Source organism: Rhineura floridana, chromosome 1 (genome assembly GCF_030035675.1).
Source record: "Rhineura floridana isolate rRhiFlo1 chromosome 1, rRhiFlo1.hap2, whole genome shotgun sequence".
Classification (NCBI taxonomy): Eukaryota; Metazoa; Chordata; class Lepidosauria; order Squamata; family Rhineuridae; genus Rhineura; species Rhineura floridana.
In genome coordinates this window covers 76,082,439-76,154,527 of record NC_084480.1, presented here as the reverse complement: position 1 = coordinate 76,154,527, position 72,089 = coordinate 76,082,439, and the positions used below count along the sequence as shown (strand labels likewise).

General features: G+C 41.2%; 1 protein-coding gene across 1 annotated transcript; it reads left to right on the top strand.

Moving 5' to 3' along the window:
• Positions 1 to 23,654: 23,654 nt before the first annotated feature.
• Positions 23,655 to 37,855, top strand: FEM1C (fem-1 homolog C). The gene is made up of 3 exons (XM_061624370.1): positions 23,655 to 24,054; positions 24,974 to 25,690; positions 34,253 to 37,855. The coding sequence occupies exons 2-3, from the start codon at positions 25,147 to 25,149 to the stop codon at positions 35,560 to 35,562; spliced, it is 1,854 nt and encodes a 617-aa protein (XP_061480354.1). The 5' UTR covers positions 23,655 to 24,054; positions 24,974 to 25,146; the 3' UTR covers positions 35,563 to 37,855.
• The last annotated feature ends 34,234 nt before the right edge of the window (positions 37,856 to 72,089 follow it).

Genomic DNA, 72,089 nt, shown 5'->3' with positions numbered 1-72,089 from the left:
TCCACCACTTGGGGAAGTGGGGAGGCAGTGTGAAACATCACGGACTGAGTTCAAATGACTTTCTGTGTACATACATCCAATGATGGAGTGGAATGTGACACCCTTCCCTGGCTCTCCCTGTCAGGTTCCTACCTGCTCGTGGCTACTGCCTTTCACTAGGCACCACCAGGGATTCCACCAGTCCGGACTGTCCTTTTTTATGGTTTCTCTCTCCGCTCTAGCACAGATCTCAATAGATCCCCCTGCTAGGCAGCACCACCAGTCACGTTCTACAACCAATGTTCCCAGAGACCTTGCCTGAGTCTCCCTATCCGGTTACATTCGTGACTGCGTGCCTATGCTGTTCCCAACCCCCTTGTATCAATGCAGATAACTCATAACTCGGGGTTGCTCTGGATACTTATAATGTTATCTTCTCCTCTTCACCGCTGCCACCATTTGTTACAGTTCCCCTTCAGCCTTGGTTATTACCTTACCCTCCCTTCTGGTCTCTGAAACCCCAGCCAAGGATCAGGCCTTTGGTAAACCAAAATAGTATTTATTAAATAACATTAATAACAAGATAACTTTGATAATGATCTACAAGCTTATGGTTTCATCTATTACTGTGATATTTGACTTATTACTAATCCGAACTCCACCTCCCTCTTTCTCCACACTCTCCTGACATACACCAATTCACACCCACCTCCCAACTCCACCAAAACAACCCACTCACGTTCACCCCGATTCAACTGTCATCCTTCCATTTATACTCTCAGCCATCCAAACACTCAGCCAATCATCCAGCATTCTACTGCTCATTTACTCCCCCCTCCTCTTTCATTCCACTTACCATGTATCTTCTATACAAACAGCACTTACCATATATACATTAATACAGGAACATCACATGGAACTATATTCAGTGACCCTGTCCCTAATGTCACACACCTGGCCCCAAAATCCGATATTTAGCATGAAGTTTGAAATGGGAGCATGCATGTGTAAAGCTGTATGCATGCATAGATTCTTCATCTAATTGGGAATCCTGTTTTCTATGTTATGCCTGGGTGTTTTGTTTTGTTTTGTTTTGTTTCAGTATCTACTGCGACTGAATATACCTCTCCTGGTATTGCAGAACAAGAATTTGCTTATGTAAGGCAAGTGATCCAGAGAAAAAGAGATGCAGCAGAAAGAGTTTCAAGTTCACTGTGCAGGGAGAATAATGTGCTAAAGACCTTCGCTGGAAGAAGGGGTAACAGACACTGACTGGCAGATGATCAGCAGTACAAGTTGTTCTTGCTCAGAGAAGCAGCAGTAAATGCTCAACATACCACTGGGGTTGTCTGCTAAGATAAATTCTGTTTTGATCTGGTTGGGGCGGGGCGGGGCTTTTATGCCCCTAATGTGACCGGCACAATGAAAATGGTACCCTGGCCAGGGTGTTTTCAAAACAAGCAGGATTTAACCTTTTAAAAAATATCAGACAAAAACTACACATTGCACTGGTAGAGAAAGAAGGCTATAAATAGAAGGTATGTTCTGCAGTTGTGGCATGACACTTTCCAAGCTGTGGGAAAGAACAACCGAGCCCGAGAAAATTAATAAGTGGGGTCTGCAGTGTGCAAATCTCATATGCTAGAGGTTTATGGGATAACTAATTGCAGGTAAGAGATTTTCACATACACAGTGGAGTGTGTGCAATTTCAAGGCATGCATTTGGTATTATGAATGCATTTCCTGGCAGGGAAAAGTTCAGTAGGTGATGTATGAGATAACAATTTCCACCTGATCCTGTACAATACTTCGGGCTACCTTAAGTTACTTTCATTTTACAAACCTTTAATATGCTTTAACTCCTATGCTATCTTCTTTGAACAAGGAGTTAAAATAAAGATGGAGGGCATGCTGAATCTGTTCACCATGGAAAACAGGTCTGCTCTAGAAAGCAGAACAGAGATGCTCAGAGTAGAGGTGCTCAGATTCTTACATGATTTTCCTTGTTGTGGAAGTATAACTGTACAAGCCACGCATTCCTAAATAACATTCTGCACATAATTCTGTTGGCCTTTCTTTGAGTGCAACCTTGGTTCTTTCCAAGAATCCCTGTTTGTAAAATTATATATATATAAAAAACACAACAAAGGCTTTTCTACTGTATTTAGGTGGGGAAAGCTATGGTCCTCCAGATGTTGGACTCACAGCCAGTATGGCCAATTATCAGGGAAGTTACAGTCCGGTAACAGCTGAAGAGCCACAGATTCACCTCCCCTGTGTTATCATGCTCCTTATTTAAATTTTAGAAGACTGTTATGAGCAGCCTTTTGTCAACCACACCTGGAAAGAAAAGCAAATGTGCAGTATCAAAACCACAAGATGACATGTGGATTAATGAGACCATTTCAACTCTTCACAATTCCTTCATGAGGATATTAATATACTTGCCTTATTTGTACTTTCATAGAAATAACTATTACATAGGCATTTTTTCTTCTAGCAAGACTGAAATATCCAAAGGAAAAGCATCCTTCTGCCAGCAAATCTGCAATTGTGTTTTGGGAGAGATGAATTCAATTTATCTATTAAAAGCAAGTACAGTGTAAGACAGCAGCATTTTGCTCAATGTCTGTACGTCCTTTACCACCACCACCAAATTTCTACTGATGAGTAGAATAGCCTAACATGAAAGAGCCAAATGTTGCCACGTTATAAACAATCAGGAATGTTTTGGTCTTTACCTGGAGTGTACAGGAAGATTCAATTACCTGAGTCATCTTTGTTTGCAAACCTCTCTTGCTGGTGTTTTAGCCTCCATACCACTTATGTCCTGCCCGAACACCCTGAAGTCAGTCACGAATGAGGAGCTGTGCTATTCTTTAATAGACATTAAAATATTTTGGTTCAGAGCACTTCATGAATCAACTTACAGGTTACACAGGATTCAGCATCATTACTAGGCTGGACTAGACACGACTACATTGCACTAAGACGTTGCAGCAACTAGACTCGCCCCCTCACCTGGCTTACGTAAGATTGGGCAGGCACCCTGCTTGAGTGAGCTGAGTGTCACTGCTGAGTGTACGTGCACCTGAGAGCTCTGCCTCAGGGAAGCCCCTGGGGCACGCTGGGGCATGGTGAGAGGGAGGGGCAATGCTCTGGGGAGGCACCAGAGTGGGCGTGGGTAGAGGAGCATCAGGCAGGGTGGCAACTGCCCGACTGGGCTGAGCCTCTTCATGGGTAACCAGAGCTTCAGGGCAGAACTGTCATTGTCCAGAACGAGAGAGTTCTCAGAGTCCTGCGCACCCAATGGCTCAACATGGGAAGATCTGTCCATTCAAAGTCCCCCTCCTCCTCTGCCATCTCACCGCTCCACCACCGTCCTGCCAGGCCCATGACATCATCCCCGCCTCCATGCCAATCCTCCCCCCACCCTGGGGGCTTGGGTTTACCCGGGTAGCTGTCATAGAATTCTCTCACCAAGTCCAGTGCATGGACGTCTGGTGCCGCCTCCCAGGATCTCTTCTCCAGTCCAACCCCCTTCTAGTGGATCAGGTATTTCAGCTTTCTCTGATGCCAACGGGAGTCGAGAATTTGCTCCACTTCATATTCTTCCTGGCTGTTGACTAGTATGGGTGCTTGGGGTGACTCGGGTGCCCGGTACAGATGCAGTTGCTCCTCAGAGGTCAACAAGGAATGGTGAAATATGGGATGAATCCTCATGGTGGCAGACAAGCGCAAGCAGTTTGTGACTGGGTTGATTTGTGCCTCTGCTTTGAAAGGCCCCACACGCTGAGCCCCTGCCTTCTGACAAGGGACAGTCATTGGTAAGTACCATGTGGAATGCCACACTTGTCCCCCACCTGTATTTTGGGACCAGGCTGGCAATGCTGGTCAGCGGCCCACTTGTAGGCTACCGTAGCTCTCACCAGTTGCTCTTGTAGCATCTGCTGCATTGCCTGTAGTTCTTGCATGTATTTTGCCTCTGCAGGGACGGCCAGAGAGGTGGTTAGGTTGTGAAAGGCGCAAGGGTGGTATTCATAGTCTGTGAAGACAGGGGTCTGCTTGGTAGAGGCACGCACCAAGTTGTTATAGGCAAACTCCATGAGGGATAGCAGAGACACCCAGTTGTCCTGCCGATAGTTGACATAGCAGCGAAGGAAGCCTAGCGGCCGATCATGAGGGGACTCCTGTAGCTCTCAGAGCTGTTCAAAAGGATCTCGTTCTTGGGTGGTGCGTAGCTCTTTGGTCAAGGGATCCAGACAGACCGCCGCCACTAACTTGTCCAAGGAGATGATGTGCCACAGAGGCGGGTCTGCTTGGGTTTGTTGTATTCTGGTTTTCTGGAGAGGGCATCTGTCCTGCGGTTTTGGGCATGGGGGATGTAGGAGATCTTGAAGGGGAACCTGGCGAAGAATTGGAACCAGCACACTTGACGCTGATTAAATTTGCAGGCCATCTGGAGGCTCTCAGGTTTTCGGTGATCAGTATGGACCTCCACTATGTACCACGCTCCTTAGAGGATGTGCCACCAGGTTTTGACTGCGTCACAGATGGCCAGTAGTTCCTTCTTCCAGACTATGTAATTTTGCTCTGAGTCGGGCAGCTTTCAGGAGAAGTATGCATAAGGATGCAGCCCTCCTTCTCCCTTGAGGGCTGTAACAACACTGCTTTGGTGGCTATGTCCGAGGCATCTGTTTCCACCACAAAAGGTCAGTGGGGGTCGGCAGTTGTAGTATGGTTCAGAGGAGAACAAGTTTAGATGCTCACAAGCCTGTTGAGCAGCTTCGGTTCATCAAAAGGGGCCAGCTCCTTTAAGGCAGTCTGTTAGTGGGGCAGTCATGTTGGAGAAGGCAGCGATGAAGCATCTGTAGTAATTGGTGAACCCCAGGAATTGCTGTAGGTCCTTTTTGGTTTTGGGGGGGTGCCAGGAGAGAACACAACAGAACTTTTCCAGGTCCATCTCTACTCCTGTGGGGGTAATACAATATCCCAGAAAGTCGAGTGGTTAGATTGAAGCCACACTTCTCCAACGTGGTGTACAGGAGATGTTCTCTCAGTCTCTGCATCACAGCCCTCACACGAGCCTCATGATGTTCTGGGGAGTCAGAGTAAATAAAGATGTAATATAAATAGATTATCATAAAGCAATCTGTCCCCAAAGATGTCATTCATAAAGTTCTGGAAGACAGCTGGGGCATTTGATAGTGCAAAAGGCATGACCAGATACTTGAAATGGACATACCAAGTCTTGAAGGCAGTTTTCCACTCATCCCCTTCCCGGATCCTGACAAGGTTGTAGGATCCACACAGGTCCAGATTAGTGTAGATCTTGGCTGTTTGCAGTCGCTCCGGCATCTCGTTGATAAGGGGGAGTGAACAGCTCTTGAGGATGGTGATTTTATTTAGCTCCCGGTAGTCATGGCAGGGGCAGAGTTCCCCACTCTTTTTCTTGACAAATAGCAAAAGGTCACCAGCCAGGGACTTCGATGGTTGAATGAAACCCTGCTTCAAGTTAACGTTGAGGAAGTCCATTAGAGGGTCCAACTCTGGCCCTGACAGCAAGTAGATGCAACCAGAGGGAATCCAGCCCCCCGGAGCAAGTCTATGGCACAATCATAGGGCTGTTGGGGGGGCAACTGGTCCACCTCCTTCTTGTCAAACACATCAGAGTAGTCCTGGTACTTTGCAGGCAGGGGGGCCAGCACAGCAGGTGACAGAGCGACTGCTGCCGCCACCACAGTTGCTTCTTAGGGCTGATAATGCTGTTGGCAATAGTCTGACTGGAACATCACCAAGGCTTCCCCCCAGAAAATTGCAGGATTGTGTAGTGTCAGTCAGGTCATTCCCAGGACCACTGGGAATCATGGCAAGGTGGCCAAATAGTAGGACAGCTTCTCTAGATGTTCGGGCACCTCCACTTGCAGCCCGACGGTCACCTATGTGATGGCCCCCGAGGCCAGGGACTGTCCATTGATAGTCTCCACAGATAGAGGCACCTCCAGTGTAGTGACGGGACTGTGGTGTTGCTTTGCAAAGCTCAAGTCCATGAAGTTGCTAGATGCCTCCGAATCCACCATAGCTAGCATTTAGATGCTTTGTCCGGACAGAAGACCCAGGCAGACCAGTAGGTGTAAGGCCAGCCTGGGTGGGGCAGGAACATCATGAGGTCCCTGGCTTATAGTCGATCCCAGCTTGTGGACGTCTACGAGAGCTGGGATTTGTAACTTTCCTGTAGCAGGGCTTTCGCCGACTTGGAGGAGCAGGCCTTTGCTAAATGTCCTGTCTTCCCACAATACAAGCACAGCTCCTCTCAATGCCTCTTCTCTTTCTCCTTCTCCATCAGACGTGGCCATGTCCCACCAATTTGCATGGGCTCCTCCCCCGACCGACTGAAGATTCCCATGATAGGAAAGAAGCTTGTTCAGAGGAGAAGTATGGAAGGCAATGGTTGAGTCAAGGAAGCCAGGCACTCTAGGCAGCGACCTTCAAGTCTGCTGTCTATCTGCAGGCACAGTGGATGAGTTCTGATAAGGTGTTGGGAGCCAGAGTTTGTGCCAATTCATCCAGTATCTTGTTGCTGAGGCCCTTTTGGTATTGGTACATCTGAGGTGACTCATTCCAATCCACTTCCTGTGCCAAAATTCAAAATGCATTAGTATAGCTCCCAAATGAGTTTTTGCCCTGGCGCAGGTTTCCCAGCTGGTGAGCTACAGTGACCTTCCACTGTGGATCTTGAAAGATTTCTGCCATGGCAGTGATGAAATTATCATACTGTATCAACACAGGGTCTTCTTGAACCAACAGGGGGTCGACTACTGGGGCACCTCCCCATATTATTATTTATTTAGACCATTTATATACCATTTATATAGACCATTATATATATGCCCAGCAACTGGTGAATGGGCCAGGAAGATCCTTTTGTCATTGAAACTCTTCAGGAGAGCCTCCCCACCCTCCTGGCAGCTAGCAGAAGTTTGTGCTTGGAGTGTGTGTAGGGAATTGTCTAGAGAAAGGCTGGTAACTGGAGGCAGGCAGAGAGACTGGCTCTCTGCACCATGGCATTTGGGGTGCCTCCTGTAACACTGATGGGAAAGCTGGATATTGGACTGCTGATGCCTTGAACCCCTCCATCCTAAGCTCAGGTTGGAATGTGTGTAAATAAACAAACCATATTTCATAAAGACACCGCAGTCTCCGCTGACCTTCTTCCCAAAGGAAACCAAACCCTGGAGGAGCACAGGGACCCCTGAAATCTCACCACTTGGAGATTGGGGAGGCGTGCAACACTGGTGTCAGTAGTGGGATTGAGTTTCCTAGAAGAAGCATTGGGAGCAAAGTGTGCCTGAGTCAAAATGGAGGGGATAACAGCAACCCTCCTGGAACAGATGAAATTGCTTTTCCAGCAGAGGCAGGAGGACCAGCAGCAAAGGCAACAAGAGCGCCAAGAGGAACTGGAGCAAAGGCAACAAGAGCATCAGGAGGAATGGGAGGAAAGGCAACAAGAGAGCCAGGAGGAACAGGAGCAAAGGCAACGAGAGCGCCAGGAGGAACGGGTGCACTGGCAACGAATGGGGGAGATGATTGGAAGCTATTTGGGAGAGGAAAAGGAGACCCCATGTGATGAGGTGAGAGCCCTGCCTGATCAGCTGCTACAAGGGGTCGAGGGTGACCCAGGAGTCCAGCTGCAGCGCACCCAGACTGGGGTGGCTAAAGAGATCCAGAAAGTGGATGGGCAGCTGGAGGGTTTGGACTGTAAGGAGTTGCAGTCAGTAGCGGAGAAGGAAGAAGCTGTGATTGTCCAGGAGCCTGCCAGGGAGAAGACAGCAGAAAACTGGAAGTGAAGAGAGTTGAAGGAGGACAGGCTGGAAAATGAAGAGGAAGAGGCCTCAGAAGAAAGTGGAGTAGAGGCTAGAGAAGAGATGCTGCTGATAGATTTCTCTGCTCCCTGTGCGCCTGCTGTTAAAGTAGTACAGGAGGAAGAAAAAGTCTTGGAGAAAGGTGAACTAGAGGCTGGAGAAGAGCAGCTGTCGATAGGTTTCTTCGCCCCTTGTGTGCCAGCTGTGGAAGAGAAAGTGCAGGAGGAAAAGTTGGAGGTGTGTGCGCTAGAGGAGCTGCCAGCGCCTAGAGAAATGGCTGTGCAAGAAAAAGTGCAGGAGGAGAAGCCTGAGGTGGGAGTGCAAGCCCAGCGCTGGGGAGGCAGCAGAGCGGGTGTGGGTAGAGGAGGCGCATCAGGTGGGGTGGCAACTGCCTGACTGGGCTGAGCCTCCTCATGGGTAACCAGAGCTTCAGGGGCAGAACTGTCATTGCCCAGAATGAGAGAGTTCTTAAGAGTTCTGCGCACCCAACGGCTCAACATGGGAAGCACCTGTCCATTCAAAGTCCCCCTCCTCCTCTGCCATCTCGCTGCTTCACCCCTGTTCTGCCGGGCCCATGACAACTTACTATGTTAACCTGCTGCATTATTTGCAGTGAGTCTTTTGTACAGATTTGGGCAGTCCTCTCTATAAGCAAAGGCATGACAGGAGCAAAGGTGAGGAGGTAGTGAAGTTTGTTTGGCAAAAACACAAAGCAAATATCATTACCCAGTCACTTTATATTTACTGAGCAAACTTACCTAATTTCCACTTTCCAAAACCATATGCAAACCAAACCACAGCCATCCTTCCAAATTCATGCTTCTCCAAATTTGCAAAATAGTGGAGTTCTCCAGCCAAGTAATGTATAAAAATGCATATACCAGGGTAAAGGATACATAATAAGGTATATGTTAGTGAAAACACATTATATTGAGGAAAACTGCTTTACAAAAAAGTGTACATTTGGCAAAATTGCATGCAATGATGTATTTTCATGACTTTTTCTTTTTAAAAAAATTACTGATGTGGAAACGCAGAGAACGGAACTTAAGATTGGAAAACTGAGAAACTGAGAGAAAATGAAAGTGACATATTAATCCACCCCTAGAAATAGGTCCCAAATACTTTATGACATGTTAGAGCCATTGCTCTTGCTCCTTTACATATAGATCAATGCCAAAGAGAAACTCTGGAGTCTTCTTTCCTTTGTCTTGGTGATGGGGTAGTGGAATCCCCTGGGACCCCACAGACTTCCTCTAAGTAGTAGGCATTCATTTTTATTTTCAAGATTCATATACAGCCTTTCAGTTATCCAAGGCGACTTACAATCAGGATAAAATACATACACTGTGTGTGACAGTGATGGTGGTGGATTAAATAAATAAATAGGCAGAAATAATTGGAGGCCAAACTGCTTCAGCAATGGAAAAGCTCTTGGTATCTACCTGTCAGTTGATCTTCCTTACAGTAACATAAAACTGCCCTGAATGGGAGTTGCCAGTTCTGTTTGAAGGGACAGGAATGTGTGGGAGCCAGGAGATCTATTTACTTCCATCTGGAGTGATACCTTATGACCTGAACTTTAGCCAATTTGGGCTAATACCAAATACCCATTGTGGTGTATAAATGTGTTCTCCTTTAAGATGGGGACACAGTGTTGCATTTACCCAAGCCAAACATATTTTAATTCACTATTGGGAAAAAAAAACACTTGTGGTTTAAGAACGTACCTATAACCAACAGATGTTTCTATCAAACTTTAAAAAGCAGGGAAATTGGGCAGCTATAATGAATGCACCAGGGGAACAGGAGACCTGACCTCCTCTCAGAGTTATTGTACTGCCCTACAAATTTGTAAAAAGGCAAACACAATTTGGGTTGGTCTTTCACAGTCCAATCCACTTCCTGTGTAGCTTGGAAGAATTTAGTAACATGTGCCTCAAGGGAATAGGAGTCTCCTCTCAGCAGCCTTCACAAACTACACTTCCCAGGATTCTTTAGGGGAAGCCACAACTGTCTCAAGTGAAATAAAGGTCTGGTGTGGGTGTGGCCCCCTGATTAGCCAAGTCAAGCAGCTGTGAGTTTGGCTTTTAGAACACTGACAGTTGGTTCTTACTGAGCGTGCCTGGGGTTATCATTGACTCCAATGCTAAATTTCTTAAATTAATTAAAAATCAGCTAGGCACTTTTTTAAGGGCAAGGTCAGTGACAGGATTACAGGTACTCTGTAAACATTGCTGATTTTAAATTAATTTCAACAAATTATGAGAACATTGACAGAAAAAAGTCCAACAGGGGTCTAGGTTTCCCCCCCTCTTTTTACACGTTGAACTCTCTATTCTGACTGTTTTGTGTATCACCATGAAAATTTAGAGAGTTAAGCAAGCGTTTCTGAATCAGGACCATAAGTTCTGTAAGATTTTGTTTTGAAATGAGCTTATGGGATGCATTAGAATTGCATGGGGGTATTTTCAATTTAACATTGTGGAATACGAAAAAAACCAAGCTGGCTATACTATACAGCCACTCTTGTGGCTGTATAATGAATTTAATTTTTCCTCATAAATGTTCACAACTAGCCCCTTAATCATAGAATAGTAGAATTGGAAGAGGCCTATAAGGCCATTCAGTCCAACCCCCTGCTCAGTACAGGAATCCAACTTAAAGCATACATCCTAATTACTCATCCTGGATTTCCCTCCAATTAGTCGTTATCTCTCAGATACCAAGGTTCACAAAATGTATTCTGCATTCCAGCTAGTATTTCTAACTATATACAGAGGAGTCCATCCTGAGGCTGGTGATGCTTTACACAATTTGAGACCGGATATCTGACCATCTCCCAATTGCTGTCTAGGGCAATGTGATGTTCCTATATTAATGTATATATGGTAAGTGTTGGTTGTTTAGAAGATACATGGTAAGTGGAGTGAAAGAGGGGGAGTGAATGGGCAGTAGAATGCGAGATGATTGGCTGAGTGTTTAAAATGGCTGAATGTATAAAAGGAAGAGTGAGAGTGGAATCTGGGGGGGAGAAGAGAACTGAGTGGGTTGCTTGGTGGGGTTTAGAGAGTTGTTTACCAGGAGGGAGGTGGAGTTCGGATTAGTATTGAGTAAAACCATATGCTTATGTGCCTTAAGAAGAAATCTTGTTAATCTTGTTAGCTTTGTTATCTTTAATAAATACTTAATTTGGTTTACCAAAGGCCTGATCCTTGGCTGGGGTTTCACAGACCAGAAGGGAGGGTAAGGTAATGACCAAGGCTGAAGGGGAACTGTAACAAATAGTGGCAGTGGTGAAGAGAATAACAATACCAGTATTCAGAGTCTCTGGGAATACTAGTATTAGGACGTGACTGGTGGTTGCCTAGCAGGGGGATCTGTTGAGATCTGTGCTAGAGCGGGGATAGGTAAACCATAAGAGAGAGCGGTCCGGACTGGTGGAGTCCCTGGTGGTGCCTAGTGACAGGCAGTAACCACGAGCAGGTAGGAACCTGACAGGGAGAGCCAGGGAAGGACGCCTCACACGTGGTGGTAGAGGTGGGATACGAACAACAGAGAATCCAGATACGAACCAAAGAGAGTCCCAAAGACACGTGGTGACAAAGGAGACTACGTCACAGGTGTTGGCTGTAGCAGTGAGATACGAATACTAGACAATCCCTAATAGTTGTGTGGCAAACAGAAATAACAAAACAAGATTACTTGTGAGAGTGACTGGCAAAGAGTGTGTGGCAAAGAGTGAGTGAACTCAAACACCATGGCTGAATACATAAAAATGAAAAGAGAGGAGCTGGTGGAGAAGTGCATAACATTCAATTTACCTCACGAGGGTAAAGGGGTAGATGAATTGAGGGTAGCACTTATAGGATTTGCAACTGCCCAGCAAAAACAACCTGTCAGGGAAGAGACCCCAGAAGGATACTTAAGCAATCCCGCTTATATAGAGTATTTGAGAGAGAAGTTAAGATGGGAGGCTGAGGAAAAAGACAAGCAGAGGGAGTTGGAAGCTGAGAGATTGAGGATGGAAGCTGATGGGAAAGACAAGCAAAGGGGGTTGGAAACTGAGAAGTTGAAGATGGAAACTGAGAGAATGAGAATGGGGTTTGAGGAGAGGGAGAAGCAACGAGCAGTGGATGCCGAATTACAAGTAGAAAAGTTAAAATTTGAAAGAGAGAAGTTTCATTCTGATGAAACAAGAAAGGACAGAGATGGAGCAAAACTAAAAATTACTCCAAAGGACTTTGCTGTCTATGAGCCTGGTCAAGATCCTCAAATTTACCTCAGCACCTTTGAAAAAGCAGCTCAGTTGTGGGGGCTACCTGAAGATAAATACATGCAGTATTTATCAAACCTGATTAAAGGGGAATTGGCTGAGGTATACCAATATTTCCCCTCAGACAGGCCCGTCACCTATGCTGAATTCAAAGAAGCAGTGTTTAAAAGATTCAGACTGGGGCCTGATTATTTTAGAAAGCTTTTCAGAAACTGCCAGATACAGACAGGGAGGTCTTTCGTGGAGCTGGGGGCAAAACTGATGGACATATTTGGGAAATGGCTGACAAGTGCAAAAGCTCAGTCTGTGGAGGAGGTGAAAAACCTCATGATATTGGATCAATTATACCATCAGTTACCACCAGAAATAAGGCTCCTGGTCAAAGACCGTTCCCCTACATCGGTGCAGGAGGCTGCAGAGATGGCGGATCACTTTGCCTCCAACAGAACTGGCTGGGTGGGGAAAACATCAAGAGATTTTAAACCCAGACCATATAATGCTGGCAGAAGGGATGTGGTACCACAGCGAGTGAGTCCTCCAGTAAAATCTGAAGGGCACAGGACACCCCAGAGTGGATCTGTGTACCCTAAAAGTGAGGAGAAATTATGCTACAAATGTGGTAGACCGGGGGACCTACGTTTTCAATGTGAGGTTGCCAACCCCATTAGTAATCCTGCTCAGACAAGGACAGTGAAAACAGAGCCCAAGGCTTTAGAAACAGCGAAAAAGGTTCAGTTCTGCCAGATAAACTGGACAGAAGTAACAGACCTTGATTCAAGTCTGAGAGAGGAAGTGAGTGTACAAGGGGCAAATTATTGGGCATTGCTTGATACTGGTGCCGCTCAGACATTACTGAGGCCAGATTTAATAAAATCTGAGGTAATATTACCTCAGGAAACTGTGACTATCCAAGGAGTGAGGGGTCAACCAGAAAGTTTGCCTGTGGCCCTGGTGGAAATGACTTGGAGAGGCCGAGAGGGCCGATATAAAGTAGGCATTAATGCCCAGCAACAAGAACCAGTAATACTGGGAAGAGATGTAATGGGAGCCCAAGGAAAGATCTATGTAGTGACCAGACAGCAAATTGGCAGAGAAAAAGAAGCCATATTAAGGGGGGCTGAAACAAACAGGGTGGAATCTGTTAACCAGCCTCAGGTCACCATAGCAACCACTAGCAGGCCTGCTGAAGGAGACAAACTGTATCAGCTGGTCTCTGGAGAAGAGGCAGAGCAATTCAGGGAAGAGCTGCATAAAGATATCAGTTTGAATCAAATAAAGGAACAAGCTCTGACCCAACAGATTCCTTTCACTGACAAACTGAGGAATCAAGTTGTGTGTGAGAATGGGATTTTATATAGACTGTGGATGCCTGCTGAGAGAAAGGGTGAATGTGAACCAGTGAAACAAATGATGGAAGTGGTGAAAGAGAATTTGAGTCAAGCTCAGCAGAAGCAACGTTACTGGTATGACAGAACAGCCAGGGAACGTGTGTATGATGTGGGAGATATGGTTATGGCGTTCATACCCAGGAAACATGACAAATTACAGGCTAACTGGGAAGGACCATATACCATCAGAGAAAGGCTTGACACAGTGACGTATGTAATCACCACAGACCAATTAAACAAAAGCAAAGTGGTTCATGTAAATATGTTGAAGCCTTACCATACCAGGGATGCACAGGTGTTGCAAGTTACCTTATTCCCTGAGGGAAGTGGGCCTGAACTTCCAGATTTGGTACAGGAAAGCAAAGACAAAGGAGGGGTAGATCAAGTGGAATGGTCAGAGGAGGTGAAGGAGGAAGTAAAAGAAGAGATTCTGAGAGTTTTGAAAACCTATAGGAATCTCTTTAGCAACAAACCTGGCCGAACCAGTATAGTTATACATTCCATTGATACTGGAGATCATGCCCCAATCAGATCTGTTCCGTACCGTGTGAATGGGAAAGTTTTGAATGAGATCAAAAAGGAGGTGGAAGATATGCTGGAATTAGGAGTGATCAGGGAATCCATCAGTCCCTGGGCCTCAAGTATTGTCCTGGTTCCGAAAAAAGATGGAACGACAAGGTTTTGCATTGATTATCGGCTAATCAATAAAATTACTGTCCCAGATGCGTATCCTATGCCTAGGGTAGACGCTATGTTAGAGTTATTGGGGGCAGCAACCATTATCTCTACACTAGATCTCTGTAAAGGATTTTGGCAAATGGAACTAGACGAGCAATCCAGAGCCAAAACTGCCTTCTGTACACCAGATGGGTTATGAGTTTGTGACCTTACCCATGGGACTAAGGAAGTCACCAAGTTTATTTCAGAGGCTAATCAATACTGTGTTGCGAGGCATGTCAGAATTTGCAGTGGCCTATATCGATGACGTGGCCATTTTTAGCAAGTCGGTGCCTGAACATGTCCAACACCTGACAACAGTATTGGAGGCCTTAAGAAAAGCAGGCCTCACAATAAAAGCTAAGAAATGCCAGTTTGGACTAAAGGAAGTAATCTATTTAGGACATAAGGTGGGGAGTGGGAAAATCACCCCCTTATGGAGCAAGGTGGAGGCAATACAAGCGTGGCCGATCCCCTTAACCAAAAAACAAGTAAGGGCATTTCTGGGTGTGGCTGGATTTTATAGGAAGTTTGTGAGAAATTTTGGGGAAATAGCAACCCCCTTGCATGAATTAACAAAGAAGAAGTGTTCTGAGCGTGTGGTATGGACGGATGAATGTCAGAAGGCTTTTGATCTACTGAAGCAAGCCTTGTGCCAAGGACCCATATTAATAGCACCAGACTATGAGAAACCATTCATCGTGGCTACAGATGCGTCGGACCTGGCGCTGGGAGTCGTCTTGCTACAGGAGAGAGAAGGCACCAGACATCCAGTGGCGTACCTGAGTCGCAAGCTGACGCCGAGGGAGAAAAACTATTCGTCGGTCCAGAAGGAGTGCCTAGCGGTCGTGTGGGGACTGAACAAGTTGCGCCCATACGTGTGGGGACGAAGATTCACAGTGACTACGGATCATCGGGCCTTGTTATGGTTGCAGACTATGAAAAACCATAACACTATGCTGCAGAGGTGGTCCTGGGCCCTACAGGACTATCAAGTGGACTTCCAGTTCATAAAAGGCAAGGACAATGTACTGGCCGATGGACTTTCCAGGGAAGTGGCTGGGACTGCAGTGACGTGACCAGACAGAGGAACAAAGAAAGACATTTTCCCCATAGAGACTTTTATTTGTTAATGCGATGTATAAATCCTGGAACAGGAATAATACTCTGCTGTTGTTTAAGGGGGGGGGAAATGTGATGTTCCTATATTAATGTATATATGGTAAGTGTTGGTTGTTTAGAAGATACATGGTAAGTGGAGTGAAAGAGGGGGACTGAATGGGCAGTAGAATGCGAGATGATTGGCTGAGTGTTTAAAATGGCTGAATGTATAAAAGGAAGAGTGAGAGTGGAATCTGGGGGGGAGAAGAGAACTGAGTGGGTTGCTTGGTGGGGTTTAGAGAGTTGTTTACCAGGCGGGAGGTGGAGTTCAGATTAGTATTGAGTAAAACCATATGCTTATGTGCCTTAAGAAGAAATCTTGTTAATCTTGTTAGCTTTGTTATCTTTAATAAATACTTAATTTGGTTTACCAAAGGCCTGATCCTTGGCTGGGGTTTCACAGACCAGAAGGGAGGGTAAGGTAATGACCAAGGCTGAAGGGGAACTGTAACAAATGGTGGCAGCGGTGAAGAGAATAACAATACCAGTATTCAGAGTCTCTGGGAATACTAGTATTGGGACGTTACTGGTGGTTGCCTAGCAGGGGGATCTGTTGAGATCTGTGCTAGAGCGGGGATAGGTAAACCATAAGAGAGAGCGGTCCGGACTGGTGGAGTCCCTGGTGGTGCCTAGTGACAGGCAGTAACCACGAGCAGGTAGGAACCTGACAGGGAGAGCCAGGGAAGGACGCCTCACAGGCAACACTAGAGCCCATTCAGGAGAAAAAAGTGAGCTTGAGGAGAAATAGAGCTAGAGACATAGCAGTTGCATCTTGCTTTCTGTCTCAGGGCTAAACTACATGCTACAATCAAATGTCTAGGACTGTTGTCTGACATAGGAAAAGCCACTTCTAGAAAAGGTGCTCAGGAGTGGAAAGGTGGCACACAAGGAATGGGTTCTTAACTTTTTCCCTAGATGCTGTTTGCTGTCCCTGTTCAGATGTTTGTTTGCAGAGAAAGGGTGAGCAGGAAGATGCTTAATCTTGTCTCTACCTAGCGCTTATCAATCTGAATCCTCCCCCCCCACATACATATTACTGGTCCCCTTACCAGGGTTTCAAATATATATTTGCCTTGCACACATGTATCTGAAACTGTATTGTGGAAGAACAACCAGCGGGCAATTTGGAGTAGGAAAAATCTACTTCTCATTGCATATAGTATGTAGTTTGATGCAGCTATAGCTACAAGCACAAACAGTCTCTGGTACTGTGCCCATCATAGTGGGGTGTTAATGTGTAGATGAGTTATTTCCACGTGCATGTTTGTGTGCCTTTGTCCAAACATGAACGCTTTCAATTTTTTGCCTTTGAAATCTATCTCGATGTCTCCCATACACACTAATGGGTGGTGCCTGATGGGATGTATTCATGGTAGGGATGAGTGAGAATTTTGATTCAGTTTGCATTTCAAGCTGAATTTATCAAATTTACACTTTCCAAAACAGTATGAGAACAAAAACACAGCCATCCTTTGAAATTCACACTTCTTCGAATTTTGCAATGCAGTTCACCTACCAATGTTTACAAAAATGCTTATATTAGGGAAATGTGTGCATAAAAATGAATATATGAGTGAAAATAACATGCAAAAATGCATTATATATCAAGAAATGGCTTGTAAAAATGTGTACATTATTCAAAAGTGCTTACAAAATGTGTTTATTAGGAGAAATTCACACTAAAATGCTGGAGAATTTTCATGAGTATTTAAAAAAAATTCACAAATTGCTGTAGAAATGTGGTGAACTGAATTTAATATCTGAAAAATAAGAAACAGAGAACTGAAATTGGCAGATCTTTCCATCCCTAATTTGCGCTGTGCGTTATTGTCCCCTCACCTTAATTAGTATTTCCCTAACCACCATAAGTTCAGGAAACCTAAGGTCCACTGTGGACAGGTGCGTGAGTATTTGTTTGCCTGTGTTCACACACCTTTTTTTACTTTTGATATATTTTTTTCAGTATGCCACATTTGCACAAATATGCAATGAAAATAAATAAATATATATGTTGATCCAAGGCCATGCAAGGATTTGGAATGCTTGCATGAAAGGCTGCTTTTTCCTTTCCTCTCCTTTTCCCTTGCTGTCTCCTGTATCTGCAAGAACATTCTTAAAAAATTATTTTAAATGCAATTGTTTTGTGCAAGAGTAGTTCTGTGCAGAAGAGCTGTTTTAAAAATAAAAATACTGTGAACGTGCCTTCAGCAATAACCAGTGGAAAAAGTCAGAGTGTATCCTTTCCTTTCAGTTGATGGTACAAAATGGAAGTAAGGGGTGTGGCAATAGATGGCACCCAGCAAAACACCACCACACATGTAAAAAACAACCACCACCACACATGTAAAAAAAAAACCCACCACACAATGCACTTTAGTATATCCACAATTGGATAACATGCAATTTTATACTGGCTTTTCTTCCCTTATCCATGGATCAGAAAAACCCAAATTTATCAGAAGGAAAGTGTGGGCTGCCACTTTGATGAGAACATTGCATGGATGCCACAAAAATAAAAAATAGTGACACAAGTAGCTTCAAATCCACATGAAACTCCAGCATGGACAAGCTTGGATGAAACCTGACAACTTAATTGAAAGGCTAAAGAAGCTGCAACTGCTCATATGAGGAAGACAACAGAAAAACTTTGGTGAGGAGACAGGCTGTCGTTAGAAGGTGCACATGGCAGACTGCTTTTTGGAAAGTATTTTTTAACCATGGGGAATTTATGATGTATTGCCCATCTCTGTGTCCTACACTGCCCTAATATACTTAGTAGTGGGTGGGGTGGTAGTGCTCACCTGGCCTCTGGTCAATCATGTTGTTGATGCTTGCCAGGAGGTAGACAGTGAGACATAAGGCAGCAGAAAGGTCAGTACAGTGCAAATACACTGGCGGGAATGCCGGATTAGCTCTGCTGGTGCATTTGCATTACACCAACCTTACGCCTCCCTCTCTACTTCCTGATAAACAGCAGTGATGTGAACAACCAGAGGCGAGATGAGTGCTGCCAGCCCACCATGCTATCTGCTACTGAATATGCTTAAGAAGATACATAATAGAAAGACACAAACCAACAACCTCTTTTGCAAGAAATCCAGGCTTGTTGTGGTGTTGCTATGTGCCCCATTAGCTCTGATGTAAGCAACAATCCTGGAGCTGCTTACATGATCCTGATTCACGAGTCTGCAAGGAAGTGCAAGGGTGCAATGCTATTTAGTATAAGAGAGACCCAGCAAAATACTATCACTAGTGATTGATGGTGCTACATTATTTGATCATTTTCTGTGCACTCACAATTAAACCCTGTGATTCCATAGTAATGTCTATTTATAGCGGAGGCCAACTTCCCCAAAGATGATACTGGCTTTTGTGCTGTTACTTAATCTAAATCCTCTGTAGTAATAAGGGCTAGAAACTTTTTCCAGACTGAAAACTGATTGTTTTCATTATTCTAATAGCCTATGGCCTGCTTAAAATTAACCTGTGTGTGCCTACCAACTGTCATCCAGCAAAAGCTAACCAGTATGTATTATGTGAATAACTTTCTTCTTACAGAGCCTCTGGATTTTGGTAGTCTTCTGTCCTCATAAATTCCTAACACTTTTGGAATTCTATTTATAGTATTTTGTTTTCTTTTTTGTATCTGGTTTTTAACTGGTTTTTAGCTGTTTTTGTATTTTATGGAGTTGTAAGTTGCTTTGAGATTTTTTTCTTTTACAAAGCAACAAATAAATACAATAAATAGTAATAAACTACCCTTTCAAATGTTCTTAACAATGGAGAATTACACATTTCCAACATGATGAAATGGCACAATCATACAGAGTCTACAGTCTTGCACAACTCAACAAGGAGCTGTTTAAAAAATAACTGCCAACCAGGTAAGAAACAGGGTCACCCTATGAAGATTAGAACAAAATATTTTATAGCTTTAATATTTGTTTTTAGCCAATCCCACTGGCTTTAAAAATCCTTGAATTTGGAAATGGAATAGGAAAGTTCCAGAAATATTTCATGCTCAGGATATAAGGTGCAGAATGGGTGGAACTTTGTATTTTATTGGTCATAATCAGTTTGAAAGCTGGGAGCTTTCCAACTTCATGGCACTTCATTGGCACTCACAGCAATACAAAAAAAGATGGAATATATGGATATATCTCATTGCGGTGTCCCACTTCCACTCAACCAAACATGACTTTTACTTCCTCTCCTTCCTCCTGCAGAACCCCCAAGGATGTTGAACCTTGCCCAATTTACCTATCTGCCCATTCAACACCATTTTTAACTTTAAAAACGTAAGCCATCAGAGATGGGATAGGATTGGATATGGTGCTAGCACAAAGCTAATATTATTTATCATTAAAAACAAGTGAGTCCTTGTTGGGCTCACAAAATGTTGCAGCACTGAGTGCTCTTGTTCAACACTGTAGGCAGCCAGTCATGCCCTTTTCAAGCGTGCACCATTCAATTTCCCGCTCGTTTTTTGTCCCCACCCCCTTCATAGTGTTCTCTGGTCACTGAACATTCTCAATCTTCATTGGGCTGTTTTTGAGTGTGTCCCCCATCCCAGAGCTTGTTTTCCTAATTTTTTTAAAAAAAACTTTCCTCAAGCCTGCTGGTTCCTCCTTCTTGTGCATGGATGGAGCTATTCAGGCTACAAGAAAATTGGCTCTGACCTCTGGAATAATGAGTTTGCTATTAGTATATAGGGTAGCATAATTTGTACTTTCCATTCCAAAACCATCAATCCAGCTACCAATAATATCAATAAAATACTTTGTGCGCAATAAAACTAATATGAAAACACTATGCAAAAATATAAAACAGGAAGTAAAATTAAATAGATTAGGCCAGAAGCCCAGTTAAATAGTCATTTTTACAAAGCAGCAGAACACCATGAAGTATCCCACAAATTCCAAATCCTACGAGCACAGAAGAGAAAGTTCTGTCCAGGATGTCTTTCATTCCCACCAGCTACAGTTCTGCCAGTGGCGGGTGTTCTGGCCTCAATATACATGAGGCTTGATGTCTATCCAGTCAGCTAAACGATACCCAGTTGGGCAGAACTGTGGGATAGGGAGTAGGTTCCCCTCTGAGCAGGGGTGTAGTAAGACTATTTTCATTGGGGGGCAGAAACAAAAATTAGGGGGTGCAGAAGGGTGGGGCATCGGTTACTATAAAAGAGGTTCCTGGGGAAAAACATTTTCATAGGTAATGACACCCTCCCCCATTTATGCATTTTACTTAGGAACTATGAGTTGTGAAGTTTACAAAAAAGCAAATCAATTTAAATACAATATTTTCCACATGCAAAATATTTGTGTAAACTAAGTAACAGTGATTAGGAAGTAAATGTATATCGTGCAAGTCATCCTACCATAATGATCTGAACTGTTAGTAAAGTCTAATGCGCTGTGATTTCTCCGCAAACTTGCAGAGGAACTGTTCACTTGAAATTCCTTCAAATATGTTACTTTCAAAAGCCAAAATTACTAAGTTTGTTTTTCTGTGATGAAGCATTGAACACCTGTATCGTGTCAACATGTGTCAAAGTTGAGAATGAATTTTCACACAGCTGTAGATGCACTGGAGGCGAGTCCTGCAGCATACCAAGTGAGCATGTGTGGAAAGGCTTCCTTGTACACGTATAATGTTTTAGTAAGCTCATGAACTGTGAGTTCAGTTCTCCTGAGGCAGTTACATCCCAGAACTAACTACATTAGGCCCCACTCATATGGTGGGTTATGTTCCGGACCCCCGCCGAAAAGCAAAAACCGCTGAATAGAATGGTGTGCAACGCCCAAAAACCACCGTAACAGTGGAACTAGCGCCGTATGAGTGGGGCTTTAGTTTAATTGCATCTAATTGAGACAGCCGCATTAGCGAAGTGCCATAAAGTGAAGTGTCGTAAAGCGGGGCCCTACTGTACTCTGGTTTTCTTTGCCATGCCAGTAAAGAAGTTAATAGAAGTTTCACTTTAAAAATCAATACCTAACATCACTTTTCATAAGGAAATGCTTGACAGCATGCCACATAGGAACTATACATCTCTCCAAACTACTGGTGCTACAATTAACTGTTTTGTTGTTATGTGCCTCCAAGTCGACTGCGACTTATGGCGACCCTATGAATCAGCGACCTCCAAGAGCATGTCATGAACCACCCTGTTCAGATCTTGTAAGTTCAGGTCTGTGGCTTCCTTTATGGAATCAATCCATCTCTTGTTTGGTCTTCCTCTTTTTCTACTCCCTTCTGTTTTTCCCAGCACTATCTTTTCTAATGAATCATGTCTTCTCATGATGTGTCGAAAGTATAACCTCAGTTTCATCATTTTAGCTTCTAGTGATAGTTGTGGTTTAATTTGTTCTAACACCCAATTATTTGCCTTTTTTGCAGTCCATGGTATCCACAAAGCTCTCCTCCAACACATATCAAATGAGTTGATCTTTCTCTTATCCGCTTTTTTCACTGTCCAACTTTCACATCCACAGAGATCGGGAATACCATGGTCTGAATGATCCTGACTTTGGTGTTCAGTGATACATCTTTGCATTTGAGGACCTTCTCTAGTTCTTTCATAGCTGCCCTCACCAGTCCTAGCCTTCTTCTGATTTCTCGACTATTGTCTCTATTTTGGTTAATGACTTTGCCAAGGTATTGATAATCCTTGACAAGTTCAATGTCCTCATTGTCAACTGTAAAGTTGCATAAATCTTCTGTTGTCATTACTTAAGTCTTCTTGACATTCAGCTGTAGTCCTGCTTTTGTGCTTTCCTTTTTAACTTTCATCAGCATTCATTTCAAATCATTACTGGTTTCTGCTAGTAGTATGGTATCGTCTGCATATCTTAAATTATTGATGTTTCTCCCTCCAATTTTCACACCTCCTTCATCTTGGTCCAATTCTGCTTTCCATATATGTTCTGCATATAGATTAGACAAATAGGGTATACATCCTGTCTCACACCCTTTCCGATTGGGAACCAGTTGGTTTCTCCAATTGCCCTTACAGTAGCCTGTTATCCAGAATATAGGTTGTGCATCGGGACAATCAGGTGCTGAGGTACCCCCATTTCTTTTAAAGCATTCCATAGTTTTTTGTGATCTACACAATTAAAGGCTTTGCTGTAATCTGTAAAGCACAGGGTGATTTTCTTCTGAAATTCCTTGGTCCGTTCCATTATCCAACATATGTTTGCAATATGATATTCGGTACCTCTTCCCTTTCTAAATCCAGCTTGGACAACAGGCATTTCTCGCTCCATATATGATAAGAGCCTTTGTTGTAGAATCTTGAGCATTACTTTACTTGCATGTGCTATTAAGGCAATAGTTCAATCATTACTGCATTCCCTGGGATCCTCTTTCTTTGGAATTGGGATGTATATTGAATGCTTCCAGTCTGTGGGCCATTGTTTTATTTTCCATAAATATGAATGTGAATACCAGTTGCAGGGGTAGCTGTTGCCTTTCATGTCCTGCTGCTTGTGGGCTTCCCAAAGGCATCAGATTGGCCACTGTGGTAAAAAGGAGAATACTGGACTAAAGAGATCTCTGATCTTACCCAGAGTTTGAAATGTTCATTTTTAAAAGGAATTACTTCTGGTTTAAGTTCAACAATCCAAAAAGGAACTAATTCCAGTTCATGTTCATCCCTTCACTAAACAAATTAGTTTGATTCACCTTCAGTTCACAGTTCAATTCAAGTTAATCCAAATGATCCTCAGGAAAAAAATAGCATCTGGAATGCTACAAGTTGCTGTGCTGAACTATAAAATAAACTTGAAAAGACTAAGGAAACATCAAAACACAGGGAGACTGGAATGTAAATTATTTATTTTTCCTAACACTTATATTTAAGCATAAAGTTCCAAATAGTCTAAAGAGTAAAAAACACATGTCAGAGAATGAACTTGGATGAAATAGAAATTGTTCAAAATTCTACTGCAAAACAAACTTTCTTGTTCAGTTCACTTGCCAATTGTGGGAACTACTTTCAGTAGTTAAGAGATTTTTGAACGAATTCAGTGAACTTTGGGAAAACAAACCAGTTTATTTCAAGCACTGATCTTACCCACTCAACCAGGGTCCTCTTATATTTTTATTTCTGTACTGCAACATTTGAAGGCTGAAATGGGACATGAAACCCCCGTCCGCCTCCATTATGTGCTAATTTAGCCCCGTGTTGCGCGGCTTGGCTTCCCCGACTTTCCTCAGCCCGGAATAGTTCAGCAGCAACCCCCAGCGGCGCCACCCCCGCCTCAGCTCAGCACCCGCCTTCCCCTTTCTCAACCGCCTTCCTGCTTGCGCTCTCAACCTAACTTGTTCCCTAGCGAGCCCCGCCTTCTCCCTGCTGTGTCTTAGGAAACTATCAGGGCGATCGAGAGGGCGCTTGGCGCTTTCCCCACATTTGGACTTGATACCAGGCGAAAGAAGAAGGGAGGTGGGAGGTAGCAGGCTAGGTTGCGTGGAGCTCTGTGGTCGTTTGCTCGCGTGGGTGGGGAAGTGAGGAGGAGGAGAGACTGGCTCGTTGCAGTTGGGAGCGCCTGTCATGGAGGAGCTGCGTTGGGAACGGGGCGCGGCGACACGGACGGCTTCGTGAGAAGCGGCGTGGTGACTGCTCGGAGAAGAGGGAGCCGACCTGGTCTTTTGGCAGCGCCTTGAGAAGGTAGTTAATCTTTCTGCTCAGAGCTGCCTGCCGAGAGAGACTCCTTCCTCCCTTTGCCTCCGCCCCGGCCTCACTCTCAGGCGTTGCCGAGTCCTTCCGCCTACCGGGAAGAGCGAAACGGTTGGAGGTTCGGCAGCGGGGAAATGCTGCTGCGTTCGGGGCGGGCGAGGGGAATGCGGAGCAAGGACTGACTCACGGGCAAGAGAAGGCACAGCAGGCGATTGTCTGCCCGAGAGCCTAGATTTCCTTGGGACCCCGGTCGGCCTCCTTGGATGTTTTTGGCTGTCCAGCGGAGAAGTCAGGACAAAGGGGGTGGAGAAGGGTGGCTCCGCGCCCGTAGCAGTCTTGCGGACGGAGGGGGTCGTGAGGTTGGTTAGGCTCCTTAGATGCGGGTGTCGTAATCGTGGGGTATGATGGCCCATCTATGCCGTCAAACCGTTTAAGCGAGGCAGGGCAGGCAGGCAAATTCCTTAGGTTTCCTCCCAGCCTAAGGGACACTTTATGCTTTCCTTTTGTGAGTTCCACGACGGTGATATTTTGGCCGTCGATTCAGAACCCAGCCGTTGCCTGAAAACTTCTCCACTTTTTTAGCCGCTAGACAGTGACATTCCAGTGTCAGCTAGGTTGTCTGAACCAAGATGCGCTTCACAGACAACATAGATTGATAGACTTCATAGGTGTGATAGATTGCCCAAAGATGAGGAGAATAATTTGCACCTTGGATCTTGGCAGGCATCCTGGTTCCTTAAAAGCCAACAATTTGTTAGGGGGAAATTATGGATCCAGCTGCCATTTTCTTCTGGAAGAGTTGATGTCAGGAGGAAGGATCAGAATAAGCAAGGCGTAGACAGACATTGTTCTTGAGTGACTTCACTTACAATCAAAGAGAAAGCTCTTAAACTTTTGTCTTTTTTCCTAGGTTGCTGCATATAGTGTTTACATTAAGAGTTCACATGTTAAAAATTCATGTTGTACGCAGAGGTAACACATCTGCCAAGGAGAGTGTGCAGGGACTATCTCCAACTCTGTGGTTCCAGTTATTCCATTATTTGTGATTCTGAAGAACAAGTCAGAGAGAGAAGAAGAGACTAAATGGATCTTAAGACAGCAGTATTCAATGCAGCTCGGGATGGCAAACTGCGGCTTCTCACCAAGTTGCTGGCAAATAAATCTGAAGAAGAAGTGGCCTTGCTGATGTCAGAAAAAACAAATGGTGCCACACCCCTTTTAATGGCAGCCCGCTATGGTCATCTTGACATGGTGGAACATCTACTGGAACACTGCAGTGCTTCTATAGAAGTTGGTGGCTCTGTGAATTTTGATGGTGAGACTATTGAAGGTGCACCACCATTATGGGCAGCATCAGCAGCTGGCCATTTGAAGGTGGTCCAGTCTTTATTAAATCACGGAGCATCTGTCAACAATACAACTTTGACAAACTCAACACCTCTTAGAGCTGCCTGTTTTGATGGTCATCTAGAAATTGTAAAGTACCTTGTGGAACACAAAGCTGACTTGGAAGTATCAAACCGTCATGGACATACATGCCTTATGATATCTTGTTACAAAGGGCACAAAGAAATTGCTCAGTATTTGCTTGAGAAAGGGGCTGATGTAAATAGAAAAAGTGTCAAAGGTGAGTTCAGTTTCAGTTTTCAACAGTGACTTTTAAAGAGCTCTATTCAGAATGTTCATTTGGTTTGATAGCTCAAAGGTTCAAAGTCCAAGAAGGGTAAGCTTTATTGTATCTTTGCTACATTTTTCAGTGTGGTGTGCTAGTATTTCCTTAGGTTTAGCAAGGTTTAATTTATAAAAGTAATTCTTAAAACGGTATAATTGTTCCTTAGGTTATGCTCATGTAGTGTTGTATATGTAGTACAAACTGCAGATATCAAGTGTGAATGTTTAGAATGATGTGGTGACATGTCTTGTTTGTTGGGAAAAGTAACGTTGTACAGAGACTGGAATATTTTGGATCATTGAAAGGAAGAATTTCATCAACAGTATTAAGTCAGGATGTACTATAGAAAGAAGGATGTATTGACATTCTTTTAGCATCACCACTCATCTAAAATTATATGCCTGCTCACTGCAGTAAGGAAATGTCCAATATTAGTTTTATCCATATAATTACAGCCTTAAAATAAAGACAAGAAAAGGACAGTGGCACTGTGATCACAATGGAGCCTCTTTGTTCTTCTAGTTGTGTTTACTGTGTTGATATGCTTGTTCAGTAAAATTGTTCCTGTTTATACTCTGATTGTAGTTGCTTTGTCCATTTGTTCTAGTTGTAGGCATACCAGTCTTTGTCTTATCTCTCACATTTTTACTTATTTGGTAGGAATGTGATTGCTTCACAGAGTCATAAATATTACCCTGCCCATCCTATCTCTGACTCAGATGCATCTGACCTCCTCCCCAGCCTAAATAATAACTGGCTATGTAATCCTGCATGTGTACTCAGCAGTAAGTCCCGTTGAGTTCTGTGGGGCTTAGTAGATTGCAGCCTTAAGCATATCATATGAAAATTCATGGGCTTTGGTTTGATCATACCTACTGTATAATAAGTGTTGTTTGTATGCTAAGAGTGTGTCTGAGAGCACACTAGTGGTAGCTACAAATCAGAAGAGACAGTTACAAATCAGGAAGTTTTTGGTTTGACTTGTTTCTGTTGTGAACTTACCAGAAATGTAATATGGTGAGGGGATAATCATACTGACTATCTTATATTGTTGTAAGTACTACAAGAAGATGATTATGTAAATGCTTTGAGCATTCTAAAGCCCTATACAAATACTAAGCATTATTATTATTATTGACCAGCTGGTTCTTATTTTGTGAATTTCTAGTGTTGTCTGTCTTCACTCTGCTTAATGACTCATAATTGAAGCACAGGCTCTGCTGTTAAAGCAATGTGAAAGGAATTCTATTTTTGAAACCAGTAGAAGCATACTGCTGTGGTGTTACTGACACTTGGTAGCAGAATCTAACCCTTTTCTGTTACTTTAAATCCTCAGTACTACTTTAGTACCTCAACTAAAAAGAACTGTGTTGTGGCTATGGTTTCTGGATAATTGAAGCCATGCAAGTAATGCAACTCATGGAAACTTTTATGGGTGCCAATAATTGGAAAGTGACATTGGTGGTTTATTGAAGCAAGAAACTTAAGGAGTTGTTTACCCTTGATTACATTGTTTTTCCTTTCTTTCTGACTGGTAAATGAAGAGCTGTGGCCTAAAAGTGCAAACAAGAATAGTTTCATCAACTGTTGTCACGGCATTCATTCTTTTTATAAACTTATATAAGATTAATTCATTCAATTTCTGAAATTATTTTATTAAAATTATTAATAGAAATGAATAATTTCTATTCTCCACATCAAAATATTCTGTGTCTAAACTAGGGAAACATTTTTAGGGGAAAGCAGCTTAATGTGGCTGCCTGTTTCAGACTTAGTTTCCCCCCCCACATCTGTTTGCTCTGAAGTTTCAAAATAACAGGAATTAAGTACAGTTGAGATTGTGTTTTAATACTGTGTTTATGCAGATTGGAGGGAGATGTCTTATGAAGTCTCAACTTCACTATTAAAAAAACTTGTCTTATATTTTTGAAAGCATTGGGTGCTATCCAGCTAACTCATTCTGTCCACTTGCGCAAAAGAACTCCCCCAATCCTGTGGAGTACATTTGGGGAGGCTGTGGGGCATGCATGGGGAGTGGGAGAGGGGGGAGTTTTGTTGTGCAAGCGAAAATACTTGCACTGATGAAATAATCTAGCTGGATACCACTGTTAGTTTTTTCATATAACACTGAATGTTGGGCCAGTTACTTAAACCTTTTTGTGTGACCTACTAATTTTGGGCAGTAAGGCCTATCTTCTGCTGGTCATACTAGCTGGTGTCTTTAGATTTCTGTAAGCTTGGGAATGCTCTGATTTCTGGTTTCTAAAGGTATTTTGAAAGCGTTTGTAAGTTTAGGGAAAATATACCTTTCTTCATTAACTGTGCTATTCCATACATGTCTATACTCAGCATTAAGCTAAATTTAATCCTTATCCCTGGCTGTCAGTGGCAGGGCTTGATGGAGTTGCTCAGTTAGCATCATATCCAAGCCCCGTTGCTTGTGCTGGCCTGGGTGGAAGGTGGGAGGGCAGGGAAAAATGCCTCTTTGCTGTGCTAGCTCCCAGACCGGCACAGTGAAGAGCCCTGGGTCAGACCCATTGCCATCATATGATGGCAGGCCAGCTCAGGATCCAGCATACCCTGTGTCAGCCTAGCCCATCCCTAAAATGCCTTGTTTCAGGGGTTTCCACTGGCTGTTGTCTGCAGGGATGCTGTCAGCAGTAGCTTCCACCTACCTGCTGTTTGGTCAGGCATGTAGGGTTACTTCTTCACCAGTGGCAGAGCTCTGCCACTGGCAGAGGCTAGTAGAACCAGGCAGCAGTCCTTTTATCCACAACTCCTTCAACAGGGCAGTTTAGGATTTTGGATTGCTCTGTTACTCTCAAGTAAGTGTGGGTAGGATTGCAGCCAAAACCTCTCTTCTATGAACAGCAGTTAGCCAGATGTTGCTGGACTACAGCTTCCATTATTTCTGAAGGTTTCCTATGCTGGCTGAGGCTGATGGAAGAGGTGGAGTCCAACAGCATCTGGCGGCCCATAGATTCCGCTCTCATGCTTTAGTTAAACTTCCAAAGGGTGATTAACTTTCCTGAAACTATCCATTTCCTTCAGTTCCAGGTACATAAATCCACAGAGAAGCACTTTCTTCCTGCATACGCCCTCTACTGTGGTGATAGTAAGAGCAGCAGCACTTTCTGTCACAGGTTTCTGTTTCTGTCTGTTCTTTCCAAACACTTACAAGATTGTGCTGGCAAGTATGCAGAGGACCAAACTTGCGCAGTATGTTGTTAGTGGGTTTGATTCTGCCTTTTAAAAATCTTAGATAGGTTGGTTGTGTGGAGCAATATCTATACCTATACTATAGTTACTTTCTGATGGGTTGTTTTTATATTTATATATGAAAATATATGTAAGATCTTGGTTATTTGGCAACTAATCTTTAATCTAATTTGCCGCCCTGGGCTCCTGCTGGGAGGAAGGGCAGGATATAAATCAAATAATAAATAAATAAACAAACTTCCAAAGTGTGGGGGAGCCTGTTCCAAGATATTCTATAGCCAAACAGAAGAACTATGTAAACCCTCTCTTTGTTAGTCATAATATGTTTATAGAAACCTGTCATGATTGTGGTTCATTTTGTGATCTGTGATTATCATTCCAGAGTTCATCCATGGCAACATACTCCCTTTGAGAAAAATTAAACTGTGTAGACTTTAGAGAGATTTTATTCAGGAAACATTTAGATTTTATTCAAGGACTTGGAAAATGTTATACTGCCTCCTTAGTGGAGAGTTTTAGGAAGAAAGCAAATGTGTGAGATTGAATGTGAAACTTTTGAAAAGCTGAGTATTTAAGCAGAGCTTGGAAGTAATTAGTTACAAGTAACAAATTACTTGTAATTCATTACTTTTTTGAGGAACAAGTGGGTAATTCCTTTACATTTTGATTATAACAGAACTAGGAGTAATTTTATTACTTTTGTGGAGTAATTGTAGTGTTTCCAGCATTGCTTTTGGGCATTACTTGGGGGGGAAGCAAGGGAAGTCTTCTGCTCCTCTGATTTGTGGATGAAATTCATGTGCCTCAAACAGGGCTTCTGTGCAGCGTTGCTCTTCCCTCATGCTCTGTGGGTCGGTAGGAGGTGACAAGGGAGGAGGCGGAGAGTGAGATGGGGTGGAGTGGAGAAAACAGTTGTTTTTAAAAATGGATGGTGGTGGTGAAGAATGGAGTGGAGGGAAAAAGGAGCCGGAGGGCAAGAACATGGATAAAGGAGGAGAAGGAGGCAGCAGCAGGATAGAGATAAAGAACTGTGAAGGTGAAAGATGACAATGTGTGTGTCTGCGTGCTTGCTTGCTTGCACTTGGCACACAAAGTGGCCTCCACCATCCCCTCTGGTTACTGTGCTGCACTAGCAGTATTTTAACTTTTTTGCATTTCAGGGAAAAATGTTTGCTTGGGTGAGTGTCCCTTAGTTGGTGGCAGGGCAGGGTCCGGGAGGTGGTTAAGTGAGAGAGACTATGCTTGCTGGCTGAGTAGGGGGGTTGGCACTTTGTTTGACATGTAAAGATCTGAGTAACGGCCTCTGCCTCCCTCTCCACCTCCCTTGCCAGCTGAGAGACCACCATTGCTATCTTATGGATAAAAATAATTATTCTACTACCTCTGTATGTGTTTGTTTATTTTTAATGTTGTTTTAGGCTACTTGGATGTGCAGCAGCCAAGGCCAGTACCTAGTAGGCGTTTTTTAAAAAAAGTAACTGAAATGTAATTGTAGTATTTATTTATTTATTTATTACATTTATTAATCGCCTATCTGGCTGGCCATCAGCCATTCTAGGCGATATACAAAGCAAAATGATACAGAAATGATACAGAATCTAAAAAACTAAACAATAAAATAATACCTAACCAGCATTAAGAAGAACATAATACAACCAAACAAAACAATAAGAATTACTTTTGAGAAAAAGTAAAGTAACCAGTTACTTTCAGAGCAATCGTAATCGTAACGGTAATTATTACTTTTTGGGCCATGTAACTGTAATTTATTACTTTTTTAAAGTAATCTTCCAAGCTCTGCATTTATGATATGTTTCCAAGGCACAGATGAGAAAGCTGAGTGAAAATGGAAATATATTTTCAATCTTATACATGTTTACTCAGAAGTAACTCCCCTTGTGTTCACTATAACTTATTAGCAGCTGTTACCTAAAGTTACAATAATCTGCGCAACCCGAAGAGTAGTCTGGAAATAAGGTTTTGAGTTAAATATTTAAGGGTGAAATCCAGTGTTTCCATCTCACTCATGGGATGGCTTTTGAGCCTGCAAAGGCATCTGCTAATGTAAGAGGAGGGGATTTTCTCTAGTTTCTCCTTCTGGCTGCAGTTCCTCACATCTTTCATGCTGTTCTAGAGGGTTCCCAGTCCTCTGGACTAGATTTTGGAGAGGCCACTGGAAGGGAGAATTGGATAAAATCTCCTCCCTGCCTCTTATTTTAGCAGGTGCCTATGCTGGATCAAAAGCTATTCTGCTAGTGAGATGGCAGCATTGGATTTCACCCTAAATAACTAAACAATGACATGCAGTGGTTCAGACAGAACATGATTAATCCATGATTTATGGCTTTCACAAGTTAAAGTAAAAATAAACATGGGTGTAGTGTCTGTGATTCAAAGGGCAACAGAGTTGTAGCTAGTAATAATATGATAGGGAGGATGACTACAGTCTTGGTGATAAAACCTTGTGGACATTGAATTAGGCATAGCTCAGGGTACTTTCCTATCATTCACAGCATTTCAGTAATCACCATGGTGGATGGCATAGCATGAACAGTAAAGCAAAGAGTTTACTGTTAAAGGAACTGAAATAAAATCTATAGCCATTTTAAAAATAGCATTTTTACTATCCAAACAGTATGTTTAAAAACAATTGTTTTCCCTATTACAAGAAGATGGTAAAACACGAACTTAAAAACAAACACCAGGAGGTGTTTTTTAAATATGTTCATAGACATCAGTGCTAGCAGAGCCAATTTTGACAAGCAGAAATATAAGACAGTGGTTAATTTAAATTGCATTAAGTAACCTCTCAGTACAAGGAAGGCCGTTGCACAGTGTTCTTTTAAATCCTGCTTCTTTGTGGAGATCAATAACTAGCAACAAGTGCTTGGTTGTGGTGGTTTTTAAATAAAATATAAAACCAAATAAATGCTTGCAAGAGGATAAAGTTCTTTTGCTTCATGATTGTAGATTGGTTGAATGTACCGACCTGTTAAAGAGACAAGATATTCTGGTGAGCTGGCCTAATACCTTAGACTGTGTGGCCAGCGAGTGACCAATTTCAGTTCCTGTGAAATGATGAACCATTGGAGAGAAGCTGAGTCTATGATTCATAACTTAAACATTGGCTGTGCTGTATCAGTGTTACATTCCTTCCCAAAGTTGGGAAGAGTAGGACATGATCCCAACATAGTGCTTCTGTGTGCTGCATCATTATGTGTGTATGTGCTAAATGTTGACTGGTGTTTGTTAGTAACCACATGCATTTGGTGTAAATGATACAATTTACACCATTCTCAAGTATTTATTTTTCAGCTTTTTGCATCCTTTTCTTAAGCAATCCTGCGTTATGCTTCCTGTCTTTAACTACCTTCTCGGCTGTGTTCCCAGTTACCTCTCTCTGCCTGTCCACAAAGATTTGTCTGTCTCTGGGCCTCATGTGAGCAAGTTCCTAGACATAGTGACTTTTCATTTTTCTCAAAGAAGCAGCACAAACATTCTTTTGTTGAAAATTTTCCAGTAATTTAAATATTCTGCACATTCTGTGACATCACAGTAACTCAGCCAATAGTGATAGGATGTGGCAGGTAGGCAGCCAACATCCTGTTTGTATGGTCTTTGCTGTATACATATATACAGTTTCATTACAAAAGCATTTTGCAAGACATTATATTCAAAAGACTATCTACTAAGAAAGCTACCCAGTATAAGAGAAGGGGAGCAGAGAAGTGTTAAAAGTAATGTGACTGGCTGCAAGCCTTCACATACATTATAGAATAAGCTCCATTGAATACGATTGGACTCATTTCTGAATAAGCATGCATAGTATTGTGCAGCATGTCTTGTACTGTTTGTTTGCAAGTGAGTACCAGAACGTACTGTTTCAGTTGGCATGTTTGTCCCATCTTGCTATTTCAAGCAGCAAACTGATACAGCTACCCATATAGGGGGTGTTCTTGCAGTTGAACTACTTTTGAGTGTTTCAAAATCAATACATACATTTATCTGCAGTTCCAGTTGCCTAATTAGATGCAGATGTATTCCCCTTGTTGCTGTGTGAAACGTCAAGCTGGGGCAGATACCTACAAGCAGATCTGTTCATATAGATGTACTCTAACTCATCATAACAAATGATAGGATGTAATACTTCACACCAAAGGATCTCCTTGCTAGTAAATGCCCCAATCTACCTCTTGACACAACAGAGAAAGGTGCTTGTTCACAGGAATTTGTTTATTTATTTTGATAATTATTTTTCAGTTCTTAACACTTCAAACTCTGCACCGTTTATGAAACTTTTTGGAGAATTCTGCTTTTTAGTATTCATGATTTGCAGTGGTGGAGAAGGGATTACAACAGAACTTTGAAAGAGCCACTGATATGACCTCAATGAATGTGGTTCCTGGAAGGACTTGATAGCTGGCTGACAGAAGAAAGTTAGGCTTGCATAGAATTGAAAATTAGAGATAATTGTTTAAAACATGCTTCAGTGTTTGATCTGATAAGGCTTTAGCTTCCACCATGCCATAAAACTCATCCAGGGGTGGTTAACCTGTGGTCCTTGGAAGTTGTTGGACACGAGCTCCCCTCAGCCCAGCCAGCATGACCAATGGACAGGAATGATGGGAATTGTAAACCAGCAACATTGGAGGGCTACAGGTTAATCTATTTACCTCCTGGAGAAAGACCAGCATTACTCACCTGTTTTTAAAATGAGTAAGTCATGCTTTTCTAGATAATCCTTGCAGAATTCCCCAACACTGTTCTCTCATGTTCACAAGTAATCTGAATGTGCCAACAGACAGGGCTTTACTTTATCTCCTTCCCAAGCCAATTTTCTCAGGCACTATAAATGCTTTGAATACAGATGAATAAATGAATGATTGAAGAAATTGGGAGAACATGGAAGAAATTTTTAGCTCCAGCAGAACAGCTGCAGTAGGATGTATCGGCAAAACGCTGTTGACTTTGGGTTCGCAAATATTAAGAACCCACATATTCAAGGCTGATTATTTTCCATAAATGCAAATATGAAGGTTATTAAGTGACTAATAAAGGATGTTACCTTTCCGATATGTTAATGACATAGATTAAAATACCATCTTTGTCAAATATTTGCCCACTTACATACCTGCTTGTGATAGGTCATTTTATCATTATTTCAACAACTAGCTTACTAGATAATTTATTTGACTTCTTTGTAGCCATATTTCCTTTAGCAGATGTTTATAGTAACTGTAGTATTGCTCTGAAAATGTGTCATAGCATACATGATTTTTGCTTTCTTTTTTTCCACAGGAAACACGGCATTGCATGATTGTGCAGAATCTGGTAGCCTGGAAATCATGAAGATGCTTCTCAAATATTGTGCAAAGATGGAAAAAGATGGTTATGGAATGACTCCCCTTCTCTCTGCTAGTGTTACAGGTCACACAAACATAGTTGACTTTTTGACCCAACATGTTGAAACTAGTAAAGCAGAACGCATCAATGCACTGGAACTCCTAGGAGCCACATTTGTGGACAAAAAGAGAGACTTGCTTGGTGCTTTGAAATACTGGAAAAGAGCTATGGATATGAGGTACAGTGATAGGACTAATATACTCAGCAAACCTGTGCCTCAAACATTAATAATGGCTTATGATTATGCCAAGGAGGTGAACAGTGCCGAAGAGCTAGACAACCTTATTGCAGATCCTGATGAGATGAGAATGCAGGCCTTGTTAATTAGAGAACGTATTCTTGGCCCATCTCACCCAGATACATCCTACTATATTCGGTACAGAGGTGCTGTTTATGCTGACTCTGGAAACTTCAAACGATGTATCAATCTGTGGAAGTATGCTTTGGACATGCAGCAGAGCAATTTGGACCCCCTTAGCCCTATGACTGCCAGCAGTCTGCTATCATTTGCTGAACTCTTCTCCTTCATGCTTCAAGACAGAGCCAAAGGCCTGCTGGGCACAACAGTTACATTTGATGATCTTATGGGTATACTGTGCAAAAGTGTCCTTGAAATAGAACGTGCCATCAAACAAACTCAGTCTCCGCCTGACCAAATACAGCTCAACAAAGCCCTTTCCATCATTTTGCATTTAATTTGCTTGCTGGAAAAAGTTCCTTGTAGTCCTGAACAAGATCATTTCAAGAAACAAACTATATATCGATTTCTTAAACTACATCCTAGAGGAAAGAATAACTTTAGCCCACTACACCTTGCTGTTGACAAGAACACCACATGTGTGGGGCGCTACCCAGTTTGTAAATTTCCTTCTTTGCAAGTTACTGCTATACTAGTGGAATGTGGTGCTGATGTAAATGCTAGAGACTCTGATGACAACAGCCCTTTACACATATCTGCACTGAACAACCATCCTGACATCATGAATCTTCTTATCAAGTCAGGTTCACATTTTGATGCAACAAACTTGCATAAACAAACTGCTATTGACTTGCTGGATGAGAAGGAGATGGCAAAGAACTTGATCCAGCCCATCAACCATACAACACTGCAGTGTCTTGCTGCCCGTGTAATTGTGAATCATTGCATAGGTTACCAAGGGCACATCCCAGAAAAACTTGAGAACTTTGTTTTGCTCCATAGATGATAGTCTGACAATAGGCCCTTGGTACTGTGGGAGCATGAGTTAGTAACATTAATTGTTGCTTTCTCAAGCACTGTTGTGATATGCCAGCGATACACCATCATTCATTCAGCTTGATCCATCTTGCTCATTAGCTAAAGCATTATTAGAATCAGATCTGCAGAACTGGTTACCCAATATTTAAAACAAAACATATCATATAATATATTTTGTGAATTGTTTAGAAATGTAACGCTATATTCGGACTCACTAAAACTGTCTGCCAAAGGCTTGTCTACTCTGGTTTAGTTTGCCTGTTGGTTGTTTGGGACTGAACTGAATAATTTTTGTGATGTTGTCTAATTCTTACTGGTGTGTGGATTTTATATAGTTGGGAAGTCATCTTTTTGTTCTTGCTTGAGCATTTCTACTCTTCTTTTTTTTCTAATGGGTTCATTGCTGAACTATACAAGTTGTATGGACTTGTTAACATTTGCAATTACCATAAGTGCTTTTATCCTCTCTATGCAGTGGCTTGAACATGACTGTTTGTGTGTTGGCATATTTCTATGCAGCAGTTGGCCATTTTCAGCTCTGACACTGATTTCTTGCAGTTTGTTGGAGATCTCTTTGAAAATACACCCTTTACAGCATAACAGTTCTTGAAGACATCAGTCAGCTGTTCAAACTCTCATTTGACTTTTTGCCCCTAGCTTTTTCTGCAGTTGCTTTCCATTGATTTTTCTAGAGTTACGTGCTGAATTTGGGAGTAAAATGTGTTCTTGTTGGCAAACCCACTTTTAAATTAAGTCTGAAAGTCATTTTAATATGTCTTGCTGCGAGGGGAGAAAGGAAATTAATTGCTGTTTTCTCCTCTACACTGGTGTCTTGCTTGAGCTGGTTGTGTGACTAGGCATAGAAAGTCCCCCCCCCCCAATTTAACCTGAAACTTAATCATACAGTTCAGTGAGAACTCAATCAAACATAGTCTGAAATTACAACTCAAGATTCTTAGCTACAAAAGAAACAAAAGCATGTTGGCATGATGCTTGTCAGTTCAGATCTAGCCATCAACTAGTATAATTAATTATATGGTTGTAATCAGTAGCCCTCTGCATGGGCTTCAGAAGTTTAGTAGTATCCCATCTTCATTTTAAAATAACTGTTATGGATAATTTGCATGTATTTTATTCTCTAAAAACTTTCAGCCATATTTATAGAAACACCAGAGGCAATGTTGAGTACATAGTCTCAACTGAAAGCTATCTATTTTTATAATGCTTGCACAACAGCTTAGCTATTGCAGCAGAAAGGGCTTTTTAGACTTGATAAGGAAACCATATGTGAAGACTACAAATGAGATTAAGATTCAGGTAATTAATATAATTCAGCACTTTATTGTTGATTCATAATGAAACTTATTATGGCATAATAGACCTGCTATGTCTTAAAATAAAATGGTTCTCAAGAAAAAAACACCTCATTTTTCTTTGAGTGGAATATATAGCATTTCTACAATCCAGCATATTGGGTGTTTTGTACTATTTACTTTATCTCAATTGATTGCTATATTGACTGCCTTTTCAGTTCAGAAATACAACATAGATTACTATGGATTTGTGGCAGTTGACAGTGCAGGAGAAATTCAGGAACAAAGTAATGCATCAAGGTTGGCACAAATCTGAAATGCCTTTTTTAAAATTACAATATTATTACTTTCAGTTGATTAATCAGGTTTAGTCTGTACATCCTCACAGTATATATTAAGTAGTAGTCACACTGACTTTTTAAAAATCATGTCATTGGCCCTGTTCTGACATAATGCTAAACCATGGGTTAGAATATGAGAACAAAGCTGCAAAGAGTCTGTGTGTTTTCTTACTTCCCTCTTCTCCTTTGTATTTGTGGGAAGTAGAATGAAAGCCTCCACTTCCAGTTTTGAATAAATAACAATTTTCCTTATGTCCTAACTCAGTAAACTGTGGTTAATTCTAACTGGCTAGTTCAAACAAGCCAAGATTAAACAATGATTTTAGTTAACTAATCAGACTGAATAAATCACATTTTCCCAGTTTAGGATATTACAGGGATAAATGGTTTATTAAAAACCAAGTAGAAGCTTTCAATCTCCTTTTCTCACATGTAAAGGAGGAGAAGAGGGGAGAGTAAGGGGCATGAGTCCAACAGTTCACTGTTGTTCGTTCTTGTAATGCTAAATCATATTTTACTTTTACAACTCAACTGGATCATTGTCTAGTCTAGTGTGTATTTGACATAAATTTAAATTGTTTCATCACAATAAGAAAGGGATGAGAAACTTGCATTGCTATTTGTTTCATTTTCAAATCTGGCAAAAAATATACAAGTTAGTTTTTGTCCATAGGCATATCTGGATCGCGATTAAAAGCAAATCATATGGGGTTCACAAGTATACAGCAGAATATTTTAATCCAGAAACACATTCTGGATTAACAGTTTCAAGAAAAGCTCACATTTTTCATATTCCTCTTTATTGCTTGCCTGTTGTGCAAGTAGATAATACTAATGCATACTCTAGAAGAGCAAAACCCAACCTACTCTGGCCTAAAACAGGACATGAGAGGAAGGGAGAGACTGTAGAACACTGTGTCCTCTCAAATTGTATTTTACTTTTGTAACAGTACTGGGACAATAGTAAGTGCCTAGAAAGGCAATAACGTCTGACTCCTTTTTTAGATAGTCTTTGGAAATATATATTCTGCTGATGTTAAACATTTTACAGAATACTAATTCTTTAAGCACCATGGTAGCTGAAGGCTCCTTATATTTGCCTTCTTGCTTAACATGGTATTTTTATTCTGACCAGCAGAACTTTCACTTCAATTTTTGATTTTAAAAAGTGATGTAATTACCTTACACATTTGGCACATTTTTAAATCCAGGACTTGTGAAGACATCCTCATTCTTTACTAAACTTCTCCCATTTATTGCTTTTATCTATTTCCCATTTTGTTTATAAATGCTTGTTGTTTTTGGAGCTAGCACAACAGTGCCTTTGTTAACCTGAGCTTGATTGCCAGTGAATGCTCCAAATAGTGTCTTTTTGTAATGTTGCACTGAGCAATTAAGAAAGGAAAGAGGGGCCATAAATGCAGCCACGCTTAGTAGGAAATAAACATCTTGAATCGTGACAGAGTACAGTTAGTTTAGATTGTGTGAAAGCAAAGAATAGGGATGTGTTAGAATTCCACTCAGTTCAGATTTGGTACTGAATTTTCCATTAATTTGCTTATTCTCAATAGTTGAGGATCAGATTTTAATATAGCAAATTTCTGCAGCTAATTTTGAAAACAGACTTTTTAAAATCCACCTCTAAAATATCAATTTTAAGAATAGCAATATTTCCTATTAAAATAGCTATATTTCCTTCAAAATATAGATACTTCCTTTCAAAATATTAATATTAACATTGATATTTTTCCAAGTAAAAAACCCCACATGGATTGGTAAATGCAGTGGCTAGCGGATAAAGAACAAACTCAAATTGATGCCAGCCTGTTAAGTCAACGGAATGCTTTCAAACTGGCACTGGCTAAGGGATTCCATTCCTAGCAAAGAATCTGTGAATGGGACTTGTATGTTTTAGAGATAAAGGTGTTGAAGTAGCTATCATTGTCAACCTCCCTTTGTCAGAGCCACTGACGGTTATGCTGTGCTAATCTATATGGCAGCTAATACTGAACCAAACAGTTTCAAGAGAATCCCAAGAAACACAATTTTGTAGTTCTCACAACTGCAGACAAAAAAAGGTCAGGAGTTGCAATTTGTCACACTTCCAGCCCCTTCTGGGAGCTCCCGGCCTTACAGACTAATTTGTCTTTCCCTGCATTGTTTCCTTCTCTAGTGCCTGACCCCCCTCAACCCATTCTGTACAGAATTCAAAATTCTGCAGTTCTTCTCTCACCCAAACACATAGTCAAACTGCAAACCATTTGAAGCATGCGAAATTGTTCTCTTTCCATTACTGCTGTGGCAAAAACTTGTGTTTGTGGTATCAGAATTTCCTGCAGAATGTCAGCGCTCCTGACAATGATGTAAAAAGAATAGCATATACTGATTCAAAACAGGGCTGTATAAAATTTTACAAATACCTAAAAGCCAACATCAATTTGTTAGGAACTTGTAATGGATATTTACGTAATAGCCACAGCCAAGCTTGAAAACCCATTTCATATTGTTAGCACGCAGCCGAAGCTCTGCTCACGGCCGGAGTTCGATTCCAATGAAAGGAGGAAGTCAAATCTCCGGTAAAAGGGGTTGAGGTCCACTCAGCCTTCCATCCATCCGTGGTCGGTAAAATGAGTACTCGGCATATGCTGGGGGGTAAAGAAAGGCCGGGGACGGAACTGGCAATCCCACCCCATATATATGGTTTGCCTAGTAAACGTCGCAAGACGTCACCCTAAGAGTTGGAAACGACTCGCACTACAAGTGCGGGGACACCTTTACCTTTAGTTGGTAACTGCTAGTATAGTATATCATTTCTATTCCTGGATGATGTATAGAACTTTCCAAAAGCATTCAACACAACTGAAGCACACTTGAAAGCACATGTAGTTTGAGTCACAGGGAGACTGCAGTTTTATACCTACTTACCAGGGAACAAGCCCAACTGAATTTAATGGTGCTTATACTTGAGTAGACCTATATAAGATTGTGCTGTATTTGACCTTTTGAAGGCCCTAAAGGAGCTTTCTGAAGAGGTAGAGCTGTGAACCGAACCTCTGATTTTTGGTGTGTCTGTGCAGGTTTTGTTTTAAGGCTCTGATATACTGAACCTTGTGCATCTCATCCTAGCATCATAGCATCCACACTCTGTCAATACCAATTTCTAATAGTCCGCACAGTAAATTGAAAGAATGCAAATGTATGTGAGTATGTAGTGGGATGAGTGCACTTGGAAGAAACACGTGCAAAACCCTCTAGATACTGTGGATTTTCGCAATCCTTTAGGTACTAATTCCTGTATTTAATTGCTTTGTGCTACACAACTGAACCTGAAGCACACAAAGTTCCCAAGAAGGCAAGTCTAGGCAGTCCTGAAAGAGGCTAGAGATTTAGCCTGAAACATGGAAATTTAAATCATGCCCTAAGCCACTGACTTCCCTCTAACAATCATTTCATTTCATTCATTGGCGATCACTCATGGCCGAGTAAGATTGTCTTCCAAGATAAGGTCTTTGCTTAGAAGATGCCTGTGCGTAAATTTGTTTTATGTGGGGAGATCGGCGCACGACGATCAACACAATCTTGACAGAAAAAGGCTTTAATCCAATGGCATGAATACCACGACGATTGGAAGTCATTTTGTCTGCTGCAGCCTTCATCCGCCTTCACAGCCGTTGTAACGTACAAATTGTTATCCTCTACCTGTTCTACCGTTGACTCTAACAATATAATCCTGTATAGTTTTGATTAGTTCACCAAAACAAGTTTGGCCATTGACTCTTCCGTTCTTTAGTGCCCATGCATTTTAGTGTCAAGTTCAAGCTTTACATTTTCAGCAGCATGCACTGTTTTTCCTATGCAATCCCAATATTTGATATGCCCTGTTTTTATTCCTTGTATGTCACCTGTCATTCTCCCAGCCTTTGAGCAAAAATTGAGGTGGGACACTTGAACCCTTTTCCTGAGCCAGGAGAACTTACCAGAAAAGTGTATTATCATTGCTTCATAGTATAATGCATTTAATTTTTTCTTATTTCAGTCTTGCCAAGTTGTGCATATGATAAACCTGTCAAAAATATAGGAATGCACCTGTTAAGAAAATACTTTATTATGCCTTTTTTCTTCCTGCTAGGTATAATTTTAATACAAAAAAATGGAAAGAACAAGATGAAGGATTTTGTTCCAGTTCCTTATCAGTTAATCACTATTAACCATACCAAGTTATTGTGGGGTTAATGTGTCAGACTTGAGTTGATATGTAAAACCAAAATACTCAGGGTCGTGTATAAGTGCACTAAAATCCAAATTTTGCACAAGAAATGACAGATTTTTCAGTGTGAATAAATGTAATAATTCTGCTTCTGCTAACAATTCTGCTAACAATTTGTGAGAGACAAGAAATTACATAAATCATTGACATTTCACCTCCGATCCCTGTTTTCCAGCTGTCTCCACAGCTTCAATAACTAAGCTTTTATTTTCAAAAGAAAGCTGAGATTCTCACGCTGCTGAGCACTGCAAGCACAGAGTTTATCCTGTGCATAGTATCATCACAGATGCATAGAACACATAGTAATTGTTGCTGTAGGGACTTGGGCTTATGGTAGCATATTGGTGACATTTGAGGAATACGATGTCTAACAATACAGCATAGATATTAAAAGAATGATGAGTGATGCAAGATAAACTTCTCTAAAGGGGAGAAACTGATTAACACTAATTCCTGCTGGTACTATGGCATGTTTTCTGGAATGTTCAGATAAAGAAATAGTTTCATACCAACATGTAGAAAATACGTTAAAAATTGTCTGGAGTTCAGAAACTGGATTAATGGACAGAGAACAGTGTGTTGCCTTCTTATTAAAAGCAGTGAGATACAGCTGAGGACTTACTTCTGGGTAGACATGTGTAGGATTTCACTGTTAGTAATGCTTCAGAACGGATCAATATTTCAGCTGTTAAAATAGACCATTTGTGCATAAGAAATTCTTGTGGTCTTTCAGTCTATAATGAATGTGTGGGTTTTCTTCCCAATATAAAATATACCTTAGGTCTTCAATACATTTGAACATCTGTGTGGGTTTCCCCCCCTTAAGCTATGCTTTTAAAATAATTCTCTACACTTAACAAAATTAAAAGCCTGCAACACTCTCATTAATGAGTGACACTCCAAAATCATACAAATGGTTGTATAATAAAATACAGGTGAGTGACATGTAATACTCTGCTGGTAGGCTGAAAGAGGCAGCAGTGCTTCAGCACTCATCTGGAACTGGCTGAAGAAGACCAGAGGAGAAGATGGAAATCTGTGGTAGTAGCATTAGGAAGGCAAAGCAAGAACTTGCTGTGATATGACAATTTCCCAAGTCTGGGAACTAATTAATATTCCATTAACCTACATCACTTCCAAAGAGGTGCATTATTACAAAGTAGCAGCTGGGAAAACTGAAATTATTAATAATTTGGTACATCAAACTATGCTATGAAAGACATGACTGGGTCACTTCTGTTGTTAGTAAGATCGATCAGTATGTTTCCCCCCTAAATGTTTATTTTTCTCTAATGGAACAGTGTAATATGTGAAATGGACTCTTGCCATCTTCTGAATTGTAAAGGGATTTTATTAAACCAACAAAACCAGTATCTGTTAGAAACATCTCTGTTAAAAATGCTCTGGTGCTGGCATTTACTGGCATTTACTGGCATTTATAGGGATGTTTCTTATTTGCAGAAGCTTTGTTCTATTTTAATTTGTTGAATTATGATTATTTTAAATGCATATGAAGAACGTATCTGCCCGGAATTAATCTGCCTTGGAGGCCCTTCTCCAAGTTGCCACAAGATGAAACTTCTGCAGGCTGTGGCTTAACCAATAGGGTCTCCTCTGAAGTTCTTGGTGAATGGGCAGGTATATATGGGAGAAAGCACTCTTTCAAATAACCTAGTCCTAAGTATTAAGACTGAAGAGCCTTAGAATGCTTCTGTAACATGCTGCAAATGACTGTCCTTTTGCAGAGCTTTCATTTATCTATTTAATAAAATGGACATATCACTTAATCAAAAACCTCTAAGCGGTTTACATAAAATATACATTAAAATTACTGATTAAATCAGATATTAAAGATAATCTGAAACTGTTCAAAATGTAAATAAAATCAGTTTTTAAAATATACATGATAAAATACTATTACATATTAAAATACATTTCAAATTTACATGTCTGGGTACGCTTGCTTAAACAAAGACATTTTAGCAGGCGACAAAAACAGTACATTGATAACAGTAAAGCTTATGCTTGAAAACATCTGCAGGGTTGTACCTAGAAGTGTGTAAGGATTTTTTCAGAACAGGCAGATGCATGTAGTTTGTTGAATTTTAAACTCCCTTGTCTCAAAAGATTTATGGTTGTGCTCAACTAAGCCTTTCTCTCCCCCTCCTCCTCTCCTGTGCCCCCTGTACTGCCTCCAAATCTGTACTGGAGGGTTGGGGGGAAACCCTGAGCAGATTGGGGGGGCACATAAGGGGGAAAGGAGAGGGAGGGAAAGTTCCCTTGTCCTTACAGTCATTTCACACCCACCCACCCACAATGATTTAGTTGGCTACAACTCTTAAGTGTTAGTAACAGCAGTTTTGAGTTAAGCAGGGATACACCCATCTCTTTCAAATGGTTGACAGAAGCAAAACAAATGATCTCCTAAAAGGAAAGACAATTCCATTTTTAAAATAAAGAAAGCATACAACAGTTCTAAATGTGGGGACCTTAAGATGGGCCATCCCCAGTTGTTTCGGGTGCACGTATATAAAAAAGTCTGCTTTCTTCATCTATCCTCTCACAGTGCCGTTATTACCACATGAACTCTGGCAAGAAAAGTGGTGGGGTGGTGTCAGCCTCCACTGATGCAGCATACAGCTGGTAGTATGAAGAGAGTGCAGGCCAGTTTGCTTGACAATTTTATTTTTTACTGCAAAGTGCTAGGAATGTATTAAAAATTATCTGTCTGGCGACAGTTCTGTACACCTATTATCCTTAAATTATGAGTAGTGTTGAAAGAGCTGCGTGCCTACTTCATGCTCAAATAAATCTTAAGGTTTATTGGATGAGTCACCTAACTAGAATTCCTCACCCTTGCATTTTCTAATTAATGAGATTGCTCAGATCTACCTTGGTTCTCTCAGACTTTCCTTGGTCTCTTAAAAATCCCTTTGACAGCTTCCTGAGACTTGGGTTGATTTCATCTTTCTCTCATTTCTCTAATCTCATGATTTTTGACCTTGATGTATGGGGATGTCATGGACAAGATTTATCTTATTACATGAAGTACCCCTAAGAGAGTAGCTCACCAATTTTCTAGGGTTTCTTCCCTGCTAGATTTGTAGTGGGAAGTGGATCTGTTCCCTAAAAATGTCCAGTATGTAGCATTTACTTAAAACCTGTTTTTTCTTCAGAGCATTGAAGCCTAAATCCAAAACAGAGTCAGGCTGGCATGCTTATGATACTTACTGTAAATAAATGGACTTAAACATGCCGAAGTCTGTGTAGGGTTTAGGTCAGATGATGTGGAACTTCAATTCCCATCATTCCCTGCCAGCATGTTCAGTGGTCAGAACGTTATAGTCCAACAATATCTGGAGGGTCACAAGTTAGCCACCCTTGCCCTAGAGCCTGAAACTCTTGTTCAATATCTCCTCAAAGTTCCCCTTTTCTGAAACATCTTTGGCACATTCCCCTACTCCCCAGGGAGAGAATTTCAGTAAAATTCTTATAGGTCAGGTGCAAGGTTTTTGTTGCACTTACCTTGTTTTAAAGTTGGGGTGGGGGTTTGTTAGTGTCCTTTCACTCTACAAATCATCTCTCATGTGCTCCCAGAAGCAGACACAGGGCCTTTTCAGAACAGGAAGTATGGGCAGTCAGGGAGGCTGCTAAGTGGTGGATAAATGTTTACTAGCAAGAAAAACATGCACCCAGCCTCCTCACAGTGATAAGCAGGGGTGTAATCGTCTGGGGTCATGGGGGTCATAGAGATTACTTTTTTGGGAGCAGGGTCCCAACCATGTTCCTGTGTATGAGTCAACCACTAGAAGACTCTTCTCAGTAGCTAACTCACAGACTCTCCTTTCATGCTGATTGGCTCCTAGGGATATCTGTTGTAATGCAGTGTGAACTCACAAGTTGACAGGGAGAATGTTGAGGGAAAGGGTGTGTGGCTGTGATGGGGATGTATTGTGACTGTCATGAAGGGACCCTGCACTTCTGAATTTGCCACTACACTACTGGTAATAGGGTAAGATCAAACCCCCTCATCCACCAAAATTCTAAAGAAATCCACAAGTTCTCCAAGAATGCGGCAGAGAAATGGGAGCTCTTTTGCAAGGGAAGAAAACTTCCAAGAAATTGGAGGGCAGATTTTGGCACAGCACTACATGTAACTGAAATAATACACATGCTTTCCCTGTTTACCCCTGGCTTTCCTTCTTTCCCGTTCCCCTAGTTTCCTAGTGTCTAATTCTAGCTAGGAACCTGTTCTCTTGTACTTTGTAAAGTGCTATACACATTAATGGCACTATAACTAATCTATAAATATTTGCACTAAATGTCATCACGCTATAGTTTGTGTCGCCACAGACAGATGGCATTGTGACATACAGTGTGATGAATGGCCAAACCAGTCAAGCCACTGAGGGACAGCCAGAACAGGCTATGATAGCCCCCCCCCCCATTCTCTGGCTCCTCTATCTGCCAGTCTTGGGGCTCCTGTCCTTGGGATCCAGATCCCGCAGCTGGCCAGTGCTGCTATTGGCCACTTGTTGCAAAGGAAACACCTGTCATGAACTGTACCTTGCTGGCAGACAGCCACCACTCACCATATGCTCAGAGGCACATGTTACCAAATACTTCCAAGCTACACAGGAAGTGGATTGGACTGTGAAAGACCAACCCAAATGGTGTTTGCATTTTGACCAATTTGTAGGGCAGTCCAATATCTCAGAGAGGAGTTCAGATCTCCTGCTCTCCTGGTGCATTCACTATAGCTGCCCAATTTCCCTGCTTTTTAAAGTTTAATAGAAATAGCTGTGGGCAATAGGTACATTCTTAAACCGCAAGGTTTTTTGCCAATTAGTGAATATACATGTAAACCCTTTATGGTTTACAGCGTAAAAACAACCTAATAGCCATCCAACAACAAAAAACTTAAAACAATTACTTCAGTACAACTCTCAACAAAAGCAGCTGTATCAGACTATTCATTAATGATTCAAATCACAGTTCCCCTCATCCAACAGTCTGCTGGAAGAGATGCATGATATTTCTCTGTTTGCAAAAGGAAAAATGTTGCTAGTAAGTTCAGTATAGCTCCTGATGCTGCAGTCTCTTTGGATGGTTGCTCTGGAGAAAAAGCACATCTCCCCGCAGGCCCAGAGCACTTCTGCCTTTGGCCTTATGTAATAAAGTATGTCACATATCAGACTGGGCTTTGCTCCCAAATCCATATAAGGTCTCTCACTTATGGGGTTTCCTGTATGAATTCCTTGGCCAGCTGTTCCTTGTTGCTTTGCAGCTACTTCAACCACACTCCCAAGCAGTATTTTCTTTATTTGTTGTAGCCTTATTTCTCTTGGGTATTTCTTAAAATGCCCTCACTGCTCTTCCTTTGCCCAGCAGGGTCTGAATTGCCCAGCAGGATTTGAGACATTGTTGCTAACACCCATTCACCTTGCTGAGTCCCCAGTTCCTCTCCTACTCTAATCTTTGTTTTCTTGAAACACTGCCATGGGCCCTTGGGTTTTATATATATAGCTCTGGCTAGAACTGCCTCTGTGTTTTCCAAGGAGTAGTGCAGGGATGGGGAATCTCTGGACCACGGGGCTAAGTTTATTTATTTATTTATTTAAGCAATTTCTGTACCGCTTAATATATATAAAAATCTCTAAGCAGTGCACAAAAGATAAAACAGCAGCAAATATTATAAAAATATACAATAAAGCCACAATACAAAAGCATACATAACACAAATTAACAAATAAATATTAAAACAATTGCCTTGCACTTCTCCAAGTTGGCCTGAGAGGTTGTTTTCCCCAAACTACGGCAGCCTGCCCCACACATGAGGTCACAGGTGAGAGGCAGGTAGAGACATGGCAGCCAATGCACAGTTTGTTTGTTTGTTTGTTTGTTTATTTATTACATTTATACCGCACCTTTCTTTTCATGAAACCCAAGGCAGCTTACATATGGTTCCCAGGCGGTCTTCTATCCAGGCACTGACCAGACCTGACCCTGCTTAGCTTCACCAGGGAGCTGGCCTTATGTGCCTTCAGACCATAGCCTGGGACCACAGTTGGGAACACAACTGGGTGTTCCCCCAAATGTTGCCCACCACCCCTTTCATTCCCTAGCTTTCATCACAGTATATTTGCACTTAATGTGTATAGCAAAATCCTAGCTCTCCTAAAAATGGTTTTTGCCACCCACTTGTTCCCTCACACTAGTTTTTCTGGACTTGTCCCTGGTCCTTTCTAATTTACTAGAACTGGTGTTCCCTCCCCCTATGTGAAATTTTCTATTTCAGTATGGGTAGGGCTGAAGGGAGTAGAAAAAGAGGAAGGCCAAACAAGGGATGGATTGGTTCCATAAAGGAAGCCACAGACCCGAACTTACAAGATCTGAACAGGGTGGTTCATGACAGATGCACTTGGAGGTTGCTGATTCATAGCGTCGCCACAAGTCGCAGTCTACTTGGAGGCACATAACAACAACAGAGCTGAATGGAAAAAGGCACAACCTGCAATGAACCCCCATGTCTGGCAGAAGTGAGTGCTCAGCTATATTCACATCTGGAAAAAGATGTCATATTTTATCTGTAACATTTGTAATCTGTAATTGAGCAGTTTACTTGAGATGACTTTGCATTACAATATAGTTAGGTTTTATTTCATTGTTTAGTCTTTTAGATGTGTTGTTGTTCTTGTATTGTTTTTGCTTTGTACATCGCCTAGAGTGGCTGGATAGCCAGCCAGATAGGCGATAAACAAATCCAATAAAATAAAATAAAATAAAAATAATGACTAGGCCATCTGTACGTTCATTGAGATGTGATTTGAGTAACTCTAATGTAGTATGAGTCACATACAATTGCACACTTGTTATATGACTTCTTGGGAAACTCAAAGCAATAGCCAGCTAGAAGGTAATATGTTGCCTACCACTTCAGGACAAATGTATCAGAGATTCACAAGACAGGTGCCTGAAAAACCTCTATTCTTTCAGCAAATAAAATCTAGATTCTTTCAGTAAACACCCTAAATAATCAAGTGACCACATTTGTTTTGATTACTGGTTGCCTGGTTACCTGTATGGTAGCTCTGATACAAGAATATACAATCACAAAAATAGTTTAGGTGTAGTTCTGCTTCTGTGTCGAAGCAAACAGCGTCTGTCTCTATGTTAACATTGAAAGGGAGTCATGAACACGCTGTGCGACACGGTCTAAGATATCACTTACCCAACGAATTTTGAAATCCCTTTTGCTATTGACTGTTGTTTCTGAGGCAAAAAGCTTTGATATCACTGTTCAGATACGAGCAGATTATGCTGCAAATCTTAACCTTTCCCCAGAATGTGCAGTTGTTCCTGCTCTGCCGGTTACTGTTAGAGGGGAAGGCCCATAGTTCTGGTAGACCATATGATCTGCATGCAGAAGGTCCTAAATTAAATTCCCAGAATTTCCAGGGAGTATTAGGAAAAACTCCTGCCTAAAACCCTAGAGAGCTTCTGCCAGTCAGTGTAGACAGTACTGAGCTAGGAGGACACATGACCTTGGTATAAAACAGCTTCCTTTGTAGATGTGCTTTGCCCCAGGCTGTACCTATTATATTCAGAACCATCTGGTCTACTATTTCCAATGTTTTCCCAACCTCTTTATAAAAGCCAGCCTACCGGTTGGTTTGAATGGAGGGGACATTCTCATTCCACATGTGTCAGTATTCAGTAGCAATGCCACTAGTACCAGCTATTTCTTGTACTAGATGGATTACTTTTCTGCTTATATACAAATATCACATATATCATGTTTTAAAGTGCTGAAAACAAAATGACAAGAGAATAGTAACATGAAGCAGACTTCAGGAAGAAAATTGGAGGACTAATCTCAAAAAGCTGGAGTATGCACATAGTACTGACCAATATATAAGATAATTAGAGCTAAGAGTTGCAACAAAGCTGGATGTAAGTCCTTGCTATAATTAAAATAGGCTGTAAGTCCAGCTTGTTCTTTGTTCCCAATGTAAAAAGTGGTGACATGGAATACTGTGGAACTGAAAAGTCGCATGCAAGCACATTTAAATATGATATTATACAGCCTGAAAAATTATACTTCATACATTCATTATACATTATGTTTTTATGGGGCTGCCTCACTCAGTATATCCCTGCCTGGCAATCTAAAGCTGAGAATGAGCTGAGGTTAGTGAAGGATACTAAAAGCAACAACAAAGCTTTTTTTAGATATATCCATAGTAAAAGACTGAGAAAAGAAATGGTGGTACAGCTACTCAATGAGGATGGCAAAATGATAACAGATGACCAGAGCTTGGAAAAGTTCCTTTTTTGAACTACAACTCCCATCAGCCCAATCCAATGGCCATGCTGGCTGGGGCTGATGGGAGTTGTAGTTGAAAAAAATGGAACTTTTCCAAGCTCTGCGGATGACAAAGAAAAGGCAGAAGTGCTAAATTCCTACTTTGGCTCAGACTGCTCCCAAAAGAGGGTCTATGACCCTCCTGTCAAATGTGAAGCTGAAGGGGCAGGATTGCTGCTTGAGATTGATAGACAAATGGTCAAGAAATGCTTACTCACTTTGAATGAGTTCAAATTTCCAGGGTCTTATGAACAGTTTGCATCCTAGAGTACTGAAGAAGCTGACTGAAGAACTCTTGGAACCACTGTCTATTATCTTTGAGAAATCATGGATGGGTGAAGTGCCAGATGACTAGAGGAGGACTAATGTTATCCCTATCTTCAAAAAAGGCAAAAAAGAGGAACCTGGGAACTACAGACCAGTCAGCCTGACATCAATCCCTGGAGAAATTCTGGAGCAGATTATAAAGGGGTCAGTCTGTAAGTACCTTGAAAACAATGCAGTGATTACTAAAAGCCAACATGGATTTATCAAGAACAAATCCTGCCAGATTAATCTTACCTCATTTTTTGATCAGTTAACCTCCCTGGTAGACTGTGGGAATGCTGTGAACATAATATATCTCAACTTCAGCAATGCTTTTGACAAAGTGTTCCATGATATTTTGATTAGCAAGCTAGCTAAAAATATATTTTTTAATTATGACTTGGATGAGGAGGTGCAGGAAATGCTTATCAAATTTGCAGATGATACAAAATTAGGAGGGATAGCTAATACCCTGGAGGAAAGAAACAAACTTCAAAGTGATCTTGATAGGCTGGAGCATTGGGCTGAAAGCAACAGTATGAAATTTAACAGGGATAACCACAAAGTTCTACAGCTAGGAAAAAGAAACCAAATGTGCACTTATAAAATGAGGAATACTTAGCTTAGCAGGCCTACATGTGAGAAGGTTCTTGGACCTGTTGTTGATCACAAGCTGAACATGAACCAATAGTGTGATGTGGCTGCAAAAAAGACAAATGCTGTTTCAGGCTGCATTAGTATAGTTTCCATACTGCATGAAGTATTAGTTCTCCTCTATCTGGCACTGGGTAGACCTCATCTTGAGTACTATGTCCAGTTCTGGACACTGCACTAAGAAGGATGCAGATAAATTGGAACAGGTTCAGAGTAAGGCAACAGGAATGATCAGGGGACTGGAAAGAAAGTCCTGTGAGGAGAGACTGAGAACTGGGCATGTTTAGCCTTTAAAAGACTGAGTGGACATATGATTGCACTGTTTAAGTACTTGAAAGGTTGTCACACATAGGAGGGCCAGGATCTGTTCTCGATCATCCCAGAGTATAGGACATGGAATAATGGGCTCAAGTTACAGGAAGCCAGATTTCAGCTGAACATCAGGAAAAACTTCCTAACTGTTGGAGCGGTACGACAAAGGTGGAGGGGTCTTCAGTAAGACATTCAAGAACCAGCTGGACAGCCACCTGTCAGGTATGCTTTAAGTTGGATTCCTGTATTGAGCAGGGGGGTGGACCTGATGGCCTTATAGGCCGCTTCCAACTCTACTATTCTATTATTCTATGTGTTGCTTTGATAGGGCACTGCTGAGAGCACCATATGCTCCAGAGGTAATGCTTAGATTGTCCTAAAGATGAAGCTTTTAGTGTTGCAGTTCCAGCTCTCTGGAATCATTTTATTTATTTATTTGTCTGTCTGTCTATCCCACCCTTCCTCCAGTAGGAGCCCAGGGTGGCAATTATCACCTGAAACCAGACAGGCGCCTAGCATGATGATGTTTAGACACCTACAGAAGACATTTTTTGTTTAGGAAAGCTTTCTCTAGTGTAGCCCAGTCATTTATGGAATATCAGTTTTATATCTGATGAAATTGTTTTGCTGTTTTGGGAGTTTGTATGGATGGTTTTATTGTTTTATTTTGCTGAATTGGTTTTATTGTTTTTAGAGCTTGTGTTTCTGTGGTTTATTTTTTTATCTTGTATACCACTTAGATGGCTTTATGCTGTGAAGTGGACTATAACTTTGTGTTATAAGAACATAAGAAGAGCCTGCTGGATCAGGCCAGTGGCCCATCTAGTCCAGCATCCTGTTCTCACAGTGGCCAACCAGGTGCCTGGGGGAAGCCCACAAGCAGGACCCCAGTGCAAGAACACTCTCCCCTCCTGAGGCTTCCGGCAACTGGTTTTCAGAAGCATGCTGCCTCTGACTAGGGTGGCACAGCACAGCCATCATGGCTAGTAGCCATTGATAGCCCTGTCCTCCATGAATTTGTCTAATCTTCTTTTAAAGCCATCCAAGCTGGTGGCCATTACTGCATTTTGTGGGAGCAAATTCCATAGTTTAACTATGCACTGAGTAAAGAAGTACTTCCTTTTGTCTGTCCTGAATCTTCCAACATTTAGCTTCTCTGAATGTCCACGAGTTCTAGTATTATGAGAGAGGGAGAAGAACTTTTCTGTATCCACTTTCTCAATGCCATGCATAATTTTATACACTTCTATCATGTCTTCTCTGACCCGCCTTTTCTCTAAACTAAAAAGCCCCAAATGCTGCAACCTTTCCTCGTAAGGGAGTCGCTCCATCCCCTTGATCATTCTGGTTGCCCTCTTCTGAACCTTTTCCAACTCTATAATATCCTTTTTGAGATGAGGCGACCAGAACTGTACACAGTATTCCAAATGCGGCCGCACCATAGATTTATACAACGGCATTATGATATCGGCTGTTTTATTTTCAATACCTTTCCTAATTATCGCTAGCATGGAATTTGCCTTTTTCACAGCTGCTGCACACTGGGTCGACATTTTCATCGTGCTGTCCACTACAACCCCGAGGTCTTTCTCCTGGTCGGTCACCGCCAGTTCAGACCCCATGTGGGTATATGTGAAATTAAGATTTTTTGCTCCAATATGCATAATTTTACACTTGTTTATATTGAATTGCATTTGCCATTTTTCCGCCCATTCACTCAGTTTGGAGAGGTCTTTTTGGAGCTCTTCACAATCCCTTCGCAAACTTGGCCACTTCACTGCTCACTCCTAATTCTAGGTCATTAATGAACAAGTTGAAAAGTACAGGTCCCAATACCGATCCTTGAGGGACTCCACTTTCTACAGCCCTCCATTGGGAGAACTGTCCGTTGATTCCTACTCTCTGCTTTCTGCTTCTTAACCAATTCCTTATCCACAAGAGGACCTCTCCTCTTATTCCATGACTGTAATAACTGACAACAAGCTCCGACCTTTTCTTCTGTCTTTACAAAGACTTTCAGAGAGTGCAATAGTAAATAAATCACATGGTCTTCTTTGCATTTTGACAAGCATCATGGTGTCCCAGAAAATTATTCTGTTCAGATCTGTTGGCTTAATTCCAGGGAGTATTGTGCCTCATAGATTTATATTTCATAAAACCTACAAGCATTCATAGAAATACACTCCAAAGTCATGAGTTTAAAAACAAACAAAAGTTCAGTGATAATTAGCAGCAAGTAATTGAGAATGAGTTAGGGAGGGGGGAATATCCCCTGAATTGGACTTAGTATCAGATTCTGACTGAATTTGATTGTCCGCTATCTTTTTGGACTGGTACTGATTTCTTGCCATGGGCTGTGGCTGTAATTGGCATGGATTTTTTTTCTGGTGGGCTATGGCTGTAATTGGCACAGATTTTATTTTGATCCCCCCCCGATTTTATGTAATTATCTCCGTAATTTCCTCTATGTTGATGCATTTGTAACAGTCTGTAGGTGTGATAAATAGGAAAAAATAAACCACATGGAACACCGTGATCATTTACATAAGCATTTACATTAAAAATTATGCAACTTTTTTTTTGCAACTAAAAACCCCCACAGCAGATCGAATTGGCAAGTGCCAAAACAAGCGGGAACAAAAAAGGGTGGATTGGAATCGAAGGACGGACTATCGGAATACAAGCAGATCAGAACTAGGCAGCAAATCCCATCCCTAGAATGAGTTGTTGGCTTGTTCTGGAACATCAAATTACTTGTTCTGGTACATCCCACTGTAGTCTAGAAGTATCTTGTTTCAGGACTGCTTTTACATTATAGCACCAATGATTTAAAATTAGATATGAGGAACCTGTGGCCCTCTAGATATTTGTTTGTTTAAGTTATTTATATATCCTTAATTATTAGGTTTTCTAATCAGTGTACATAAAAAACCATAGAGAAAATAAAATAATAAAAATGTATGATAAGACCTTAAAATGCCTGCTAGAGCAAGAGAATCTTAGTCATCGTGTGCCTTCAGTTCAGTAAGAAAGTGACTGTCTAATCTCAGTTGGAAGGGAGTTCCACAGGGTTGGGCCCACAACACTGAATGCATGTTGTTGGACTACCACTCCCATCAGCTTCAGCCAGCATAGCCAATGGATAGGGATGATAGGAGGTATAGTCTAGCAACATCTGGAATAGGTTTTTTGGGAATATATTTTAAAAAATCATGCGACTCTTATTGAACCCCACCTCTGAAAAAATGTATGAACAACATTTGGAGGGCCACAGGTCCCACCCCCATTTTTAATGAAGGCATTCTATTAGAGATAAGGACAAAAGTTGGCATTACAGTTTCCATGCATATTGCTGGATGATGTAATCCCATATAAGCATACAGAATCACAGATCAGCAATTCCTGCAGAATAGAAGAGTGTGATTTTGTGTCTCTGATGGGAAGAGAAACTGATACATGGCAGAATAACTTTAAGCTGATTCATACTGAAGATCAAAAATCTAATCAATAGCAAAAAGCACTCCTTGGATACTCAGGTACTGCAAAAGAGAGCTAAGTGTCTCCAGATTCAAAATGTGCCTTTCTGCTTGTTTAAAACACTAGCTTTATTCTGGGAATTTTTCTTAGAATGACTGAAATATTAATGCAGTCCACCAACAGGTTAAGTCCAAGTCCTTAAATTTAAGCTAGTTGAGTACCAATGAACTGTGTTCCATTGCACTTACTTAATTGGTTTGTGAACTGAATTGTGTGTGTGTGGCTTCTGTGTCCAGCCATCTGTTAGTAACAACTGCAGAATTTATTTATACAAAACAAAACTGCAATAACAGAAAGGAGAACAGATAAAACTAGGATTTGTAGTGGGAAGTTGTACACTGGAGATCTGTAACTATATTTGAGAGGAAAACCTGCTTCTGTTATTTTAGAGAAACACTAAAGCAAATAATACCCTAAGCAGGAAAACAAGCCTTTATTTGAACATACAGAGTAATAGGGAAACTACATCCCTATCAAAACATGTTGTCTTCTGAGAATTTGTGTGTGTGTATGTTTGTATACATACTTGTTCTGGTTTCCAAAGTTGTAGCTGTAGCCTGTAAATTCATTCATACTGTGTCCCATTCAGTTGGCTGCAGCTTTTACAGCTCTAGGGGTCCCTTCAGACATCCTTTTTATTGTGTGTTCATGATTACTTGTGCTCATTATACTATTGGGAAGGTCACACATGATCCCACTTTCAATATTGTTTGCACCTGGAAAAGTTTTGAGGTGGTCACATTGCTTCATTTCCATTGAGTAGATATAGCGTAACTTCCTGCTGAAATCCTGTAACCTTTTTAGCACAAATGTTCTGGTTTGGTTTTGTCCCACTTTTGCTGTGCTATAGCACCTCTAGACAGCTGTCAGCAATAATGTCTAGAGAGACTTTGGAGCATGGGAGAAGCATCACAGACCAAACTAAGGCAGAATAAATCCACTACTAATGTAATGTTATTGTGTCAAGCACATGTTACAGAATATACCCATGAAAAAACACCAGTCGGAAGGGACGCCTAAAGTGATCTGAGTCTTTTTGCGGTTTTTATTTCTTACAACATATTTGTAGTTGTTTCATTGTAGCTCTTCTAAAGGAAACATATACACATTTATACAATGGATATATACATCATATGTGCTTCTAATAAATCAGTAGTGCAGTCAGGGCAGGACTTCGGGGCAGATGCCTAGGGTCTCACTCAGCAGAACAGTAAGGCCCCCAAATGCAGCAGGCCTGGCTTGGCATGTTTTGGAGTAAGTGAAATAATAATGCATTACTATTTAAAGAGTACTGGTCCGTATAGGACCAGTGAACCCAGTCTAAAATTATCTAACTGCACTCCTGTGAAAGACTTTAAAAGAGACTAGCATAGCACAGGCAAATGGTCAGATAGGTTTGAGAGTGCTTTGAATCTGGCTTCTCTTTGTTAGCTTCTGCAAATCTGGAAAGAATCTGAATTGCACTCAGACCCAAAAGACCCAAAGAAAACTCTGCAGATGTGAAGGCAGGGGCTTGCCTCTCCACCAACCAATTTTCATGCAGTTTGCCTCAGAAAAGATCAGGAGTGGTTTATGTATGCAGCACCTAACTCTGGGTCCAGTGATAAGAGCTTTTACTTTTGGATTTCTTACCATGCAAATATATGCCTCAAAAAACAGGCACTATGGTTATATAAGTAACAAGCTGCCAAGTAAAAGGCAAAAACGATCCACTAAAAATTCTGTACTGTCTGAGTCAGAAAATCATTTAAACTGATAGCTGTAGAGAACTCCACAATGGTTCAAGTCCTATTAATAGAGATTTTGTACAGGCATCTATCTTAATCAATAAATCAGTGCTGTGAAGATAGGGAAAAGCTTTCACTTTTGAAAGCAACATTTTTCTTGCAAATACATCTTGGGATAGCAGGTGCTATATAATTTGTGTCCATGGTATTTTCAACATCCATGGGACAAGAATGTTCATTTCTGAATAATGCATTTGTTCTTTACATTTCCAAGAGTGCTGGTCAGCAACTAGATTTCTTAATGGGCTGCAGTGTCAATGGTGTTTTGGGGAAAAGCAACGGTCTGAACCCTCCCCAAATGGCCTGCTAGGAGGCCTGTTGCCAGGGGTGGTGTTAGGTATGGGCACATGGAGAAAAGGCCCTGAATATTTTTTCAAGTGCCCTGAGTCTTTTTGGGTGGGTAATGAATTTGGGACAAATTTAAGTAGGGGGTAATCTGGGTTACTAAATAGGATATTAATTTGGGGAATAGATTCATTTGTTGTTGTTGTTATGTGCCTTCAAGTCAATTACAACTTATGGCGACCCCATGAATCAGCGACCTCCAGTAGCATCTGTCATGGACCACCCTGTTCAGATCTTGCAAGTTCAGGTCTGTGGCTGCCTTTATGGAATCAATCCATCTCTTGTTTGGCCTTCTTCTTTTTCTACTCGCTTCTGTTTTTCCCAGCATTATTGTCTTTTCTAGTGAATCATGTCTTCTCATGATGTGTCCAAAGTATGACAACCTCAGTTTCATCATTTTAACTTCTAGGGATAGCTCTGGTTTAATTTGTTCTAACACCCAATTATTTGTCTTTTTCGCAGTCCATGGTATCCGCAAAGCTCTCCAACACCACATTTCAAATGAATTGATTTTTCTCTTATCAGCTTTTTTCACTGTCCATACACATCCATACACAGAGATTGGGAATACCATGGTCTGAATGATCCTGACTTTAGTGTTCAGTGATACATCTTTGCATTTGAGGACTTTTTCTAGTTCTCTCATAGCTGCTTTCCCCAGTCCTAGCCTTCCTCTGATTTCTTGCCTATTGTCTCCATTTTGGTTAAGGACCGTGCCGAGGTATTGACAATCCTTGACAAGTTCAATGTCCTCATTGTCAACTTTAAAGTAACATAAATCTTCTGTTGTCATTACTTTAGTCTTTTTGACGTTCAGATGTAGTCCTGCTTTTGCGCTTTCCTCTTTAACTTTCATCAGCATTCTTTTCAAATCATTACTGGTTTCTGTTAGTACTATGGTATCGTCTACATATCTTAAATTATTGATATTTCTCCTTCCAATTTTCACACCTCCTTCATCTTGGTCCAATCCCGCTTTCTGTATGATGTGTTCTGCGTATAGATTAAACAAATAGAGTGATAAAATATACCCCTGTCTCACACCCTTTTCTATTGGGAATCAATCGGTTTCTCCATATTCTGTCCTTACAGGAGCCTCTTGTGCAGAGTATAGGTTGCGCATCAGGACAATCAGATGCTGTGGCACCCCCATTTCTTTTAAAGCATTCCATAGTTTTTAATATCTACACAGTCAAAGGCTTTGCTGTAGTCTATAAAGCACAGGGTGATTTTCTTCTGAAATTCCTTGGTCCTTTCCATTATCCAACGTATGTTTGCAATATGATCACTGGTGCCTCTTCCCTTTCTAAATCCAGCTTGGACGTCTGGCATTTCTCACTCCATATATGGTAAGAGCCTTTGTTGTAGAATTTTGAGCATTACTTTACTTGCATGGGATATTAAGGCAATAGTTTGATAATTACTACATTCCCTGGGATCCCCTTTCTTTGGAATTGGGATAAATATTGAATGCTTCCAGTCAGTCGGCCATTGTTTAGTTTTCCATATTTGTTGACAAATTTTTGTCAAAATCTGGACAGATTCCGTCTCAGTAGCTTGTAGCAACTCTATTGGTATGCCATCTGTTCCCAGTGATTTGTTTCTTCCAAGTAGTTTAAGAGCAGCATTCACCTCACCTTCTGCTATTTCTGGTTCTTCCTCATATGGTTCCTCTGTGAATGAATCTGTCATCCTGGCTTCTCGTTTATAGATTTCTTCAGTGTATTGCTTCCATCTTCCTTTTATTTCATCTCGGTCAGTCAGTGTGTTCCCCTGTTGATTATTCAACATCCCAACTCTTGGTTTAAATTTCCCTTTCATTTCTCTAGTCTTTTGGAATAGGGCTTTTGTTCTTCCAGTTTTGTTGTCCTCTTCTATTTCTATACAATGACTAATGTAATAGTTCTCTTTGTCCCTACATACTAGTTGCTGTATTGTTGCATTTAGGGTTCTGACGGTGTTTCTATCTCCTCTTGCTTTTGCTTCCTTCTCTCTTTAACCACTTTAAGAGTTTTGTCAGTCATCCATTGAGGTCTTTCTCTCTTTTTAACGTGAGGTATTGTCTTTTTGCATTCTTCCCTGATAACGTCTCTGACTTCAATCCATAGTTCTTCTGGTTCTCTGTCAACTAAGTTTAAAGCCTCAAACCTGTTCCTTATTTGATCTTTATATTCTTCTGGGATGTTACTTAAATTGTATTTTGGCATTCTGATTGCTTTATTGTTGTTCTTTAGCTTTACTCTGATTTTCAATACGACCAGTTCATGATCTGTACCGCAGTCTGCTCCTGGTCTTGTTTTTGCAGAAAGTATGGAACTTCTCCATCTTCTGCTACCAATTATATAATCAATTTGATTCTTATCTTGACCATTTGGTGATGTCCACGTGTACAGTCTTCTTTTCGGTTGTTCAAAAAATGTGTTCGCAAGAAACAAATTATTGGCTTCACAGAATTCAATAAGTCTGCTAAATTTCTGTCTCCTAAGCCCCATTTTCCCACAATTCCTAGTTCTTCTCTGTTCGCTACTTTTGCATTCCAGTCCTCCATGATTAGCACATCTTGTTTTGGTGTGTGATCAATTTCCTCCATTACTTCTGCGTAAAATCTCTCCAATTCCTCTTCTTCTGCATTTGCCGTTGGAGCATAGACTTGGATGATGGTTATGTTAATAGGTTTCCCATTTAATCTCATTGATATCACTCACTCAGACCTTGCATTATAGCTCCTAATTGCTTTTGCTACGTCCACTATTAAAGCAACCCTGTTTCTTCTTAATTTCTCATTTCCTGCATACAATATTTTGTAGTTGTCTGATTGAAAATGTCCCATTCCCGTCCATTTTAATTCAGTCACGCCAAGTATTGTAATGTTGATACGTTCCATTTCTTGCTTGACAATTTCTAACTTTCCCTGGTTCATGCTTCTCACTTTCCATGTTCCTATTGTGTGCATCGTACAACTCCGAACTCTCCTTCTGCATCTGTGTGCATCAGCCTCTGGGCTTCCATTTGGCTTTGACCCAGTGGCATCATTAGTCACAACGCTACTCGTACTTGTCTACTGTGCTTCCCCAGAAGCTCGTTGAGTGCCATCTGACCTGGGGGTCTCATCTTCCAGCACTATCTCATGTTGCATTTTGGATACTCTGTTCATAGGATTTTCATGGTAAGATATTCAGATGCGATCTACCATTGCCTTCCTCTGAGTTTGGATGCATCTTAGTCTGGTGTGTCAGCTTTGACCATTCCACCTTGGGTGCCCCTGCTAGGAGTTTAGCCTCTTGGTCTAGACTCCTGACGGCATTGCTGTTAGTTTCGTCAACACTCTCAAACCCCCTCACCACGTTAAGGTGTGGCAGTTTTATTTAGGTATGAATTGGGGGTAATGGAGAGTGGTAATTGAAGGGTAATTGAATTGATTTGGAACAGATCTGTTGAACTGAGGGTAAACAAACAGATTGGGCTAATCTGGGGTAGGGTACAAATTAACTGAATAATTTATCTGGGGTGATTTGGATAGGAAACTAGATACTTTGCCTTCTGTAACATTTAACTTATTAGTTTGCATCTGTACATATAAATTAGCATATGCAAATATGTGTATGTGGACCCATGTCCAAAATCTTTCAAGTGCCTAGCAGCATTCCTGCTTGCTGCTACATATGGCCACTCCTAGCATATACATTACTCACCTGATTTGGAAACAGAGAGTGGATGGTTCCCCTGAGTTAGTTAGATTTGCCGGGTTTCTTATTCTACAGTAACTACATACAACTGTACTTTGATAGTACCAGTTTTGCTTGTTCTCTGGAATCAGTACCGATGTGATCATCCCCCATTTCTACTAATTTATTTCTCACTGATCTTCATAGCTTTTTGTGTTCTGTTGTAGAAGTAACTTAGATCTCAGTGATCGAGCACATGATTAGTAAATCAAAGGCCCTGGGTTCAATCCATAGCATCTTCAGGGAGGGCTAGGAAAGACTCCTGCCTAAAACCATGGAGAGTGTGGATGAGACTGGGCTGGATTTATGTATTTATTTAAAAGAATGTCTAAACTGCTTAATATACAAAATATCCAAACAGCATTCAAAAATATGACAACAAAACAGTTTAATAAAAACAAAGATACAACATAAAAACAGAGACAGATAAAACAGGAATTCAGTCATAACAGAATCCAGTCTTATGAGTCAGGTAAAGCCTGGGCAAAAATATAAGTTTTTACGTCTGAAGCGACTGATGGATGATGCTTGATGTATCATGGACCATGGTCTGAGTCAGGCAGGTTCCTTTCTGTATGTGAAAGATGGTAGAACTTGATCAGGACAGTCTAGCTGACTGTATTTGTCTTGAAGACCAGAAGTGGTTGGTGCAAACCACAGTACCATCTGTGAAAGTGCCGGCTTCCTAGGACACAAAAAATCTGCCCTTGGCTCCTCTAATAGTAAATCAAATCAACAGTGGCTTATCACTAATGAAACCTGCATCATGGTTGGGGCACTTCTAGTGATAGTTGCAGCAGTAGAGCAATATACATCAAGTACCAGAATGACATTATCCAAAGACATCTTTAAAAGACAAAGTTGGCACTTTCTTGTTAGATAGAAAGGATATGCAAATATAGTGAGAAAGTGTTTCTCTAAGCTCAGCTTGTCTTGCTAAATGTGCAGAAGAATTGATATCATCCTTTCTCATCTGTGGGAGGAGTGTTGCTAAGAGACTGAATTCTTTATATGTTTCAAAGAAAATAGCTTAGAATTTCAGCCACAAAGTGAAGGGAAAGGAATTTTCTGAAAAGAGCTATTTCTCTCCTCCCCTCCCCCCCCCCAATTAGGTAGGGACCTCAGTCATGCTATGCCATGATTCGGGCTTTGAAAATAAAAATAACAGGGGTGGATGCATAGAAAAACAGTAAAATGCATGTTCATTTGCCAATGTATCTAAAATTATTTGTTTTGTGTGCCCATATAGAACATATGTGTTTGTCCATTAACCGAGACAGAATTTCTTGGACTGCACTTTTGTAAGTTTTCCACTGGTTGATCCACTGAAGATTCCTTTTCATGTCATTAGCTTCTTAATGGATATTGTCTGTGGATCTGCAGTGCATTTGCACCCTGCAATATGTTTCTGTGATGTAGCCAGAGGAAAAGATGTCTTTTTCAGACAGCAAGCCTGAACAGGAGAGAGACAAGGCAGCTTTATGCAGGATTCCAGATGCCTATGCATGCACATGATAAAGAATATTGTGTGCTCTGAAAATCTGTAGAACAATTTAATTGATTATACTTATCTTCCCTTCCTTCAGGTGTTCAGTGCCTCTTCCATGGCAGGACTGCAGAACAAGTGGCCCTCCTGATATTGTTGGAATCCAACTCCCATCAGCCCCCAGCCCAAATGGCCAATTGTCCTGGATGATGGGAGCTGTAGTCCAGCAAGTTATGGAAAGCCACAGGTTTCCCATCCTGTTCTCTGGGCTCCCTGGTTATCCATCCAGGCTTCGGCTTCCTTAGCTTTAGCAATACTATAGCATCATGTGCCCTCCCTCCAGGCCATTGTAGCCACTGGTCTGTGCTTTGCTTTGATCATCTTTTGGGGCAGAACTAGTCCCATGGATTCAGAGCACGTACCGTTGTCTACTTTTTTAACAGTCTTCCTCGGGTTCTGGGTACTTGACATTTCATTGGAAACTTGCAGGATTTAAGATGACTGGAGCCAAAGAGTGGACTTGTTTGTTCAAATCAATATGTGAAATCCAGCCCATCCACCCTGCACGTTATTTTTTGGCCCTCACCCCTTAGCAATGTCAGGTCACAATGGTGCAGTGACAATAATAGCTGATACGATTTCCCAGTCAGGTCTAGTTTTAGCCACCCTCTTCACCATGTGGCCCACAATCCCCAGCCCTGCAAGTCTTCCATGCCTGTTCACTTTCTTCCTACCATTAGTCACATTTTTCCTAACTCTAGATCTTATATACAGGTTTGCCTCAACCGTACATTCTGTTTGTTCACTTTCTCTATGCATGGATCTGTCACCCCATTATTCCCTCAAGCTCCTGCTTTAAAGCCACTGCTTTTGCCCCAGTTTTTTTAGCCACTTTGTTTCTTGAGCAGCACCCCCCAGCACTCCTCTTCCTCCTCTGTAGTACACATCCCCTATATAACTTAAGCACTGAGCATTTTTCTCAGAATCCCTCTCAATTCCTTGCCCTGTCTCCCCATTTCATCAAGTATGGTTATCCATTTACCCTTGGTCAGGTGATTCTTTTTCACTCTATTGCCTATCCTGCATTTTCCCTTCAGCCTTCTTGCCTTTGAGCATACTCATAATCATTTTCAGTGCTTTTTTGGTAAAAAAATGTGGTGCTGGTATTTATACCTTGGTGAAAGTGCTATGGATACCAGTACCTAATGGTTGCCATGGGCAGCCAAAAAAAGAGGTGCTGGTACCCCATACTGATGAGTACCATCACACACATACACAACCATGATGATTATTTTATATAATATCTAATATTACCTTGAGGTCCTAGAGTGGGTTACAACAATCTAAAATACATTCTTAAAAACAATTTAAAACAATCACCAAATAAAATCACAAAAACAAGGGGATTTCCTTGAACCCATCAAGGCTTTCCAAAGACATTTTGCTCCTTGAAGGTGGCAAACGACAATAGCTTTCCCCCCCTCTCCCCACCATTCCATGCATGAAAACTGGCTGGACTGGGAGTCTAATCTTACTTCAGTACTGGTGATGGGAAGGACAGCATCCTTCACCGCATCTTGAGAGCAGCAGACTTGCTTAGGGGAAACAGGGCAGACCATTTGTCATACACAGCTCTGTCCTCCCAACAACTTGCCACCATTCCTGGCTTCATTCTGCCGAATGGGAGGGCCGGTCCTGTGTCCTGGAACCTCTTTCCAGTCCTCAGCTTACCCCAAGTAAGGTTTTAATCCTAGCCAAACAGGGGCGTAGTGGTTCAGGGTCTCAGACCTTTACTTTTTTGGAAGCAGGGTCCCTAAGTCTCTAGCATCCTATGAGCCAATCAGCATGAAAGGGGAGTGTGTTGGGCATTGAGAAGAGTCTCCTAAACATGCTTCCTTGTCTTTTCCTGCTGATTGGAGCTAATCAGAGTAAAAGAAGGTGAGTCAGCCACTTCTTAGTAGCTAATACACTCCCCTTTCATGCTGGTTGGCTCCTAGGGATGTCTGTTATAGTGGGAGAAGTTGCATGTGGGAAGAACTGAGGAGTGTGGAGATGACAACGGAGAGCAAGTGAGGGGGCATGGCTGTAAGTGGATATGGCTTGACTATTATGAAGGGACCAGAGCTCGGAAGTAACTAGTTACAAGTAACGAATTACTTGTAATCTATTACTTTTTGAGTAACGAGTGGGTAACTTCATTACATTTTGCTGGTAATAGAATGAGTAGTAGCTTCATTACTTTTGAGGAGTTATTGTAATGTTTCCAGCATTACTTTTGCGCATTACTTGGGGGGGGGAGCAGGGAAAGTCTTCTGCTCCTCTGATTTGTGAATAAAAATCATGTGCTTCAAGTTGGGCTTCTGTGCAGCATTGTTCTTCCTTCATGCCCTATGGGTGCTTAGGAGGCAATGAGGGAGGAGGTGGAGAGCGAGACGGGGTGGAGAAAACAATTGTTTAAAAATTGACAGGAGTGGAAGGAGAAAAGAGCTGGAGGCACTATATATATATATACAAAAATATGTTTGTTGGGGTATCATCATTGCTGGGGTGGGGTGAGGGAATGTGAGATACTGTTATGCCATTCTGTTATGGATAAAAAAAATATTCTACTACCCTCTGTGTGTGTGTGCTTATTTTTAATGTTGTTTTAGGCTACTTAGATGTGCAGCAGCCAAGACCAGCACCTTGCAGACAGTTTTTTTTAAAAGGTAACTAAAATGTAATTGTAGCAATAACTTTTGAGCAAAAGTAATGAGTTACTTTCGGATGAATTGTATTTGTAATCGTAATTACTACTTTTGAGGGGAGCCATGTAACTATAACTGTAATTTATTACTTTTTAAAAGTAATCTTCCAAGCTCTGGAAGGGACCCTGCACTACATTACTGTAGGCAAACAGTCAACCTTCCCACCTTTTAGAGAAGACAGACAGCAAACTGTTTAGTTCCCTGAGCAACTGAATATTTCTTGCCACTGGACCAGAGTTTTCAATACAATACAGATGATGTGCCTGTTTGGTTCAGCTAGGTGCCCCAAAGTAACTGGCTATTTTAAAAAAAAGTCTGCAATAAGTTAGTGTTCATGAAAATGCCTTGGAAGTACTAAGCAGTAACATTTTTTCTCTGTACACACATTATTTACCGTTCAAATGTTTCATGTGCAGAGTTCATGGCTTACTATCTATCATAACAACAGATGCTTGACGTAAGTGAATATATCCCAGTATGTTACATAAAATTGTTTTGGTAACCCTGAAAACAGCTTCGTCCAGAAAAGTCCTATTGTGTTAGCCCCACTTTGAAAGAATACATAATTGTAACCTAAAAGGGCAGGGGAACCATCAGGTGAACCCACTTGTTACAGTTCAGGTAAATTAAATGTCATGGTAACAATGGGGGTTAGCACAGAACATGCCAGGATTTAAACAGTTTAAGAGAAACATTTTTTATGTTTTAATTTATGTATCAAAATACACTGCTGGGGTCTGAACTGGTGGTGACTGACCAGGAAAAAGTTCATGGGTCCATTTTGGATAGATCAGTTAAAACATCAGTGTGCAGCAGGAGTGAAAAAAGATAAATTCCATGTTTGGAAAAGGATCAAAACTAAAACTATCAATACTGAAGTGCCTTTATACTGTCATGCTCCTCCCCCAATCTCCGAGCAGTAAGATTTCAGGGATCCCTGCGCTCCTCCACTGTTTGGTTTCCTTTGGGAAGAAGGTCAGCGGAGACTGCAGTGTCTTTCTGAAATATGGTTTATTTCTTTACACACATTCCAACCTGAGCTCAAGGATGGAGGGGGTTCAATGCATCAGCAGTCTAATACCTAGCTTTTCCATCTGGGTTGCTGGAGGCACCCCAAAGGCCATGGTGCAGAGAGCCAGTCTCTCTCTGCCTTCCAGTTCCCAGCAATTTTCTAGATACACTCAAACTACAAGCACAACTTCTGCTAGCTGCCAGGAGTGGGGGGGGGGAGGCTCTCCTGCAGAGTTTAAATGACAAAAGGGGTCTTCCTGGCCCATTCTCCGTTGCTAGGCAACTGATCGGCCCATTATCTTACCTGGCCAATATATTTGGTTATCAAAAGACTCATTTGACCAGCAGAGAGTTCCTCATTCCAAGGCACAGGGTTCCAAATCAGAGGCTGGAAAGGTGACCCACAGGAATCATCCATCCTAACCCCCATGCTTATAACAATACAAATCTATAATGTGACTACACAGGGAATGCTGCCTACTGTTTTGATTGCTACATCTCAAAAAGGATATTGTGGAGCTAGGAAAGAGCAATCAAAATTATCAAGGGCCTAGAGCAATGTTCCTGTGAGGAAAGATTGCAATGTTTGGGTTTCTATATGTTATAGACAAAAACATATGAAAATTGGAGACATGACAGAGGTGCATGAAATTATGCACAGTATGGCAAAAGTGGACAGGGATGTTTTTTTCCAGTCTCTGCTAACGCTAGAGCCTGAGGTTATTAACTTAAGTGGAATTGATAGGAGATTCAGGACAGCCAAGAGGAAGTACTACTTCGCACAGCACATAGTTAAACTATGGAATTCACTACCAGAAGACGTAGTGATGGGCACCAGCTTTGACAGTGGATTAGGCAAACTAATGCAGGATAAGTCTATCAAGGGTTACTATTCATATATCTATATACTACCTTCAGGATCAGAGGCGACATGCCTCTGTGTAAATGTTCCTGGGGAACAACAGTGGGAGAGAGAGGATTATTGTTGTCCTCATATTCTGGTTTTGGGCTTCTGACAGTCGTCTGCTTGGCCACTGTGTGAAACAGGATACTGTACTAAATAAACCCTTGGTCTGATCCAGCAGGGCTCTTCTTAAAAGGCTACATGCAAGAAATGAGTATTCTAAACATATGTTTTTATGAATAATTGTGGGATACCTTAAGGGCTCCTGGGAAACCAAGAGGTCCAATAAATAAATTTAATTAAGTAGTAAATTTAGTCAACCAGAAGAGGGGGGGAACTCGTCATTCACTAAATTTTTACCCAATAGTCACACACAAAACTCCCTTGTTATAATTATGCAGTTAAGATGTCTCATGAACATCACCTTCTGGCTTGACTGTAACATCAATACTGCAGAGCTGTTCCAAAAATAAATTCCTTCCTCAGGAGTACACCATGTTTGCCTTATAGAAAATTGTCAATTTAAGTGGAAAGCACCCGTGGCTGGGCTTCAGAGTACTGCTTAGGCTTACAGGAGGGGATTGCATTAGCTCACTGAAACGGATGGCATTTTTCTTTCAACAGAAACTTTTTTCTTTAAATATTATGAATCAAAATTAAATATGAATGTATCATGATACATTACATGATACATACTTTCAAAATCCCTCTCAGTTTCGAAGAATAAAACAACTCTAACCCCACTTTCCTCTTTTTCAAAATATGAATTTAATTGCACAAGGTGATATCTAATATTAATTGTACTCAGAGTAGACCCATTGAAATCAATGGACTTAAGTAAAAGAGTAGATATATTTATTTCAATGGGGTTACTCTGAGCTGGGCCATCTCTAGAGTGGGGCCAGTAGGGGAGACCACCATTGTCTTGTGCTTTTAGGGGCCCCACAAGTGTCACCAAAGGCAACAGCCCTATCACCTCCTGCCCATCCAATGAGGCTTTTCATCTCCTTCCTAGAGCCAAGGCAGGGAGGGACGAGGTGGAGGTGGCAGACTTCAGTGGCACTGCTATTACTAAAATTATCCAAGCAGTGGCAAAAAGGGGCAGGGGAGAGGCTGCTGCTGCTGCGCATGTAGCAGCAAACAACAACAAGTGAGCTTGGGGACAGGAGGATGGTCCATCACCATTGCCAAGAAGAGGAGGAGGAGGAGGCGAGGCAGAGGGGAGATGAAAGCCCCCCTCCCAACAGCCCTAACTCTGAATATGACTTAGATGGATATCACTCATTCTTTGGATTCTAGCTATGGTTGTAGCCTATGCTATATTACCTATAAAAATGTAGGTGGTGGTGATGGGGTATGATCTTGCTTCTGTATTTGGAAATTACAATTAAAGAAATTTGGTGAAATAAGAGAGGGAGGCTAGTGAAGAAAACACCAGCTGAGCTAGCCATCACCATAAGGCCATCTACCACCAACAGAAGAATGAAGGAGGCAGAGGAAGACCTTAACTTAGAGTCTGCTCCCCCTAGACCAGGTGTAGGGAAACTTCGGCCCTCCAGATGTTGCTGAACTACAACTCCCTAGCAAGGATGATCAATGGCAAAGCAGGGGTTGCTCATTTCCTCCATGGCCATTTCTCTGCACTGTTGAGGGAATGGAATGGGATAGGTGACAGTGACTGTGAGTTGAGGAGATCAATAGAGAATGGCCTATAAAGAAGCTGGAAAAAGATTCAGAGGCCTGGTGGTCCAGATTTGACATGTGGGTTGGTTCCTTATCCCTGGCCTAATCCAATATACAGTGCTATCCCATGCATGTTTATTCAGAAGTTGGTCCAACTGTGTCCAATGGGGCCTACTCCCTCATAAGTGTGTATATGGTTACACTCTGTCTGCTGTCTTCTATACTTCATCTTAAGACTGTGTAATAAATGCAGACTTAGTGGTTTCAGCATGTCCTTTTATTAACAGCTCTGGGAAATTCAAGAGTTAGTTCACCATTTTGACATTTTTGTTGGACCTAATAAAGGTATTATCCAGCTATAGATTTTGGCATTTTTCTTATGGGCCAGCATGGCTTCTTTTGCTTTTGGTGTGTCCTGGAGAATTAGCAGTTTGGCAGAGGGATCGTAAATACTGGAAAGAGATTACTTTGTACCATCTGAAGAGAAACAATTTTGAGGGTTACATCTAGGTAATGTTACTCAATTTGGCTTCTATTTCCCCCACTCTTTTTTACCTAGCACACAGTGGCAGTTGGTAACCTCTGGACCTGATTGTGTAGCCAAAAGGGTCACAGGAGAGAGGACCAATTTGCTCTGATTTTCTCCCCGTGCGCCTCCCTTGCATAGATTTTGTGGACACTTAAGCAATGCAGTAATAAAACTCGTAGTAGGGCTCTGCCCCATCTGGCCCTGGTGACCAGGCTCCCATGTGTGTTGTTGTTGTTGTTATGTTCCTTCAAGTCGATTACAACTTATGGCGACCTTATGAATCAGTGACCTCCAATAGCATCTGTTATGAACCACCCTGTTCAGATCTTGTAAGTTCAGGTCTGTGGCTTCCTTTATGGAATCAATCCATCTCTTGTTTGGCCTAGATGCCATGTTTCTCTTTACTTCTGTGTTTTATCTAAAAAGGAACCTGTGTACTTCATTTAAGGGTGGGGACAAATCCAGATAACTCCTGGATTTTATATTTTCAAAAATAGGGACTTGCCTGTTGGGTGTATCTTTATTCAAGTAGTCCAAACTGCAGCTTGAAACGACTTCCCGGAAGGAGTGCTGGCTGGTGGTTGTCTCTGAGGGAGCTCTGCCTCAGAGGAAGCTTTTTTCAGTTAAAAGTCAGTCAAGAGGAATCTCTGACTGGCGTAAATGTTCTCCAAGATAAAGGAGAACTGAAGAGATTATCCACGTCAACTTCGTTGAGCTGTAGATAGCTGGGTTTGATCAGGAATCCCCTGAGATAAGAAGGCATATCTAGCAGCGGAAGACGGAGTCCGGATTTACAACAAGCTGTGCTGAAAATAAGCGAGACGCTTTTTTTCTTTAAAAAAAATGTTTTTAACGAGCGAGCCTCCTTCTGTCTATATCTTATCATTTGACTTAAATTACTACCGTAAAAGAGACTTGTTTACGAATCAGCAACTCAGAAATCTGGGTGAGTCACACTTTTTTCTTTTATATAAAGTTAAGGAAGAAGGGAGCAACTTAAAGAACTTGTTTTATTTTTTTATGACAAAAAACTGGCTTAAATTTGGAATTACAAAGATTACAACGGATAAGAGGCAACTTATTAGATAAGATGATTTGATTATTTGAAGGAAATATATCTGAGACTATTTTTTTATTCCTTTTTTTTTGGATTATTTTTTTTTGGATTATTTTTTTTTGAACGAATCTGCTGTTCGTGTATGTTGCTAACTGCTGGATGCTGAGAGCTGGATTTGTTTTACATTCCTGAACGTGCTGGAGATAAGAACCGTGCTGGTTAGATCATATTAACAGGCCTGGAATATTAACTCTTTTGTTGTTGGGGGAAAAAAAGAAACAGTTTGCCTCTAAGTTTGGGAACATTGACTAGATAATAGAAAAGGTTTTTTCAAGAATGACAACCAGGAAAGCAGCCAAAGTTTTAGAGCGAAGAGGTTCAACTGATACACAGGAAGGGATAGATATGTTCCAGAAAATTATGGAGGGGATTAATGATCTTAAACAAGAGATGAAACAAGAGATGAAACAGGACAGACAAGAATTTAAAGGTGAATTTCGCAATATGAAAAAGGATTTTAAAGATTTAAAAGATCATATCACAACAGAAGTGGATCAGATTAAAGTCACAATTGGGCAACTAACACAAGATGTAAAAAATGTTAGACAAGGTGCAAACCTTAGAGAATAGAACAGATATTTTAAATATAGAATTGGAAAAAAATTTGGACTATATTGCTGTCATGGAACTCAGAGACAAAGAACATTGCTTGAGATTCCGTGCAATTCCTGAGGAAACAGGTGAAGATATCAGAGAGAAGATTGTTAATGCCTTGGTAAAATTCTTGGACTGGGATGATGATCAGATGGAACTTGAAATAGATAAAGTTTATAGAATTAATTCCAGATACGCAACATTGAAAAAAATCCCAAGAGATGTGCTTGTTTACTTTTTAAAAAAGAGGACCAGAGATATGGTTTTGCAACATCATTTTAACAATGTCTTCAAAATTGACGGTAAAGAAATATTGGTGATGAAGGAAATTCCTATTAGACTTCTACGTAAGAGAAAAGAATACGCTTTCTTCACAGAAAAACTCAAACAATGTAAAATTCAATTTAGATGGGATGTTCCAGAGGGAGTGATTTTTACATTTAGACAACAGAAGTATCGATTGAATACTGTTCAAAAAGCAAGGGATTTCTTGAGAAAAGCTTCAAAAGACATGGAAGAAGACAAACTTAAAGACATGGATATAATTCCTGGGAAACAAAGTCAACAGAAACAGGTAGAGGAAGAAAAGGATGATGATGAATTAAAGGGAGCAACAGGTACAGACTTTTCTAAAATACATGCCTAAAAATGGATTACAAATATCTAACTTGGAATATAAATGGAGCTAATACGTCGCAGAAGAGAAAGAAAGTATTTCATTATTTGAAAAAATTAAAATTGGATATAATTTGTTTACAAGAAACTCATATTAAGAAGAAAGATTCTAAATATTTGATCTGTAAAAATTTGGGTGAAGAATTTATTTCGGCAGGATCCAAGAAAAGAAATGGTGTTGTTCTTTATATTAACTCACAACTGTCTCCTAAATTGATATTATTGGATGATAGCGGTAGATTTGTGGGAGTTGAAATCACCATACAGGGTACAAAAATTTTGATAGTGGGCATTTATGCCCCCAATGAAGATAAAACGAGGTTTTATACAGGACTTATGGAAAAATTATCAGAGTTTGCATATGATCATTGGTGTGTCATGGGTGATTGGAATGGGGTAATTTCACCAAAAATGGATAGACTTTCTGAGAAAAATATTAAAGAGACACAGGGCAAATTACTGAAAATCTGCTTCGAATTGATGGAAAATTTAGAATTGGTGGATGCTTGGAGATATATAAATGACAATGCAAAGGAATTTACTTACTTTTCAGAAAGACATAAAACATTTCCGAGGATTGATATGATTTGGATGTCTAAAAATTTAGTGAAAGACATTTCCAAGATGGATGTATTACCAAAAACTTTTTCGGATCATAACCCTGTGATATTGACTTAAAAAAAAATAATCTTGGATTTAAATGGAGACTAAATGAATCTTTATTACAGAATGATAAAGTAGTGCAAGAATGTAAGAAGAAATTAAAAGAGTTTTTTGAACATAATTTATACAAAGGA

Bases quoted from the DNA above. Each gene is read 5' to 3' on its own strand.
- FEM1C (XM_061624370.1), top strand. From the start codon at position 25,147: ATGGATCTTAAGACAGCAGTATTCAATGCAGCTCGGGATGGCAAACTG. The intron at 25,691-34,252 runs GTGAGTTCAGTT...TTTTTTCCACAG, and splicing joins AAATAGAAAAAGTGTCAAAG to GAAACACGGCATTGCATGAT.